Source organism: Rana temporaria, chromosome 7 (genome assembly GCF_905171775.1).
Source record: "Rana temporaria chromosome 7, aRanTem1.1, whole genome shotgun sequence".
Classification (NCBI taxonomy): domain Eukaryota; kingdom Metazoa; phylum Chordata; class Amphibia; order Anura; family Ranidae; genus Rana; species Rana temporaria.
Window position 1 is genome coordinate 20,019,028 of NC_053495.1, and position 72,089 is coordinate 20,091,116.

The 72,089-nt window shown below is 44.8% G+C and overlaps 2 protein-coding genes and 1 long non-coding RNA gene across 3 annotated transcripts in view; 2 read left to right on the forward strand and 1 right to left on the reverse strand.

Annotated features, from left to right (window-relative positions):
• The window catches only part of CAMK1 (calcium/calmodulin dependent protein kinase I), a 142,105-nt gene extending 135,217 nt beyond the window's left edge, over positions 1 to 6,888 (forward strand). Inside the window, exon 12 of the mRNA XM_040359030.1 lies at positions 5,698 to 6,888. Within this exon, the coding sequence (XP_040214964.1) occupies positions 5,698 to 5,801 (104 nt within the window). The 3' untranslated portion in view covers positions 5,802 to 6,888. The remainder of the gene's footprint in view (positions 1 to 5,697) is intronic.
• A 3,550-nt stretch (positions 6,889 to 10,438) lies between these two features.
• LOC120945145 lies at positions 10,439 to 13,454 on the forward strand. The gene is made up of 2 exons (XR_005750540.1): positions 10,439 to 12,312; positions 12,349 to 13,454. It is a non-coding gene; the product is annotated as an uncharacterized LOC120945145 (long non-coding RNA).
• A 7,163-nt stretch (positions 13,455 to 20,617) lies between these two features.
• LOC120945144 (coiled-coil domain-containing protein 3-like) lies at positions 20,618 to 55,621 on the reverse strand. The gene is made up of 4 exons (XM_040359031.1): positions 55,377 to 55,621; positions 50,046 to 51,097; positions 25,281 to 25,455; positions 20,618 to 21,706 (listed from the first exon to the last, which is right to left on the reverse strand). The coding sequence occupies exons 2-4, from the start codon at positions 50,396 to 50,398 to the stop codon at positions 21,419 to 21,421; spliced, it is 816 nt and encodes a 271-aa protein (XP_040214965.1). The 5' UTR covers positions 50,399 to 51,097; positions 55,377 to 55,621; the 3' UTR covers positions 20,618 to 21,418.
• Between the last annotated feature and the right edge of the window lie 16,468 nt (positions 55,622 to 72,089).

The window sequence follows — 72,089 nt, forward strand, 5'->3', positions numbered from 1 at the left end:
GAAGGAGCAGGGTCTCGTCGTTGGTGTCTGTGGAAGGAGCAGGGTCTCGTCGTTGGTGTCTGTGGAAGGAGCAGGGTCTCGTCGTTGGTGTCCGTGGAAGGAGCAGGGTCTCGTCGTTGGTGTCCGTGGAAGGAGCAGGGTCTCGTCGTTGGTGTCCGTGGAAGGAGCAGGGTCTCGTCGTTGGTGTCTGTGGAAGGAGCAGGGTCTCGTCGTTGGTGTCCGTGGAAGGAGCAGGGTCTCGTCGTTGGTGTCCGTGGAAGGAGCAGGGTCTCGTCGTTGGTGTCCGTGGAAGGAGCAGGGTCTCGTCGTTGGTGTCCGTGGAAGGAGCAGGGTCTGGTCGTTGGTGTCCGTGGAAGGAGCAGGGTCTGGTCGTTGGTGTCCGTGGAAGGAGCAGGGTCTCGTCGATATTGGTGAAAGGCATAGTGCCTCATGTTTGGTGTGAGTGGGAGGAACAGTGTTCCATGGGTCGGATAAAGGCAAGCAAAGGGATAAAGGCATCCCACAGGCTGCTGTTTGGAGACCACTGCTCAAGACCAGGGGTCTCCAAGCATTCTAAACAAAGGGCCAGTTTACTGGGTTTCAGACTTTAGGGAGGAAGGACTGTGGCCAGTAGGAGTAAACAATATCTTACCCAACAGCCAGTGGCAATTATGCTAGTAGTGGTGCCTACTAAAGTGATTTCCAGCTACCAGGGTGATCTTCCAGCTATGGAACATGCATGTTTACGTTGGCATTGCATACTAGCTCATTATGAAATACTTGCCTTAGAACGAGGCGTCGCAGGTGATCCCGGTCCACATCAAGGGAGCGGACATTTTCCCTCGGCATGTCTTCTGGGTATCGCGGCTCCAGCACGGTGAGTGGCCGGAGCCGCGATGTCACTCCTGCACTTCTTTCCGGCAAGGTCCGACGTCTGCCAGACTTTTAGCCGAGAATCTCCAGAGCGCATGCGCCGCTGAAGTCGGTGGCTCATTGCAAGGGGAATATCTCCTAAACTGTACAGGTTTAGGAGATATTCTTTTTACCTTCAGGTAAGCCTTATTATAGGATTACCTGTAGGAAAAAGTAAAAAAAATAGGGTATACAACCACTTTAAGCAGATGACAATACATTTTGCTTGTTCAAGCTCTTTTAGGTTTGCCAACAGCCATGTATTGCAATGGCCCACCTGATTGGTTACAAAATCAATGGTTTGCTTAGCTTTTTTTTTTCCTACAAAGTAGTTTTGCTAAATCTAAATGACGGTGTACAATTAAAGGAAAGTATGTATGGGCAGCTTTACACCAGCTTGCAACAAAACCAGGGTAGCCCTTTAAGAACTAGTTGGCCTTGCTGGTTGTTCTTTTTAGTTGCGCTCATGGCTGCATAGCACACGTGTGATCTGATTATTTTGTGAGAAGTGCCTGATAACTGGCGTGAAAGGAGCTCATTGTGCTGGCCTGGCTTGTTGGAACCGTCTCCCTGCAGCCATGCACACCTAAAATAACAAACAGCATTGTGGATGAAAAATCCTCAATGAAGCGTTACAAGCGTGTCCCAGCGGTATTTTCTCATCAATATGGATGGGAACGCAGACTTGGGCCAGAGGTTGTCACCAATGGGAATATCTGCTTAGTGTGATGCCAAGACTCCGAGGCCAGGAATTTACCCCTAGACTCATGTTGGATGTACAGTAAGATATATACATAGCACAGTAATGATTCTGCTGGCTCAGCTCCTGTCCTGGTCTAACCTTCATCGTGTGCGGCTAGGAGCGGACTTCCCCAAGGCTGAGAATGTGAAATCTAGTTTAAGAATTCTAGATTGTAGCACATTAGTGTCATTATTATTCCTCTTTTTTTTAATGTATAGTAAACACATCACTTGTTGGGAACCCAGGTCTGAATTATTATTTCTAGTCCTGAGTCGGGGTTTCTTGCGTTGCAGAGCAGCTACGTCATTGCAGTCTATAAAAAGTAATCGCATGAGCTTGGTGGTAAGATTTACTAAACTAATGATGTGTTTTCACAATAGTAATTCTGCTCAATGTGAATGAAACCACATTTGGTGTATGTGTTTGGATGAGGAGCCAAGGTGTGAAGCTAACATCTACGCACATGCGCCCGGATTCACAAAGCACTTGCACCGACGTATCTCCACATACGCCGCGTAAGTGCAAATATGCGCTGTCGTATCTATGCGTCGGGCCCACAAACTAAGATACGCCTAAAAACAGGCTTCATCCGACCGACGTAACATGCCTACGCCGGTGTAGAGTGGGCGCATATTTACGCTGGATGCATTTGGTACTCCCATTGATTTTCTACTCACATATGCAAATGAGGGAGATATGCCGATTCATGAACGTACGTGCGCCCGACGCAGTGCGCGTAAAGTCATACGTCTGGCGTAAAATGATGCCCCATAAAGGAGGTGTAACTCGGCAGCATCCAAGGGCTGCACCACAAGCCGACGTATTTTACGTAGGACGTGAATATGACTAGGCGTAGGTTACGTTCACGCCGTAGTCAGTGATCCGACGTATCTTGGGGAGTAGTTCCGACGTGATTCTGAGCATGCGCACTGGGATGCGTCCACGGGATGGCGCATGCGCCGTTCCTTATACGTATCTGTCTGGCGCTCGGCCCATCATTTGCATGGGGTCACGCCTCATTTGCATGGTTTACGCCTAGAAAACCCAGCGCCGTTTTGGCAGTACTGGCTTTGTGAATTCAGTGCTTGCCTCTCTACGCTGCATCGGCGTAGCGTACAGGAGATGCGCTACGGCGGCGTAAATGTGCGCCTCTCTCGAGTACACGCACAAAAATACACTTTAAAAAAAAAAAAAAAAAGTCCTTGTGGTCAAGGACCTGCCTCTGCTGTCTGTCGAGGGTGCCTGGATCACAAGACCAAATTGGAAATCTTTTAGCGAACACAACCGTTCACCATGTAAGTGTTTTCTATCTGCTTAAAGTTGGGCTTCAAAACTGGAGCAATAAACAGGCAATGCACAAATGATGAAAGGGTTTATTTTTCCCGGCTTGGCTTTACCAAATGTGCGGTTCCCACATCTGGCCTTAATTCATTTGTTTGTGCGATGTTTTGGTACGTGTTCAAGTTCCTAATGTAATTCATGCAGGCTTCTGCACCTTTCATAGTCTGTCAATTGACAAGCATTTCAGAATATGGATATATGTTTAAAGGAGAACTTTTTAAATGTTCATAATAGATAGATCGAACAACTTGACCCCAAAGAAAGTTAGACAAAAATAATTATTATGGCCCTAATGCTCATACATCTGCAAAAGATCTGTGGTTAGTCAAGCCTCTTTTGCATGCCCTAGCTGAGCAAATATCATGATGACACAATCAAAGGGGGGCACAGACACCCCCTTGAATTTGTTCTGCCCAACTGCCAGGCATTACAGAACCACATGGTGGCGTGGTCCGTCTCAGCCACTGGATTGCAAACTGTATAATCGCAAAAGAATCGGAGTGCGTGATACTTGTGTGAGAGGGACACTATGGCTTTGTGAGCATCTTCCATGGTCACCGGGGATAGTTCAGACTTGTTCCTATCATACAGATGTATGCAACAGATGAGTGTACACTATGCCTATGCTTCTTGGGAATTGTTAGAAGAGCATTCAATAGACAAATCTGCTGATTTTGTTCCATTAATTAAAGCAAAAAAATACTTGCTGCTCCCACACGTGGCTCAATATTCACAGCTGTAAAGGCCCGTTGGCCGTAATTGTCTGAGGGACGTGTTGTGTCACATAATCTGACCGTGTGTAAGCTCCATCAGACAATTGTTGGCTGAATTACCGACAACAAATGTTGGCTGTTCACACTCACCAACTGTCTGGCGTTGCCCAAAGGGTGGTGCTAAAGAGCAAATGAAAATGTGCGGTGTGTATGCATTCATGTCAAGTTCATGGCCAACGCCCTTCGGCCCAAAATCCACGGAAAAGTCTGATGGAAGTCCGATAGTGTTTACGAGGCTTTAGAGTAACTGTACAACCTTGGTTTCTTTTGAACTGCCTTTTTATGTTGCTATAACTGTATGCGGATAATCTACATCTCTCCACATTTAGACACAGGCCAAGTGGTCCAGCAACAGTCCAGTGACAGTAAAAGGAATAAACTAGAACACTGCCAGAGGCCATACATGAATTAACCACATCAGAATCAGATTACAATATTTATGTAAATGGTGGTCTGTTAATCAACATTAAACCCACTACACCAATGGTCTCTAAATAGTGGGCCGTATGTGGCTCTTTGCCTGCTTTTATCTGGCCCATGGGGCACCGTTCCTCAAACACACGCACACCAATGATTGGGGGGGGGGTACCGTTCCTTGCACGCACCAGTGATGGGGGCACCATCCCTCACACAGATGCCAATGAAGGGGCACCATTCCCTCCACGAATACAAATGACGGGGCACTGTTTGTTATAATCTCCATGGCATTTTATAATCCCACTGGCCACAGTCTAGCCCGAGCATTGTAAAACTGACATTAACAGCCATGACTAGGCATTATGGAGGGCCATAGTTTGAAGTCCCCTGGTCTAGCCCCTTTCAAGCGTTGACTGTAAACTGGCTGTTTGTTTAGAAAGTTTGGAGACCCCTGCTCTAGACTAGCCTTTCTTTAACTTTTATACCACAGAGGAACCTTTGAAAAAGGTTTCAGGAAATCCCCACTCAAAATGATATCTATGTATTCTATGTACAATCAAGTGATAAGCAGGTGGTGGAGTTAAAAAATAAATAAATAAGAAAGAATAAAGGAGATGTAGTTAAATCCCCATTTGCTCTATATTGGGTGCCTCCAATTTTTTGAAATAAAGGGCCAGTTTACAGTCTTTCAGACTTTAGGTGGGCAGAATGTGGCCATTAGGAAGTAGAAAAGGTCCTGACTTCAGTGGCATCAAACAATGCCCCAACTTTGGTGTCAGTGGAAGGCATTGTGCCCATCGTTCGCATCATTGGGAAGGAGGAATTGTGCACCCTTTATTGGTGTTGGGAGGACGGCGGCAGGGATTCAACCCCATTGTTATCGGTGAATGAAAGAGTGCCACAAGGGCTTGATTAAAGCAAGCAAAGAGCCCCCGGACCATAGTTTGGAGACCTTCATTGTCGCAAACAATTCTCAGTGGTAATCATGGAATTAATAATAAACATGGGCAGAAAAAACTTGGAGAATTGTAGCAACCCATTACATATGTGGTCAGTGTAGACTAATCAGTTGCTGCTCCATTCCCTCAACACCTTAGAGTACCACAGAACCCTGGCTACTGTCACCAGATATGAAGAGCGGGTGTTTCAAGGCGCCTGAATGCTTTGCCACCTACATTAAAGAGAATTCTGTGTATCTCTCGAGTTTAAGAAGATCTATTGTGCAAGTCAAGACTGGATCTTGTGTCTAGAAGGAGGGATGCACAATTATTGACCAAATTTAATGTTTGAGATGGAGAAGTCAGGAGCTGAGTAAAATTTACATACGGAATAACCCTAATTTCAGGCCTCCTAGGAATCTCTGCAAAGCATGTGAACATTGATGCAGGGTCGCAGGCACCTTTTTTGGATGCCATCTTTTCATGTCTGGTGATAGTTTAGAGCGGAACATAGGTTCAGTTAATAATCTTTGTAGTATAGCTGTGTGATGGTCTTTTTTTAATTTGTTTTTGTGTCACTGTTTTTAAATTACAGGGTCCCTTTCAGACAACTGTCAAGACTGCTGTTCCCAAAAATCTCCTGAAAACAACTCCCTAACATACACCACTCATCACTGCCCCCAATCCAACCGGGTCTAGGAGTGATCGAGGTGCATCTGGGATACAGTGCCACAAGAAGTAAAGGAAGGCGGCCTAGTTGAGTGTTGACCAGGGCTCGCCAACTACCAAGGGCAGACCTTCAAGCAAGGACAGGCCTTACTTGTCAAACCACGGGGGGTGGGAGTGGGCAGAGTGGGCACTGGAAAGAGGCAGAATCAGGCCCATCTGTGTGTGTGTGTGTGCGTGATCGTTCGTGAGCGTGTGTGTTTGATGACGAGCAATTGCGGGCCTGATGGGAAGATGGAAATGTTTACAGATAATCAAAGGGCGTCCTTGTTTTTGTAAAATGTTGCCTGCACATGTACGTGGGTGTGGGAGTGTTTAATTTTTTTTCTGTATCAAGGTATAGACTCTCGCTGCTGTATAATTTGGCTTCCAGTGAAGACAATTTTTGATTATGCTAGGAAGAGAACGAAGTCTGGAAGGTCCAAAATGGCTCCTAGCTGGTTCAAGGACACCACAAAGTTTTTGTAGCGGTGAAACACTAGGTGGGGTATCATCCATTTTTCTACGTGGTGGACTATGAAAGTGGTCTAAGAACAAGGGGCTTCTGCTTAATCTATCTTTTGGAGGCTTTTACATCGGTGAAGGTTTTACCTGTTCTTCCAGGTCTTGGGCGTGTTTTCAGGCTTTATTTTTTGTTTTCTAATTTGGTGCAGGTGTCCATGTGCATTCTCTGCACCTCAAAGTGAAGTTATGACAATGACCAACGTTTCAAAAGGAAATGCGCTCTTGTACTTATTGCAAGGCCTTCTGGGTATTTCTACCATTTTGATGACTTTTTGTTTTGTGTCTAGTGATGATAAAATGCAAAAAATGTTCTATGTATCTCTTGAAATTTTAACACGTTTTATAGCGACAAATCTGCTGGGCCAACCAGTATTACCAAGTCAACCTTGTACGGGTCGATGTGATGGATGAGGGTTGAAATCTCTTACTAGGTTTCTTCTGTTGATCTGTAGCCAAATATAGAGTATCCAAAGGGACATCTTAAAGCATACCAATTTGCAGGTCGTCTTTGTTTTTTTTCTCAAAACCGATAAATTCATACTTTGACCATCAACTTTTTACCTGAAGGGGAATTAAACTCACTGATTTAATTTCTCAAAACTATATAATTCAACGCATGCTTTGACGAATAGCTGTTACTAGTCTGCTTATATTGGCTCTTAACCAAACCATCAAATAAATGGTGTCAATAGTTGATCAGATGTGCAGTACCATGCCAACTGCAGATCAAACAGAGGCTAAGAGGTCAGATTCCTTGGATTTAAAAGCGGAACTACACCCTCCAATCATTTTAAGTGTCGTATGTGGTTATTTACGAAAGCCAAATCTACTTTGCACTGAAAGTGCACTTGGAAGTGCAGTCACTGTAGATCTGAGGGGGACATGCAAGGAAAATAAAAAACAGCATTTTAGCTTGCACATGATTGGATGATAAAATCAGAGCTTCCCCTCATTTCAGATCTACCCCCTCAAATCTACAGCAATTGCACTTCCAAGTGCACTTTGCACTTGTAGTGCAAAGTGGATTTGCCTTTCGTAAATAACCCCCATTGGTTCCTTTTTGAGAGGCCACCAAACCAGCCAGTTATAAAATGCTGCAAAAAACAGGATTATGTCAAATGCACCATGAACTTGGTGCAGTAAGTGACATTTCTGGGATTGTTCTGTAAATTGTTCATTCTTGCAAAGGAAGTAACATTTAAATTGGTGGTGTGAGATCCTTTTTTTTTAATAACCTTAAAGTCCAACCAGGAGAGCCCCCTACCCAACCCTAATTGCTCCAGGAATAAAGAAAGAAAAAAAATGAACAAAATACTCACCCAAATCCAGTCATATGACGGGCCAGGTTCTGAGTCTTCAGACTTCACAGGACCTTCAAGGGCATGAAGACTGCAGGGACCACGGCCACTGCTAGGTGGAAGGCCCCAGTCTGTATCGCTGGTTTTTGTTGAAGAGGTGCACAGGGGGTCAGAAAGGTGTGGGAGTTATTTCTTGGGCTATAAATTGTAAAGTGGCTTGTTTGGCATATATAAAATAAATGTACAACATTTTAGGTCCCTTTCACACTACTGTGACTTCACCGCGTGTTGTGGTTTTGACGTGATTTCAGGGAGGTCTATGAACCTGAACTCTCATCAAAGTCGGACCAAAGTAGTGCAGGGACTACTTTAAAGTCAACACGACTTGAAGTCGTACGAATATGAATGGTAATCATGGGGAATGACTTGTCTTGCGACTTTGCAGTCCCAAGTCGTAGAACAAGTCGTATTAAGGCCCCATGTACACAGGACGCTGCTAAACGTACGTTTAGAGGCAGTTGGACGCTTTTTTCAACTCCTCCTGAACTCCTTTAATGTTATCCTATGTGACCATGTACACCAGGGGTGCCCAACCTTTTGACGCACGAGGGCCACTTAAGCGAATTGGTAATTGGTCGCGTGCCACAATCAGAGGAGTGGATGGAAGGCAGGTCCGTGTCCGCTCTGCACATGCAGAGCAGACACAGCCTAATAGGATTGGAGGTAGGACGCAAGTTGGTTTACATCTACGACTCCTTAGAGGTGAATGGAGGGTCCAATTGGGTCAGACTGACCATGTGAAAGGGGCCCATGGCTGCTTTCACACTGATGCTCTGAGGTTTACAGGCACCACGGGTGCAAGCCAATGTAACTTTTGGCTTTTCTGCACTTTGCAATAGACTTCCATTATATTCTGCAGGTTTGGTGCACTTTCAGAAGGCTCGCCAAACTCTCAGGTAATATCAGAAGTCTATGGCTCAGTTCAGGTAACCCACAGGTGTGTTGCTCTGCATCTGTGGATTTTAGTAACAAACTGATCTTTAACCACTTAAGCCCCGGACCAATATGCAGCCTAAAGACCCAAGGTGTTTTTACAGTTCGGGACTGCGTCGCTTTAACAGACAATTGCGCGGTCGTGCGACGTGGCTCCCAAACAAAATTGGCGTCCTTTTTTCCCCACAAATAGAGCTTTCTTTTGGTGGTATTTGATCACATCTGCGGTTTTTAGTTTTTGCGCTATAAACAAAAATAGAGCGACAATTTTGAAAAAAAAGCAATATTTTTTACTTTTTGCTGTAATAAATATCCCCCAAAAACATATATAAAAACATTTTTTTTCCTCAGTTTAGGCCGATACGTATTCTTCTACCTATTTTTAGTAAAAAAAATCGCAATAAGCGTTTATCGATTGGTTTGCGCAAAATTTATAGTGTTTACAAAATAGGGGATAGTTTTATTGCATTTTTTATTTTTATTTATTTTTTACTACTAATGGCGGCGATCAGCAATTTTTTTCGTGACTGCGACATTATGGCGGACACTTCGGACAATTTTGACACATTTTTGGGACCATTGTCATTTTCACAGCAAAAAATGCATTTAAATTGCATTCTTTATTGTGAAAATGACAGTTGCAGTTTGGGAGTTAACCACAGGTGGCGCTGTAGGAGTTAGGGTGCACCTAGTATGTGTTTACAACTGTTTGGGGGTGTGGCTGTAGGAATGACGTCATCGATCGTGTCTTCCCTATAAAGGGAATGACGCGATCGATGCGCCGCCATAGTGAAGGACGGGGAAGCCGTGTTTACACACGGCTCTCCTCGTTCTTCAGCTCCGGGGAGCGATCGCGACGGAGCGGCTATAAACAAATAGCCGCGCCGTGGTCCCGGATCGCTCCCCGAGCGGACCCGACCTCCGCATGTAGCGGGGGGGGTCCCGATCGGACCCCCCACCCGCTAATAGGCGAGGACGTACCTATACGCCCATGTGCCTGTACGTGCCATATTGTGGACGTATATGTACATGGGGTGGTCCTTAAGTGGTTAAAGTGGAGGTTCCATCAAAAAAACAATTTTGCTTTAAACTGTAGCTTACGACTAAACAAGAAAAAAAAAAGAAAATTTATTTTTTTACTCATCTGGAAATGCCTGTTGCTATGCAGTCCCACGAAATCTGCCTTTGAAACCACCTAGGATTCTGACATCATCTCCCTCTAATGCTCCTGGGAAATGTGTGTCATCATTTCCCAGGATGCAGTGCGCTACCCAATTATCACTCCCCATCCAAGACTTCCAGGAAGTAAATGCCTGTAGGCTTCACAATGCCCACAAGCAAAATGACAACGGTGTAGATATAGTTTTATAAACTATATTTTTTGAATATCTATGCGGATCGGCGGCGGATTGTAAAATAGTAAGTGACCAGATTTATATTATAAAAACGCAGGATGAAAGGACATGCATTTAAAAAATGCTAATTGTGGTTGGAACTCCGCTTTAATAACAGTATTCTATTCTATTACATCCCAGAGCAGGAGGTCGCGGGCCACTGGTTGGGCACTCCTGATGTACACAGTCTCGTTTATTGCCGTTTTTAGGCAGTTGCGTTTTAACAGCATTTCTTTAAAAGCAAAAAAATGGGTTCAGACGCAGAAGACTTCAACGTTTTAGATGCCGAACACGTCTAAACATGGTAACCCGCGTTTATAGGCGTTTTTTCATTTTTGGCCATTTAAAAAAATATATATAATTATTATTATTATTTTTTTTTTTAAACGCTTCTAAACGCAAACGCGGCTAAACTGACGTTTTAAACGTGGGTTACTATCTGTCAGGTTTAATCATTTAGGAGCAGTTGTAAAAGCGTCCTGTGTACATGGAGCCTAAGTGTGGAAGGGGGCCTAAAATCTTTTGTAAAAAGTAAAACTAGATTTGGTTCGACAATCTCTTCCATACCATTCACACACATCTGCGGTGGACAATTTATACGGTCTGGTGCTAAAGTTAAGCAAGCATTGTCCTCCCCTAACTTAGACCAGTGGTGCGCTGCGGAAATGGTAGAACGAACTGTGCCATTTCTCTGCCACCCCAAGTCTCAATTTTGCCATTCTATTGAGTCCCTTAAAATATAATACCTGATCTAAACATTTATTGCTGAAAATTGGTCCTGTAAAGGGCAGAGAAAAAACAAAAATCCAATCTCAAATGCAGACCGTTGTCAGAAGTGCTTATTATCACAGAGTTTTCCAAGTCTCAATGTCCCGAGGCCACCCACACTTCAATGCAGTCGTCCAAGAAGCTGACTATTTCAATATGATCTATCTATAACAAACTCGCGCAGGCATTTTTGATTGTCAGGCTTTTTGTCAGTGGACTTGGAAAGCAGTTTGGAAAAGATTTCTCTCCTATTCAATGAGAACGTAGAGTGCAGGATGTAATTAAATGTTTTTTTTACCAAATTACTGTAACTGGAGCAAAATTGATCGAATGCATTTTATTGGAAGGCCAAGTGGGTCCTATAGGAAAATAGTTACCGGGTTACTTCTCTTTTTAATCATCTCAAAGGAATTTCTTCTAGAGCATTCCATTTTTGTTTTTATTTTTTATAGAGTTTTCCAAACGATACATTCCTTTTAAGCCATATGTAATTGCCAAATACTATTATCCCTATAAGTCACTAGGGCCCCCCGGTGTCTCTGGGACCCACAGCAGTCATGTGTTGTGGCTTTAGTTATAATGGTGGAAATCAACTGTAAATTTCAAATGTAACTCGTACAAAAAATAACAGCGACAATATTCCCAACTACACCTAGGTTCACACTGCTGCAGGATTGAAATTGCGAGTTCAGCTCAACTCCCATGATTTCATACACTCATGTCGGTCCCGAATTCAGGGACATCTGTGTGGGTTCCAGCACAGATGTCCATTGAAATCGCACTCAAAGTTGCCAAAAGTAGTACTGAAACTACTTTCGGGAATTTGTGCAGCGCCACAAAGTCGGCATCGCACCGATTCAGACGGTGCCATTGCTGCCAATTCGGCATGTAATTTGAGAAATCGCATCATTGTGAACCTAGGCTTAAAATCTAAAATCTAAAATTGTGATTGTGTGGTCAGTTGCAGCCAAGTCTATATTTTTGTCATCTTTTTAAATCTACTTTTTTCAAGCTGGGAGATGCTTGCAGGGGCAGTCTATGGCCAGCTTTTGACCCCTGACTGGATTTAGAGAGTGGGATTGGTGATCGCAATAGCTAAAAATCACTCATTGGTATACATCAGGAGATTGTATTAAGGCTTTTTCAACCTAAATCCCAATTAAATAAAAAAAATTATTATAAAAAAAAAAAAAATTAGACAAAAAGGCTCCAAAAAATTAGAAATGTTTTATTTATTTTTTTACTTACCAGAAATGGCTGTTGCTAGGCAGAGCGTCCTAATCTGTCACTTCCTATTCCGCTGTAGTCTTTATTCTTCCCCTTGCGGTGCCCCCTGAGAAATGGTGTTTTCTGGGACCTTGTGTGTGTCCCAGGAGACCGCCGCCCATTCACAAAGCGCTGCGCGACAGGAAACGGGCAGTTAAGCTGCCTGTTTTTCCCTTACGGAGTATGGCAGCACCGGGACCTGGTCCGAGGGACAGATTGGCCTTAGGCAGCCGACATCGCGGGCACCCTGGACAGGTAAGTGTGCTTATTAAAAGTCAGCAGCTACAGTGTTTGTAGCTGCTGACTTTTAAATTGTATTTTTACAGCTGGACCTCCGCTTTAAGCTTTGACAATAAATCTTAAGGCCGGGTTCACATATGTGCGACTGCAGTTTGCAGTCCAGGGTCTGGTGCATTCATGTACACCGGTTCAGGTGCAAATTTTTTACCTGAATTCGCACCTGAACTGGACCAAAAAAATAAACGCACTGTGGCTGCCACGAACATGTGTAAACCGGCTCCATTGAGAGACTGTCACATTCACGTCATGCAAATTAGATACGGTTTAAAATGCATCCAATTTGCACATATGTGAACCCAGCCGATTGGTTACTATGCAGAGTTGCATCATATTCTGTGTGCTCCAATTTTAGTTACACCCCCTTCAAATGCCCCCTCTTGAGTGGCATTTGTGAACAGATCTGTTTGTAGTAGTAATTTCCCCTCAATTTCCACTTTTTTCATTTTGCGTCTCCAAGACAGGACCGCAACAAATAACCTCCTTTAATTCCTACTCCACCCAAAAAAAAAAAATGTTTTGGCTATGTACACACTTTAATCTCAGACAGCATTTAGAACGTGATGGTTTCTAACCCTTCCCTACTCCATCTAAAAGTAACTTCTTCTTGGCGTTTGGCTTTAATGAGCATCAAACTAATCTGGCTCAAGTTTGAATTTTCTGCCCGGCGGAACCTTCTGCCACGGCCGTCTATCTTGGCAGGAAATCCTGAAAGCCAATCAGGAATCGGACGAAGAGTTGATGAGTCAATGTCGATTCTTTGGCACCAGTCGGGGCTTTTCCCATATGTGTCTGTGACATGCGTTTTCACTGCTAACCCGGCAAGCTTCTCTGGACCGTTCTGCCTGTCATGAACCCATGCCATTTCATGATAAAAGCATGTTTAATGAGGATTTTTCTATAATAAAAAAAAAATATTAAAGTATATTTTATTGTTTTTATACTAAACCTATTGCTGCGAAGGAGCTCTGTTAGGCTTTTGCGGTGGGGTGGGTCACTGGTGGCAGCAAAAGGGTTATAATGGAAGTTTTCCTCGGTGATACTTATGTTTAGAACTTGCGTTCATTGTATTTGTATATACATGTATAAATGATGTTTTTCTGGAACCCGTGTCCTATGACTTTTTTTATTTTCTTTCAAGTGTAAAGAGTGGATTTATATCTCTGTGTTTACAGTAGAAGGGATTGGACAAGATTGGGAACTGCCACTGCAAAGGCCAGGATAGAACTCTGGGAACGGCCACTGCAAAGGCCAGGATAGAACGCTGGGAACGGCCACTGCAAAGGTCAGGATAGAACGCTGGGAACTACCACTGCAAAGGTCAGGATAGAACGCTGGGAACTACCACGGCAAAGGCAGGATAGAATGCTGGGATCTGTCACTGCAAAGGCCAGGATAGAACTCTGGGAACTGCCACCGCAGAGTCAATCTGAATGTCAGAGGTCATCTGACAAATGCAGCTCTGGAAACTGCCTGACTTGGCACACTGTCTCCCAAACCCAGAGTTTGCCTAACAGTATCAAATAACCGATCCCTCTTGTTAAAGCATATCTAAACCCAACAACAAATATATTTTATATACTTCAGCTTACCAGACCTTAATGCTGGGTTCATACTGCTGTGCAGATCGTATGCAATGTGAAGTCATTCAGCCATACAATCAGGAAGCTTGTAGGGAGGCGGGGCCAGAGTCTCTCTCGCTCACACTAAAGCGCGCTCCATGTAATTCTATTACGCTCCATGTAATTCTATACTGGAGCTGGTTAAGAAAAACAATGCAGTTCTTTCCTGAGTGCCAGGGATACTCTGATGGGGGGGGGGCAACTTCTCCAAATACACAATGGATTCAGGTATCTGAAAGCATAACAATCCATCGCAAATTTCTTCCTCCACACATTGGACCCATTAGGGGGCTCAACAACACGATTAACCCCTCAAATCCCGAGTCAGAAAGCAACCGCCTACATCTTGTTCTCTGAAACTGAATAAACAAACTTGCCTAGCAGAACACATCTGGAACATATACAATATAACCCTTACTGAACGTATGATAAGGTGCTGCCATATAGGACAGGGCACTGCGCCTTTCCAAGCCATAGAGTACGTTTTATTTACTTTCAATACTTACATTGTATTACATTAAGGAATATAATTAAAGAATATGTACTGTAGACCCAACATTTCATATTCCTGATATGTAAAGAGCAACTCTGATGGGGACATATTACGTAAGGAGGCACTCTGATGGGAACCCTGAAGTATGGGGGCACTCTGAGACGTGTCGCATCCCCTGATAGTTAGGCCCCTTTCACACTGGGGTGGGAGCCGCGGTGGCGGTATAGCGGCGCTACACTGTCGGATTTGCCGCGGGATTCAGCCGCTAGCGGTGCGGTATTAACCCCCCCCCCCCTGCTAGCGGACGATAAAGGGTTAATACCGCCCGCAATGCGCCTCTGCATGCTATTTTTAGCGCTTTGCCGCCTGAAAAACTCCTCAGTGTGAAAGGGGTCTAAGAATCACTCCCTAGAGAACACTTAACCCCCTACAGCGCCACCTAGTGGTTAACCCATTCACTGCCAGTGTCATTTTCACAGTAAATTGTGCATTTTTTATAGCACTGATCGCTGTACAAATTACAATGGTCCCAAAAATGTGTCCGATATGTCCGCCATAATGTCGCAGTCATGATAAAAATCGCAGATTGCCGCCGTTACTAGTAAAAAAAATTTTTTAATAAAAATGCTATGAAACTATCCCCTATTTTGCGCAAACCAATCAAACGCTTATTGCAATTTTTTTTACCAAGAATACATGAATATGAAAACCTCTAAGGTTGGGATTATGTGGGCAACAATAATAATCAAAAAATATATATATTTTTTGATTATTATTGTTGCCCACATAATCCCAACCTTAGAGGTTTTTATTTCATAATTTCCAAGGGATGATGGCAACTACATGGTCACCTGTATAGGCTGGTTTATTTACGTAGAAGAATACAGTACATATCGGCCTAAACTGAGGGAAAAAATGTTTTTTTATATATATATATATATATATTATTTTTTTGGGGGGGATATTTATTAGAGTAAAAAATATTGCATTTTTTTCAAAATTGACACTCTATTTTTGTTTATAGCGCAAAAAATAAAAACCGCAGAGGTGATCAAATACCACCAAAAGAAAGCTCTATTTGTGGGGGGAAAAAAATGATGTCAATTTTGTTTGGGAGCCACGTCTCACAACCGCGCAATTGTCAGTTAAATTGACGCAGTGCCGAATCGCAAAAAGGGTCCTGGTCCTTTAGCAACAAATTGGTCCGGGGCTAAAGTGGTTAACAGATGTTTGACACATGCAGCGTAATACAGAAGAAGGTTTATATAATCTGTTCTCACAGAGGTCTCTTATGCGGACGAGTTTTTGTTTTCAGGACCCCTATAGGTAAGAATTTTTTCTCCTCTTCACATATGAAATTCCTTTAGATTATTACAGTATAAGAACATAAAGCCCCAGAATGCTTCTGCTACCGCACATGCTAAAAAGCCAGGCTTTGGCAGACCATACCATACATAACACGGCTGCACTTCATTTTGTTTCTTTGAGAATCCTCCAAGCTTCTAAATTCAAACCATTGGAACGAGAATAAACTCAAAGCTTTCTTTCCTAAAATGTAAGGTTGGCAATGACCCACTTTACCAACATCCACGCATCTCCCCCCATTGCACAATAAAATGTTAACTTCATTATATTTTTTAAAAGCTTTTTGTCTTCAAAAATCTTTATTTTTACTTTTGCTTTATCCAGTTTGGCGCAAGAGCATTTATTTTTTTATTTTTCATTTACATGTAAAAAATCTTAATTTTTTGGCAATAAAATTACGTAAACCCTCAGAACATTCTTTTTTTTTCTGAAAGCAGAATGGAAAGGTGATAGTTTGTCACATGATATTTGTTAAATTTTTTTTATTAGATGCAAAAATTATAAGGAAAAAATATAATAAAATTAATTTTAGTGTAAAAACACACAATATAATACCCATTTTTTTTGTAGGCTGCATTGAGTAAAAAGATACCCAAAACAACGGTGCCCAAAAATCACCCTTCATGACCAGTCATACTGCGGCAGGATGGCTCCCCTGGGTGAGCTGTACGTCGGCTCTTTAAGACGATCTAGAAGGCACGCACACCTGCAGCGTGTCCCCGGAGCCGATGTGCATGCCCAGCGGGCACGATGACCACCCACGATCGCTCTTGACAGAGCAAGAACCCGAATCTATGGGCCAGATCCACATACAAATAGATCGGCGCAGCGTATCCAAGATACGCTACGCCGCTGTAACTTACTTTTGGCTGCTTTGAATCCTCAAAGAATTTGCGCCGTAAGTTACGGTGGTGTAGTGTATTTCTGGCGGTGGAATTCAAATCGGCGATTAGGGGGCGTGCATTGCGCTAAAGGACATCGATAGGACGTCATTTTTTTTAACTTAGACGGGACATACGTACATTCCGATTCACGGACGACTTACGCAAAAAAAAAAATTATTTCGACGCGGGAACGACGGCCATACTTAACATGGCAAATCTAACTATACGCCGCTTTAACTATACGCCGGAAAAAGCCAACTAGAGACGATGTAAGAGAATGCGACGGCCGCGCGTATGTTCGGGGATCTTAGTGCCCAACTCCAGCCACACTGAGGATTCTAGTGCCCAATATCAGTCCACACTGGGGATCTTAGTGCCCAACATCAGCCCACTGGGGATCTTAGTGCCCAACTCCAGCCACACTGGACCGTGCTGACCGTGACAGAAGCAGCAACTGCAACGGAGAGATTGCAAGGTGAGTTCCGGGGGGTTTTAGCTCGTCCTGATGAAGGAGGAATGTGTGGATCCTTGCATCTTGTTGGCCCTCTTATTCTATTGATTATTCATAAGCAAAAACACTCTGGACTCCATCACCATAAATGTGGCACCAATACTGTGCACCAATACATATCTGGATTCTGTTCAAGACCCCCTCTTACATTTAGGATATTTAATTTATCGGGACAAGCCTCACCTAAGCAAATCAGCTTCATACATATGATAGACACCAACAGTATTAGTCAATGATAATGTGAAAATGTAAGTTCTACCTCCTCTTTATGCATGTATTTACAAGAAAATGTCACTTTGACAAATGGGCAAAGTGACAGTCCCTCTTAAAAAGGAAACTTGTACCGAAGAAATATGAAAACTGCATTACTAATGTGTCTTTCCCAAATAGCTGCCTGGTTGGCATGCCAATTTAGGGCCTTTAATCCCTTCTGTGTCATGGACCTTCAACAGGTATGCCCGTTTAGGAGTTCTGACTTTGGTATATATTTTTTCCTGGTCAGTCAATGAAAGTGCTGAAACCAGACAGACAACAATCATTTTCAAAAGAAGGTCAGCAATGACAGTACAGGTTCCCTTTAATGGACTCTGCATGCAGTATTGACCTAGATTTTTTTGTTTTCCTGTTATGGTTTCTTTGGTTCCCGAACAAGAGCTGGATTTTCCATTAAAAGTAAAAACGGAAAAACAAGTACGAATGGATATAAAAGACAAAAAGAATGCAGCCTTCGGTTTCAGTTAAGTATCTGTGCAAAATACGCCCAGAGCTCAGTAATGCGAAGGCCACTGTAGGACGGAGTTTTTAATACAGCCGGATGAAAATATGATATGCCCAAACTGCACAGCTAACTGGGACAAGAAAGCCTCACTTCCTTAGATCTAATTTCTCTCTCTGTCAGTAGGAATCTACTTATTTTCTAGGCCACAAAACGTCCACGTGTTACCATCTGCTGAAATTCTCTTAACCTATAATTTTAGGTTTTTAGCTATTTTTAAGCCAAAGTCTGGGCAAAAATCCAGTTCTATCATTACCTAGTAAATGACTTTGACCTTTCTCCTGGGTGGCTTCCCCAAACACCTTGTCCTGGAACACAATACGATTGATTCTTCAAACTCATTCTGTTCTTTGCTCTGGAAATCTTGTTCCCTGCCCAGTGGACCAGGTCATTATATCCACCCCTTTTCTTGGGGACCTCTCGCAAGAAAAGGGGAAAGGGAAAAGTCATAGGACAGAGGGGAAAGGAGAGAGGGAGCAGAGAGAAAGGAAAGAGGGGCAACACTGGAAAGAGAAGAGATTAGAAGTTGGAGACAGGAGAAAATGGAAAGCAGAGAGAGAGGGGGGAGAGGGAGGGTGAGGGAGAGAGAGGGAGGGTGAGGGAGAGAGAGGGAGGGTGAGGGAGAGAGAGGGAGGGTGAGGGAGAGAGAGGGAGGGTGAGGAGAGAGAGGGGGAGAGAGAGAGGGGGAGAAAGAGGGGGGGAGAGGGGGAGGGAGAGGAAAGAGAGAGAGCAGAGGAAGTGAAGAGGGGAGATGCTAGAAAAAGGGAGAGAGTGGAGATTAGAGAGAGAGACGGGGCAAAAGATTATTAAGGAAGAAGAAAAAGGAAAAAGAGAGAGTGGATAGGGTAAGGGGGGGGGGGGAGTGGTGAGGAATGTGAAAGAGAAGAGGGGAATGGAAAGGAGCTATTGCAAAAAGAAAACAGAAGAGAATGGAAAATAGAGAGAGAGGATAGGAGAGAATCGAGAGGGGAGATAGAGAGACAAAATATTAGAATGTCAGAAGAGAAAGAGGATAGGATAAGAGGAGAGAGAGAGAGAGAGAGAGAGTGGAGAGCAAGGAGAAAAGTGAGATGGGAAATGAGGTATACTGGAAAAGGGGAGGAGAAGAAAATCAGAAAGAGGAAACAGAGCGGAGAGGGTATAGAGGAGAGAGGAAAGGGGTAATAAGAAGAGAGAGAGAGGAAAACGGAAGGGAAAGGCAAGAGGAGAGATTGGAAAGGGGAAAAGGAAAAAGACAGAAGAGAGTGAGAGAGGATAAGAGACAAAATACAATCCATTAATAATATATGAATACATGTCTCCTTTTTCTGAAGTGACATTTTATTTTTGTTATCTACAATAACACATGTATTTTATGGCACAGTTATAAAAACAAATGTGACAAAAAAAAATGGAGGTATAGTTGTAACAAAGTAACAAGTGTCACATTAAAATACTATATTTGTACAACAGACTACAATACAAAGTCCACAGCTGCCCCCAAGACACCTGACAATGTGCACTTATATTGAGAGTCCCTGCCGCAAGTGCTCAGTACCCACCACGGGTCCATTTTTTGAGGCTCGCGGTTTGGCCTTCTGCATCTGGCCCTCAAAGGACTAGATTAGAAGTTACACAAGGGCCAAATTTAACCTCTGGCTTTCCAGTCCAGAAAAAAAATTAACCATACGTGCTTTTTGTGCATTTTATTTAAATATACTTTGTACAATTACTTCTAACATTAAAGCGGGAGTTCACCCGAAAAACATTTTTTAACATTAGATTGAGGCTCATTTTGTCTAGGGGAATCGGGTGTTTTTTTTTAAAATCGAAGCCGTACTTACCGTTTTAGAGAACGATCTTCTCCGCCACTTCCGGGTATGGTCTTCGGGACTGGGCGTTCCTATTTGATTGACAGGCTTCCGACGGTCGCATACATCGCGTCACGAGTAGCCGAAAGAAGCCGAACGTCGGTGAGGCTCTATACGGCGCCTGCGCACCGACGTTCGGCTACTTTCGGAAAATCGTGACGCGATGTATGCGACCGTCAGAAGCCTGTCGGAAGCCTGTCAATCAAATAGGAACGCCCAGTCCCGCAGCCCATACCCGGAAGCGGTGGAGAAGATCGCTCTCTAAAACGGTAAGTACTGCTTCGATTTTAAAAAAACTACCCGATTCTCCTAGACAAAATGAGCCTCAATCTAATGTTAAAAATTAACTTTTTGGGTGAACCTCCACTTTAATAGGGTTTAGCATAACACTATAGACTTCCTGGTTGCACAGCTACTTCCCAGAGGCTGCTGATTTCTACACTGTGCATGACTGACTGGTATGGTAAGAAAACATTAAACATGAACTCCGGAAGAAGCACATAAAAGAGGCATGTGTAATTTTACTTAAATCTTGGTGTGCTTTGTGTAGTTCTTCCAGATCTGTGCAGTAATCTAGTGTGGAGGTTTTTCTTTGGCAGGAGCTTCCTGTAATAAAGACCACTCTCTGCTGCTCTTTCTGTGCAGGGTGACTGGTCTTGTCTCCACCCCTTCCTGTAGTTGTCTGCTGACAGCCTGTAGTGGGTGGAACCTGCTAGGCCCCTCCCACAGCTCTGCTCTTTGGGCAGGCTATGTACAGCACAGGCAACTGACTGGCTGTTTCTCTTTAAAATTCACTATGAGCTAACTGGACAGACGATCATCTGCAATTTTTTTTCCTATGTCATTCCCTGGGTGCTTCACCTGAATCTAGTGGCTGCCAGTTGCTTGGCATCCTGGCAAAACTTGATTTTTGCTTTTCTTTCTTCTCATTCCTCCCATACTTTGGAAGAACGTAGCATGACCAATGTTTTTTTTGGTAAGCAAGCTCAGAATGTCATTACCATAGCCAACCAATAACCATGATTGTAGGATATTTTGGTAGCCATATTTAAGGTGGGCATGCGCTATATTTTACTACCGTTTCCTCCCACACACCAGAAAAAAAAATCTGGCAAAAAGTTGCAAAAAAAGTTTTCGTTCACCACTTCAACGCCACATTTTAATAGATACTGTATTTAGTTTCAATACGTTTCTTGAACCTTTACACATTTATTAACAACATGGGTTAACTTGCAATTTATGTTTAGTAGTTGATTTAATTTTGAGCCATTGAAAGCCAAGTCTTTGGTGTTACAGGGCAACTGATAAACTTTTTCTTGGATGAAAATACTGAAAATAAAATATGGAAAAAGATAATGTAGGAAGATGAAGAACGGAATATAATTATTGGGGTCGTTTTCTATTTCAGAAAGAGAATGTAACATATATTAATACTGATGATAACTGTCTATATAATGGCCTTGCAGTTCCAGAATTATGAAGGTTTTCTTTTACATTTCAGTTCATTTAGCCCTCAATATCTGGTACCATTTAGTGCGTTATTGCTCCAGAAGATTTTACATGGTCTAGACTAATCCAACTTGTTGCCTGTTGTTTTCTTGGTTGACTTAGCTATAACCTTCTTGTGGCTGTCAGGTTTTGGTTCCTCTTCACTGACGGCTTTCTCTTTGTCCATGAGGTGTTTAGAGAGGACCTCTTTTTTACTGTCCACAGTGGCCTGACGTAGAGCTCTCTTTAGGTTCTTTACTTTCTCTCGTAGGTGGGCATTGGCTTTCTCTAGGAAACGGACTTTCTGGGATAAGGTCTTTGAACGTTCCTCTTCTTCCAACAAAGCCCTTTGAACCGAATCACACATCAACTGCAAAAAAGGAACATAAGACACATTGGAGTCGCCAAGAACGATGACAAATTCTGTAAACGCAGCTAATATTGGCCGTATCTAAAGGAAGAACTGTTTTTGTTGGAAATAGAAGATTCTCTGTCTCAACAAATACAGTCTAATGCCTGTTGTAATATTAATATAGATGTGTAGGTATTTAAAATATTATGTTATATATATATATATATATATATATATATATATATATATATATATATATGGCATGGTTTACATACAGGGGTGTTTGCTGACCAAAAGGGGTTAGTGGTCAAACGACACGTATCAAAAGATACAGAGGACTCTTTGATGTGTTAATCTTATCTAAGACGACCTAGGTGTGTGAAATGGCCTGGTACTTCCTTACATAAGGAAGTGTTTATTGATGGTAATTAGACTTGTGGGATATTCATTCAATGGGAACATTTGGTTGGGGGGCACTTCCAGTGTGAGTCCAATATTTGAAGTGATCACGTGAATGTGTCCAGTACTCCGGTCAGATAATTAATATCTTAGATGTTAGTATGATGACCATAAATTACGTCGTTTTGCAGCGACACACCAGGCTCTCCAGAGAACGCAAAATTTAATTAACTTCCAATAACATACAAAGTCTAAAGTCCACAGACGATACAAGAATCCAACAGAGTATAATTCAGAATCCCATCTTTTCCTAGACCTGTGCTATATTCATCGTAGAGAGACAAGACAAGACTCCTTGAATGCCAGCTTGACTGCTTCAAATATTGGACTCACACTGGAAGTGGGGGGGGGTCAACCAAATGTTCCCATTGAATGAATATCCCACAAGTCTAATTACCATCAATAAACACTTCCTTATGTAAGGAAGTACCAGGCCACACACCTAGGTCATCTTAGATAAGATTAACACATCAAAGAGTCCTCTGTATCTTTTGATACGTGTCGTTTGACCACTAACCCCTTTGATGTGTAACCTTGAATGCCTGTATGTAAACCTATATATACTGTGCCTTTCATATACCACAATATTTTACAATACCTACATATCTATATTAATATTACTACAATGCCTTGTACACTCGATCTGAATTTCCATCGGGATAAACTCCGGCGGATTTTTCTGATGGAAATTCCGTTCAAGCTCTCTTGCATACACACTGTCACACCAAATTCCGACCGTCCAAAACGCGGTGACGTACAACACTACGACGAGCCGAGAAAAATGAAGTTCAATGCTTCCAAGCATGCGTCGACTTGATTCTGAGCATACATGTTTTTTTCTCTGTCGGAGTTCCATACAGATGAAAGGAATCTCGGAAAAAAAGAGAACATGTTCTCTTTCTAAGTCCATCGGAATTTCCGATGGGACATACACACGGTCGGAATATCCAAAATTCCGTCTGACTTTTTCCATCGGAAATTCCGATCATGTTCACAAGGCATTACATCTCATTGTTGGGAAAGACGAAGGAGATGCAATATTCATAAAAAAAGTAGAAATTAAAGAACACCAGTCAAGCATTTTTTTGTTTAGATTTACATAGTTAGGTTGAAAAAAGACACATGTCCATCCTGTTCAACCATAAAAAAAAAATATATCGTACAATCCTATATACCCAATTCTATACCCACAGTTGATCCAGAGGAAAGCAAAAAAACACTGCAGAGCATGATATAATTTGCTACAGCAGGAGAAAAAATTATTTCCTGATCCCCCGTGAGGCAATCAGATTTTCCCTGGATCAACTTTACCTATAAATGTCAGTACCCAGTTATATTATATACATTTAGGAAAGTATGCAGACCTTTCTTAAAGCAATCTGCTGAGCTGGCCAGAACCACCTCTGGAGGGAGTCTATTCCACATTTTCACAGCTCTTACTGTGAAGAAACCTTTCCGTATCTGGGGATATAATCTCTTTTCCTCTAGACGTAAAGAGTGCCCCCTTGTCCTCTGTGTTGACCGTAAAGTGAATAACTCAACACCAAGTTCACTATATGGACCCCTTATATATTTGTACATGTTGATCATATCCTTTCTCCCCCCCCCCTTATTCTCCTCTTCTCAAGAGTGAATAAATTCAGTTCCTCTAATCTTTCAATCCTGAGCGTGATTTTTCCACATTCAGGAGAGGGTGGTTGAGGGCGGTTGAAGCTCACCTAACCACAGCGGCTCCTAATCTCTGCTAAAAGCCTATGTGTACATTGACACAGGATTTTATAAAGTTGAGTTTAGGCCCTATGGCAAAAAAATACCAAAAGCTCCTAAACTCAAGTTTAGTAGCTGCTAGTGTAAAGGGGAATACTTTAACATTTGAGCTACATTTTCATGTTCAATCTTTATTGTCAACCTTAGAAAAAGTCATAAACTGGTGACTTGGGAGGGGAAAGAAGACGTCTCCGTGCATAGAAATGTAGACCCAGATAATACAATATTAAATATATTTTCCAAAACATCCTTTTGCCTTCTTAGGTCTACACCTAACTGCTCAATCATCTCCTAGTATTAGATTTAATTTGTCAATCATCGCTTAGTTTTTTTTTTTATCTCCTTCATTTATGGATAATTTCCTAGATGTCTACACAAAGGCTTGGATTCACGTAACACTTACGCGGCGTATCTCGAGATACGCCGCGTAAGTGTCAATGCAAGCCTCATAAAGCAGGTGTAAGTCATGTTAAGGTATGGACCAGGGAACAGCCGTCGTATTTTACGTTGTTTACGTAGTAGTACGTGAATAGGGCTGGGCGTAGGTTACGTTTACGTCGTAGGCAGTGATTCGACGTATCTTAAGGAGTATTTCCGACGTGATTCTGAGCATGGGAAGCGTCCACGGGACGGCGCATGCGCCGTTTATTTGGCCCATCAGTTGCATGGGGTCACGGTTCATTTAAATGGATCACGCCGGCGCAACGTTGGGAGCAAGTACTTTGTGAATACTGTGCTCGCCGCTCTGCGATACGTCGGCGTAGCGTATATTCGATACGCTACGCCGGCATAACTATGCGCCGAGGTATGTGAATCCAGGCCTATATGTAATAATTACTGTATCCCCTTGCCTTAGGTCTACATTTACCAAATCTCCTAGTCTTAGGTTAATAGGTAACATATCAAATATTTCCTAGTCTTAGGTCAGTGATGGCGAACCTTAGCACCCCAGATGTTTTGGAACTACATTTCCCATGATGCTCATGTGCTCTGCAGTGTAGTTGAGCATCACTGGAAATGTAGATCCAAAACATCTGGGGTGCCAAGGTTCACCATCACTGTCTTAGGTTAATAAGAAACATATTAAATATTTCCTAGTCTTAGGTTTACAGCCTAGTCTAGGATTATGGCCCACATAAACCAAATTTACTTTTCCCTATCTGTAAAGTATTTGAATAAAAAATATCACATTAAAAAACTGGAAAAGGTTGACGAAGACCAAGGCTACAAAACAGACATGTGATCCAGGAAATATCAACGAGGAAATGATGGAATAACCTGAAAGCCTCAAAGAAAAAAATGAACAAACAGTCAGTGTAGGGGACACAGATAAGGACGGGATAACAGATGTTTGTCCTCTGCTCACCCTACTGTCCTCTTGAGCTTCCCAGTCTGGAGAGAAGACCTGAGGATCCGTCCCGGCCACACAGTTGGAGAACTGAAACATACTGGAGAAGATGCGACTGTTTTCCGATGTGTTGGGGAAAATGGGGTCTTGAAAGTTGACTCCGTGAGGAAGGAGATTGTAATTTTCATCCATCCTGAAACAATTTAAAGAAAATTAGAATGAAAAATGAATAGCACTAGGAAAATTTTAAGAAAAAAAAAAAGTCAACTGCAGAACTTGAAACATTAGAACTGTGCTTACATCAGAATATGCATTTAATTTGCCTTTTAAAAGCATTTTATATAGTAGAATGCAGCCAGAGACATGGAACTAGGCGGTGTGGTAATATAATTGTCCTACAAGAGGGTCTGGGCATGCCACCACTATGCACACTCCCCCAGGACCTCAAGTAATCCTATTGCCTTTAGCCTTCCAACTATATAGTTCTAAACAACTCCCCTAATACAAATAAGCAATTTATTTTGTTTGATAAGGGTTTTTTTTAAATACAAAGGGCCAGATTCTCGTAGATCGGCGTATTTTTGTGCGGGCGTAACTTATCCTATTTACGTTACGCCTCCGCAACTTAGACGAGCAAGTGCTGTATTCTCAAAGCACTTGCTCCTTAAGTTGCGGCGGCGTAGCGTAAATCGGCCGGCGTAAGCCCGCCTAATTCAAATTTGGATCACGGGGCGTGTTTTATGTAAATGTACTGTGACCCGACGTAATTGACGTTTTTCCCAGTGTGCATTGCTCCAAAGTATGCCGCAAGGACGTCATTGGTTCCGACGTGAACGTAAATGACGTCCAGCCCCATTCACGGACGACTTACGCGAAGACGTAAAATATTCAAAATTCGACGCGGGAACGACGTCCATACTTAACATTGGAACGCCGCATGTACGCCACCATATAGCAGGGGTAACTTTACGCCGGGAAAAGCCTAACGTAAACGGCGTATCTGTACTGCGTCGGCCGGGCGTACGTTCGTGAATTCGCGTATCTAGCTGATTTACATATTTCTAGGCGTAAATCAGCGTACACGCCCCTAGCGGCCAGCGTAAATATGCAGTTAAGATCCGACGGCGTAACAGACTTACGCCCGACGGATCTAATAGAAGCTATACTTTTTGGCCCAGATTCTCAAAGGAGATACGACGGCGTATCTCCAGATACACCGTCGTATCTCTGAGTCTGGGCGGTCATATCTATGCGCCTGACTCTAAGAATCAGGCGCATAGATACGACCGCCCAGACTCAGAGATACGACGGCGTATCTGGAGATACGCCGTCGTATCTCCTTTGAGAATCTGGGCCAAAAAGTATAGTTGCTTACATTTCATAGTTTCAAAAATGTCTTTCTCAATTGATTTTGACAGCAGGCTGTACACTCCCCACCTGATTGTCACATGCCAAAACCCACCCATTTATTTCATTGTACGAACAGTGTCCATGGGCATGAGTCCTTATAATGACGGTGAAAAACTGACTTTGACATCTACTGGCAAACGGTTGAAATCGAAGTAATCTTAGAAAATTGCAGTAAATTGTATTATGTAGCAGTTTTATGCATGAGCTATTGGAATAGGTAAATATTATGAGAACAGAGACAACATAAACTATTCAATGTTTACAATGACGTAGCGTTGCTCCTGGGGGGTAAATTCAGTGCAGAAATGACCGCAATCCCCCCGTGTCCCATACACACTAATCCATATAAATCAAAGGTATTCAGAATAACATCTCAGAGAATAAACACCAGAGAGGTACACAATTCCAGGCATGAACCCACCCCGGTACTTTAAAACCTATAAATGTAAACCAACCATATGATTAAAGGGTCAGTCCACCAAAAAAACAAGATTTACATTTTAGTAGATGTTGGAAAATTCAACCCACTGACAGTTTCTTCTATTTTGGGGACTCTATTGGTGAGATCCCTGTGCTATGTTCCCGGGTCTGCCCACCTACTATAGCTTTTATGACAACAGCTAGTGAGTGGGAATTCCACCTTTGACAGTTGTCACTGGGGTAAGTGTAAGATTTGCCCCTTATTTCTGTTCTGGTCACATTTTTGGATTTTCCCATCACCTTCTGTGTTAGTGACAATGGCCACCAGAACAAAAATAGAGGGTTTCCACTTCCCCTTCCTAAAAAATAGAGGGTTAACTTCCGAATCGGCAAAAAGCAAGAAATACACTATGGGCCAGATTCTGAAAGGACTTACGACGGCGCAGCGCCATGTACGCCGTCGTAAGTCCTAATCCGACCCGTCGTATCTATGCGCCTGATTCTTAGAATCAGTTACGCATAGCTATCCATTAGATCCGACAGGCGTAAGTCTCTTACGCCGTCGGATCTTAACTGCATTTTTTTTGACCGCTAGGTGGCGCTTCCGTCGAATTTCGCGTCGAGTATGCAAATTAGCTAGATACGTGAAATCCCGAACGTACGCGCTGCCGACGCAGTAAAGTTACAACGTTTACGTTAGGCTTTTCCCGGCGTATAGTTGCCCCTGCTATATGAGGTATAAGTGCGGCGCACCAATGTTAAGTATGGCCGTCGTTCCCGCGTCGAAATTTTAAAAAGTTACGTCGTTTGTGTAAGTCGTCCGTGAATGGGGCTGGACGTCATTTACGTTCACGTCGAAACCAATGACATCCTTGCGGCGTACTTTGGAGCAATGCACACTGGGAAATCCCATTCCGCAAAAACGTCAATCACGTCGGGTCACAGTAGTTTTACATAAAACACGCCCCCCTGATCCAAATTTGAATTAGGCGGGCTTACGCCGGCCGATTTACGCTACGCCGCCGCAACTTACGGAGCAAGTGCTTTGAGAATACAGCACTTGCCCGTGTAAGTCGCGGAGGCGTAACCTAAATCAGATACGTTACGCCCGCACAATTTTACGCGGATGTACAAGAATCTGGCCCTGAATTACCAAAAGTATTGGGACGCCTGCCTTTACACGCACATATATTTTAATGGCATCCCAGTCTTAGTCTGTAGGGTTCAATATTGGGTTGGCTCACCCTTTGCAGCTATAGTAGCTTCAACTCTTCTGGGAAGGCCGTCCACAAGGTTTAGGACTGGGATGCCATCGCCGCGCCGGCCAATCACAGAACCGGAGCGGTGATACCTGGAAGAGGCACGGACGGGACATGGTGGCGGCGAAGGAGTGGAACGAGAAGCGCTTCGGGGGCCTCGATCTCAGGTAAGTCATTCATAATGAGCTAGTATGCTATGCATACTAGCTCATTATGCCTTTTTTTTTGTAGGAGAAAAAAAATGGGCTTTACTTCCTCTTTAAGCCAGGTGCATCTGTTGCAGAAAGGGATGCATAAAGTTGCAGCAAATGCATGAGCATTAAAGATTAACTTCTGGTCTGCCCAGGTGCCCTCTCTCTGCAGTCCATGCGTGCCACCCCCACAGATTACAGCAAGGACTTTTTCTGATTCATTTTGGATAGTCCTTCTCTGTTTGTTATAGATTTTTGGTTACTGTAACTTCTATATTTTGCCTGGCACAGAAATGAAACCGAGAGGAGAGAAGATCTTTCACACAAACATGTACATACACAATGGCTTCTATGCTTAACTCAAAGCAGAAAATGTGTTTTGTCTCAACCTGCAAGTCATAAGGTCTCCCGGAGGGAGCACAGCATGGCTTCATTCCCAGTTATTGAGCTTATACAGCAATCCTACACTGATGGGAAACAGAGCGTATGGCAAGCACGGGGGAAACACAAACTTCCACTTGTCTCTGTTGCAGTGGCGGCTGGTGCTCAATTTTTTTTTGAGGGGGGCGCAAACGGAAAAAAAAAATTGCAGCCTCACTGTGCCCATCAATTGCAGCCACTGTGCCATCAATTGTCACCACTGTGCCGTGCCATCAAACGCAGCCACTGTGCCATCAATTGTCACCACTGTTCCATGTCATCAAACGCAGCCACTGTGTCCATCAATTGCAGCCACTGTGCCATCAATTGTCACCACTGTGCCATGCCATCAAACGCAGCCACTGTGCCATCAATTGTCACCACTGTTCCATGCCATCAAATGCAGCCACTGTGCCATCAATTCGCACCACTGTTCCATGCCATCAAATGCAGTCACTGTGCCAGCAATTCGCACCACTGTGCCATGCCATTAAACGCAGCCACTGTGCCATCAATTGTCACCACTGTGCCATGCCATTAAACGCAGCCACTGTGCCATGCCATCAAACGCAGCCACTGTGCCATCAACTGTTGCCACTGTGCCCTTTAATTGTCGCCACTGTGCCCATTGTCACCACTGTGCCCTTTAATTGTCGCCACTGTGCCCATTCATGCCGCTGTGTCAATTGTCCCCACTGTGCCTATTGTCGCCACTGTGTCCATTGATGTCACTGTGCCCTTCGTCGCCGCTGTGCCCCGTTCTCGGCTCTTTATTGGATGACTGATAGCAGCGCAGACCGTGGCTCCCGCTGCTGTCAATCAAATCAATGACGTGGCGATTACAATGTACACGTTTTCATATGATGTTTTCTATTTTGTTAGAGCTGGCTATTTAATTCTGGTCGTTTTCAAAACCCCTGAGGAAGCCTAATAAGGCGAAATATATTGGGTGACAACATCTTAAACTGACCAGTTATCCAAAATTTGGGAACTCCAGCTCCCCGGATATCCAAGTTCTGACTTAATACAATTGTTTTTAATTTTTGTATCATGTGTTGTATTATCTTCGACCCTGATATTTTAATACATTTTTAAAACTATTTGTTATATCTAGAATTTATTCTATATAGCACCGCCATAATCCCACTCCTCTTTTTGTTTTCACCTGTTATCGTTTGGGATGAGGTGCGATATGTATGCTTGAGACTAACTGGATCCCCTCCAGTTTTCCAGACATTACAGTTATAATTAATCAAAATTAGTAGATTAATTGATAAAAAAAAAAAAAAAACGATTTATCGAGCACGAAAATTTTAATCAGTAACAGTCCTAGTTTAGATACATCTTAACCCTTTAACGATCATACAAGCCATTGTGTTATACAGGTGCATCTTACAGTACAGAAGGTCCAGTAGCTGTTTCATCAGCTTTGCAATTTCCTCAATGTACAGATATCTTTAAAGTGGAGGTTCCCCCTAAAAAGAAATTCTAACAATACATTAAGAAGACTGATTACACTGCGGGTATGCTGTTTTTTTTTCCGTACATACCTCGATATCGCCGTTTCATCCCTCGGCTTCCGGGTATGATTCTTGTGGGGCTGGGCGTTCCTAGTTGATTGACGTTCCTCCGACCGACACATACATGGCGTCACGACTTTCCGAAAGAAGTCAAACGTCGCTGCGCAGGCGCCGTATAGAGCTGACTCTATACGGCGCCTGCGCAATGACGTTCGGCTTCTGTTGGAAAGTCGTGACAGTATGCGCCGGTCGGAGGAACGTCAATCAACTAGGTCCAGCAAGAATCATACCCGGAAGCCGAGGGATGAAACGGCGATAACGCGGTATGTACGAAAAAAAACCCCAGCATACCCGCAGTGTAATCAGTCTTCTCAATGTATTGTTAGAATTTATGAGCCAGATTCACGTAGCCCGGGCGCAGCGTAACGTAACCGATTTAGGTTACACCGCCGCAAATTTTCTGTCTAGGTGCCCAATCCACAAAGCACTTACCTGGAAATTTGCGGCGGTGTATCCTAAATCCGTCCGGCGCAAGGCGGGCCAATTCAAATGGGGCGGGTACCATTTAAATTAGGCGCGCTCCCGCGCCGGACGTACTGCGCATGCTCCCGACGCAAATTTCCCGGCGTGCTTTGCGCGAAATTACGACGCGCCGACGTTTTGTGAATCGCGACGTGAAAAAAAGACTTGTGCCGAGAAAAATAAAAAATAATAAAAAAAATAAATAAAAAAAAAAATCAAAAGCGACGCGGGAAAGACGGGTATACTTTTACATGGTGTAGTAATTTTACACTTTGTAAAAGGTGCCCTATCTTTGCGACGGCAAACTAACACTTGCGGCGACGTAACGACGGGAAAAAGTTTCGTGGATCGCCGTAACTGCTAATTTGCATACCCGACGCTGGTTTACGACGCAAACTCCCCCCAGCGGCGGCCGCGGTACTGCATCCTAAGATCCGACAGTGTAAAACTATTACACCTGTCGGATCTTAGGGATATCTATGCGTAACTGATTCTATGAATCAGTCGCATAGATAGAAACAGAGATACGACGGCGTATCAGGAGAAACGCCGTCGTATCCCTTTTCTGAATCTGGCCCTAAATACTCAAATATACTCAATTTGTCACTAACATCTAATAAAAGTCCCCACTCCAGAACTTGGCAGGGTAGAAGGAATGGATGAAGTGGTACAACGCCCTTCCAACCCCCCTCCCCGCCCCGAGCCTGGGCGCCCAATCTCCTAAACGCCAGCTGTTTTCGTGAGACCGCTACCTCGTCCACAGCCATGGGGCACCCATCGCACCGACCCTCCATAGCTGCCCCGCGGATTATGCTGCATTCCTAAAGGATTTAAGGAACGCTGGCTTTGCAGAGTTGTTTTAACTTTGATCTTATGTATTGATGGAAAAATAAAGGCAGGCCCTGTCAGATAAAGTTAGTGTCCGATCTTTAAAACGTGCACAACCTGCGTCGCCCGTTTCTGATCTCTCCTGGAACCAAGGATGGCACTGCGTGAGTGATTATAGAGAAAGCGATGACGCTCGTGATGGAATGTGCCAATTAGTTTACGCAAAACTTGCGATAGAAGAGACCTGTAAAACATGATTTTGTATGAAAGGGTCCCTGATAACATTCATGGCTGTAAAAATAAAAATATGAGAAAATTAGATTTGTGTTTATTGGTGTTTTTACTATGCCTGTTTTTAATGGATTACATGTAAGTGCAATACATTGTTTTTAATAATTTTCCGATGCTCGGCTGCAGAGATCGGGAAACGTCTCCCTGCCTGTGATTAGCGCAGCGCGGTGCCGACTTCCTGGCGGGCTCTGCACGTGGGCTGTGCGAACACGCTGGAGCTCATCCTTACCCCCAACAGGTCATGTTTTCAGGCTTTCCATTATTTTGATGATTTGATCACTTTCACTGCCTTAGTAATTACCACAGCTGTTTCATCTGAGGTAAAACCTGAAAACATGACCTGTTGGGGAAACTTGAGGACTGAAGTTGAGAAATATTGGTCTATGGGACTACTGTGATCATGAAGATCTGCTGGGCACTATATATATATATATATATATATATATATATATATATATATATACACATACATACATACACACACACACACACACACGCATATACATACAATGAAGGACCAGAAGGATTTTTTTTACCCTTAATGACCAGGCTATTAATTTTTGCGATACGGCACTGTGACATGTTTTATTTTTTACTAGTAATGGTGGCGATCTGCGATTTTTAACGGGACTGCAACAATACGCCGGACAGATCGGACACTTGACACTTTTTTGGGACCATTGAGATTTATACAGCGATCAGTGCTATAACAATGCACTGATTACTGTATAAATGGCACTGGCAGGGAAGGGGTTAACACTAGGGGGCGATCAAGGATTAAGTGTTCCCTAGAGAGGGGTTTCTAACTGTAGGGGGATGGGACTGACTGGAGGAGGAGAGAGATCGCTGTTCCTGATCACTAGGAACAGCAGATCTCTCTCCACTCCCTTGTCAGAACAGGATCTGTCTATTCACATATACAGATCCCTGTTCTGGCTCTCTGAGGATCGATCGCTAGTCGCCGGCGGACATTGCGGGCTCCGGTGTCAGGCCTGCAGGCGCGTTCCCCCTAACGCTTTTAAAAGCGTCCGACATACACCCACGGCGACTCGCGCAGTGTGCCAACCTGCCACCGTATGACAGCGGCTGGTCGGCAAGCGGTTAAAGTCTCCACCAGGGAGACCATCGAGTCATCACAGCCATAGTCGACTATTAGGAAACGTGTCCAGAGTTTTACTGATTTTTGGTGACAACGTTTCTCTAACTGACATCAATGGCAGTTACCACTACAGTTGTACTTCTCTGCTCCTACTCCTCTATGGGAAAGTGTATAGCACATGTGTATTGTTTTCATATGTCCGGAAATCATTCCAAGGAGACAGACGGGGAAGATAATAGGCTCCAGTCTGCTCTGACCCTCATAGTCTTCTTATTCCGGGCGGAAGGCAGTGGATGTACATGAAACCTTCCCAATGCTCTCCAATTACAGACGGCTTGCTCTATTCCAGCAGCTGTTTCTTATGGTAGTTGGGTACCCCCCCCCCCCCCCTCCACTACTTTACTTTAACCCATTCCAGAGAAACCTCATGGGACAGGACCGCCAAGCAATGCTCACTATGGGAGGCCCTGGTCTATTTTAACAATAACAAATTATACGTGTAAATAAGCATTTTATACTGCAAATATACAAATCGGAGATATGTGGGAAATGAACGGGCCACCTTAAAGCAGCAAGCCTCAAATTCCATCACTATTCCAAAGGCACCACCATTTGTATGACTACTACTGAGGGTTTTTAGAATGAGAAGAAAAATGAAGAACATAACGGGCCAGATCCACAAAGAACTTACGCCGGCGTATCTATTGATTTTTTATTCTTGGTTCTGTTTTTTTTTTGTAAAATTATTTTTATTGAATTTTTCAAGACACATACACAATAACAGGCCACAGACGCGACCAACAGTTACCGGTCATGACACAGAGACCGGTGTACAAACCAAAACCCAACCAAGAGAAAAGGGGGAAAAGGGGGGGGGGGGGGGGGGGGAGAAGAGGAAAAGAAAAAAAAAAAAAAGGGGGGGGGGGACAAATGCTTGCATTAGACATATTCAACACCTGTCAAATGTAATGAGATGGATTATAATGCAGTGAAGTCCAAGCTTGACCGTTCCCCCTTACACAGTATAAATAACGCCTTCTTGCCGACCCTTGACCCCAGTACCGAGCTAAGAGACGGATGCTCGCACTCCATCATGGAGGACCGAACCCCTCCATAGTTGCATAGTAACAAGTACCCTCTTCAAAGTTCACAGTCGTCATGAGACATATCCTGCACCCCTACCCACAATTTCCCTGACCCCCTCAGCCGTCAGACCCCGCATGCCTCCTACCCATCCAGCTTAATCTGACACTGTATCCACAGAGGCCATCCAGCCCCCCCATACCTTATCAAACTTGGTCAAAGCCCCTCTATTCAAGTAAGTTGCCTTATAGAATGGGATGGCTTTGTTGACTAACACCTTCCAGGCTGTCACCGTTGGGGCTGAGGAGCTTTTCCACGAAAGGATGATTCTTTTTTTGGCATAAAAAAGCAGCAGAATGAGAAGAGTCCTTATAGCCCTGGTCGTGGCCAGGGGTTCAACTAGTTGCAGCAAACACACCTCCACAGTCATGGGGATCGAGATAGAGGTGACCGACCTAATGCAATCTACCACCGCCCGCCAGTATGCCCTGACCTGGGGGCAATCCCAGAAGACATGCATGAAACCGGCAGAGGGCATGGAGCACCGCCAGCAGGCAGAGCCCTGACCTCCGAACATTCTAGCCAGTCTGGCCGGAGTCAGGTATATCCTATGCAGGAACTTGTAGTGTATAAGCCTGTCCCTAGTGGAGACCAGGGCCTGAAATGCCGCCCCCCAGACATCGTCCCAGTCGTCCCTGTCCAGTCCCGGGGCCACAGCCACCCAAGCACTCCTGCAGGGCGACAGCAGCCTGGTAGTGTCCTGAAAGAGCTCCCGATAGAGGCTAGATACCGTCTTAGGAAGTGATCCACTACGGGCCAGCGATTCCAAATCCCCGATCTCTAAAGTCAAAGGGACCCCACCAAATTGAGCCAGGAATGCGTGGCGCAACTGCAGGAACCTAAAGTAATGGGTATTGGGAAGGTCATAGCGCGCCTTTAGTTCATCAAACGTCAGAAGTATACCGTTCCCCACAATGTGACTTAAGGTCTTTATCCCATAGGCCGCCCACACCACCGGGTCCGGGTAGTCCAGAAAGTGTGACAAATTAGGGTTTCTCCATAGCGGCGTTTTAGGGGAGAGGGTGAGGCGACCAGAAGGCCTCAATTCTTGTGCCACAGACCATGCTCTGATCACTGACCTCATGGAGTGCGTCAAGGGGTAAGGGGCCCTCGGGCCTCTATAAACTAAGTAGGAGAGCGCCTCATAGGAACCCACACAAGCCGCCTCCAACGACACCGCAGCATCGTCCGGAGCAGAAGTCAGCCAACGGTGTGCAACCGTCAGCTGGCCTGCCAGGAAGTACCTATGAAAGTCGGGTACCGCCAAACCCCCCTCCCCCCAGGGTTGTTTAAGGATGGCCAACTTGAGACGAGGGAGATTACCCTGCCACAAGAAGGAGGAGATCATACCATCTATGGCCTTAAAAATGGACTTTGGGATCCACACCGGAGTGTTCCTAAGGGTATAAAGCAGGAGAGGAAGAATCTTCATTTTAATAAGATTGACCCTACCAATGAGGGACAGGGGGAGATTCTTCCAGGAGTTCAACTTCCTGGAGACAGTGCTCAACAATGGGGACACATTGAGGTTAACAAAGTCTGACACAGAGTTCGTAATTTGTAACCCCAGGTACCTAATCTGAGTTACCCACTGTAGGGGATTAGAAGGATCAGCCTGTCTAGGCGACCCATGGGACCGGAGTGGGAGGATTTTTGACTTGGTCCAGTTTACCTTGAGGCCCGAGACCACAGAGAACCTGCTCATCAATGAGAGTGCGGCATGTAGGGAAGGACCGGTATCCCCCAGAAACAAAACCAGGTCATCTGCGTAAAGCGCTAGTGACTCAGTCAAGGTGCCCACCTTGATTCCCTCAATTTGAGGCGAGGATCGTAATGCAATTGCCAGGGGTTCCATCACCAGGGCGAATAAGCCCGGCGACAAGGGACACCCCTGTCTGGTGCCTCTGAATACCGGGAAGGTGCACGACACCTCACCATTTAAACGAATTGCCGCCACCGGACTATTATATAGCAGTGATATCCATTTAAGGAACACAGGGCCGAAGCCCATACGCTCCAGTACCTGGGTCATGTAGCCCCAATCAATGGAGTCAAACGCCTTCTCAAGATCGAAAAACACCAGGGCCCCCCCGTGAGATATGTCCCCGTCAATCTGTGTGTGGGCGTACACTCTGCGTAAGTTAATATCTGTAGCCTTCTTGGGCATGAACCCTGTCTGGTCAGGTGAAATTAAGTGTTCTAAGCAGGGCATCAACCTATTAGCTAACATCTTGGTCAAAATTTTTAGGTCCATATTTAGTAGAGCAATTGGCCTATATGAGGAACAATGGAGGGGGTCCTTCCCTGGTTTGGGAAGCACAACCACCTGGGCCTCGTACCACGAGGGGGGCAAACTTCCCACCTCCAAACATTCCCTGTAAAGGGTCAGCAACCTGTGCGAGACCACATCAGAATAAGTCTTGTACCACTCTGCCGGAATCCCATCAGGGCCCGGTGCCTTTCCATTTGGGAAGGAAGCAATAGCCACAGCCAGCTCCTTAGGAGAAAAAGGGGCCTCCAGGAGCTCCACCGCCTCCCCAGGTAACACCGGGATCGGAAAGGAGTCCAGCAGGTCCGTCAGAACCTGATTGTCGTACTGTGGGATAGCCGCATAGAGGTCAGAGTAGTAGGACACAAAAGCCTGCATTATCCCCTCCCTGTCCCCCACCAAGGCTCCTCCTGCCGTGTGTATGCATGGAATTGCCACATGAGGCCTAGCATCTGCCGCCAAGTATGCCAGCAATTTTCCGTTCTTGTCCCCCTTCTCAAATAAGTCTTCCGCCTTACATTTAAACATGCATTGCGTAAGAGATTGCTGATGAACCAAGAAGGCCCTTCTGGCCATCTGCAACTCCGCGAGTGTGGAGGCAGAGGGCGCCTCAGCATGAGCCTTTGCACACCGAACCTCATGGACCTGGAGCGCCTCCGACTCTGAATTCTTTTCATTCCTAGCAGCCTTGATAGCAGCAATGTAAACGCCCCGGGTGGACGCTTTAAATGCGTCCCATACCATGTGCCTACCCGTAGAGCCGTCATTAACCTCCCAGTACTCAGCAATATGGCCGGCAACCAGCGGCTCAACCGATGGTTCATCCACCCACCCCGGGTGTAGTCTCCAGATCCTCCGACTACCCCCCCCAGGGCGGCACAGCGTCACCTGCAAGGGGGTGTGATCCGAGAGACCCCCGGCCAGGTAACCAACATCGGTCACCAGCGGCAGGAGGGCCGGATTTGCAAAGTCAATACGGGAGGAGGATGAGCTGACGTGGGAAAGATAGGAGTAACCTCTCTCACCAGGATGTTTCCACCGCCACACCTCCTCCAAAGCCGCCACATCTGCCCAGTGCCCGAGATCCAGATTCCGCACCCGGTTCGGGTTAGAAGTGTCCAGCTCATAATCGATCACATTATTAAAATCCCCAGCCACTAGCAATTTTAGTGGACCAAAGGTGGCAATCTTCTCTAGAATCAGGTACAACACCTCCTTGTGAAAGGGGGGAGGGATGTAAACATTTGCTATAGCCAACAGCTGAGAGTCTACGGTGAGGACTACAATAGCATATCTCCCTTGAGGGTCCGTCACCACATGTTCTATATTACATTGCAATCTCTTATGTAGCAAGATGACCACACCTCTGGCGTATGAGGAGTAAGTGGAGTGCACTGCCCTCTGTATCCAGCTCCTGTTCAGGGAAAGGGTTTTACTACCCACCAGGTGGGTTTCCTGCAGGAGGACAATATGGGGGTTCAGGGATTTGAGGTACTGTAAGACTAAAGAGCGTTTGAATTTAGAGTTTAAACCGCGGACATTCCACGATACTATTTTAATATCATTCATTGGGTCTGGAAAAGAAAAATATTTGAAGGACAGGAGGGGCACACGAATCAAGCCAGTCAGGGGGGGGGAGTCTGGACACAGAGAGCCACAGGGTAACATATTTCAATGGTTCAATATACATGTCATGAAGGGTATCACACACTGTAACACGCACATGGGGCGAGGCCCCAAAGCAGAGGAAAGGTGAAGGCAAAAAGTCAATGTCCCAAGGGTAAAAAAAGGAAGGGGGGGGGGGGAGAGGTAAAAAAAAGAGGGGGGGGGAAACAAAACATGCCAGTAAGAAAAATTAAAAACATCTGGCAAAAGTACAGTGAAGAAAACATCACACAAGCCCCAACGCCCTGTTTGCTCCAGGCGAACCAAACTAAAAAACGGTTTCACCGCCGGAGAAACTTTGTACCCAAAACGTATAGAACAGCCGTGGAACGTCTCAAAAGTCCATCCACTTCAAAAAAGAGAAAAAAAAAAAAAAACAGTTGTGGGGGGTTTCAGGGAAGCACGCGGGATTTTCAATCTGTGCTTAACCGTACCTGCTGCTCCTGTCCGGAACGGATGATTGACCGCTCGTAACATTCCAATCAGCTTTCCGCCATGGAGTTCCACAACAGAGTGTAACCGGAGCATATCATTCAACCACTGCAGCATGGAACCACTGCTCCCAGCAAGGACATCGTAGACAGGTAAGTGACTTCTCCTCCCAGGTCAATCACATCGCCACCTCAACACCTCCTCAGGCCAGTGAATCCAGCCAATCCACCGCTTCCATCGGAGAATCAAAAAATTTTGCTGAGCCCCTGTGAATCACCTTCAGACGGCTAGGATAGAGCATGCTGTATACCAGGCCCTTCTCTCTCAAGCGTCGACGGACGTCTGTGAAGGAGCGCCGCTTCTTCTGCAGCTCTTGTGAGAAGTCAGGATACAGGTGAATCACAGCATTTTCATGTTTCAGTTCAGGGTGTTTACGGGCCTCGGCCAGGATCGTGTCCCGGTCCCTGAAGTTAAGCAGGCGGACAAGGAAGGCACGCGGCCATGCGCCCGCAGGCCTCCTACCGGCAGGCACCCTGTGAGCGCGTTCCACCACATATACAGGTGACAGGTTCCGCAGGCCCAGAAGATCTTTAAAGAAGGATTCTGCAAACTCCACCGGGTTGGCGCCCTCTGCGCCCTCAGGGAGCCCAACCACCCGCACATTATTGCGGCGCAGGCGGTTCTCGGCATCTTCAGAACGGGCCATCAGGACTCTGACCTGTTGTTGTAGTTCCCCAACAGAATGAGAGGTGGAAGCCACTGTGTCCTCCACCACTGACAAGCGTTGCTCTGCCTCAGACAGGCGGCCCCTGAACTTATCCATGTCCTGCCTTATGAGCCCACACTCTATAGCCAGCGTGTCTATCTTACCCTCTACAGAGGATTTGCTGTCTGCAATGGCCGCCAGGATCGCGGCGGTGGATCGGCCTTCCAGCTGCCCCGGGGGACTCCTCACCTCCATCTGTGACTCCTCCAGGTCCAGGGCCTCAAGATCCGCCATCCAGGACTCCGTCTGCACCGCTACCGAGGCCGGAGAAGATGAGGAAGGCTCCAAGATGGCCGCCGCGCGTGTGGTCAGCGGCGGAAAACGGGACGAATAACTCGTCACCTTCTTAGCCGAGTTGCGCTTGCCGGGCATCGGGAGGACCGGGGGAGCCCCCCAGACAGGAGGGAGAATTTTGCTGAGCAGGATGGCTCTTGAAATCGAGGATGGGGACGGATACTGTGCGCGGATGGCAGGAGCACAAGCTAAGCACGTCCGTTTCTCTCTACATCCCGGCCACGCCCCATTCTTGGTTCTGTTAATGTCACCTAGTAGAGTAGACCATTAAAGAGCAAAAAGTACAACTCTCTGGGGCTCTTGACAGGTTGGGAAATCCTGTATTAGACGGTTTGAGTAAGGGTATGTGCGTCATTTCTGACTTGAAGGCAAATAAATATTTCTAGGAAAGAGGAGCCAACAGTAGAAAACAAATATATATTTTTACAGGTAGCAGCAAATTCTAGAGAAGAATGGGGACCTAAAAATATTCTTTACGTGTCTTTTTGTGTTCGGACACTCCCCATTGGAGTATGTGTGGAAGAAATGTGATTAATATATCAGAATATAAAAGAAAAAACTGATTCTGCCTGCAAGTGATATAACAATGCCAAGGAATGGAATGGAGAGGAACCAAATGCCTGGAAGAAATGAATTACAGCCGTGATAAGCACATCTACAAAGCAGAGCTCCACATGAATTGAGCACGTCTGATAGAACACACACTGATCTCCAGGCAGATATAAAAGACATAAACTAATGCAGTTCTGTATTCATTTTTTTTTTCATTTTGGTTAGAGTAACGGAGGGTTATAGCCCCTGTCAGTTTATTTTTTTACCATCCCTGTACCATTGCAGAGATTTCCCTTCACTTCCTGCCCCATAGCCAAACAGTAAGGGGTGTGGCCTTGACAGAAAGGGGTGGGTCATATTTAAATTAGGGGGTGCATAAGTTTAGTCTAGGGCAGCACAAAACCTAAATACACTACTGAGATGAGGTAGGCATCTACCGGCTGCGTTGGGGCCCTTTTAGAAATAACACAGTCTCAATACAGAAAAAAGTCAGCTTGCTAAAGTTAAAGCTCTTTACCAGTCTCACACTCACTCCCAAAATCTCTCAAAATATGCGTTCATACAGACTCCATTCGGTGAAAATTTGGCCATCTGCAGGGGGAGGGGAAACTATCAGGCAATCGCACAATGTGTTCACCAAATGCCTCACTCTCTGCCAAGGAGTAGAGACGTGATTTCCAAGTCAAAGCTCCAAACAGAGGCTTGTCCCTGGGCTTCCTGAAGCATTCTTTCTTGGGCAACAGCCACTCGCAACAGGGTCTTGGGAAAACCCGGTCTCCAGCAGCGGAATTCCAAATGCACTTGGAGGGTGAGGTGATCACTACAGTGGCGGGGTACCTTGCAGATAGGCAGCTCATTCCCACACACACTACTTAATCCACCCACTGAGTGTGTCCTCCCTCCTCTCCCCATCTAACTTCTCCTCTTCTCTCTTTAGATAGCACCTAATACCACCAAAATACCCCCCAGTGGTCTCCATAAAGATGGCTGCCGACTTTCTGTATTATTAAACGTTCAACGAATGGTCTTCTTTAATATGGCAGCTGCATTTGTACACAAACAAGGTTCATCTATACTCAATACCACAAAAGAATAAGCAGCAATAGAAGGAAAACTAACATTTGCAACGACTATAGTACTGGCTACAAATAGATCATTACATTTATTTTTGCAAGGAGTACTTGGTTTTGACTTTGTATCCTGCAAACCCAGAGTGATAGGCAGATGAGCTCATCAGTCTGCCATTTCCCCTTTACTGTCCAATCACAGAATGGGTGTGGGAAAAGACCTGGAAAAGACCCGGAAAAGTACACTACTGTGTGGCAGAACTGTGTGAACCAAAAAGTGTATGTGAAACACACAAAAAAGGACACTGAGTGTCTCACTGGTCCCCTCCCAAAGAGCAAGGACCACCCTGATCCCCGGGGCACAAGACTCATGACAGGAGTGAGGCACTCTGGTACAACTAGCCAAAATGCCCGGAGGACCCCTCTCCTTGTGGCCAGGGGCGGACTGACAACTCATGGGGCCCCCGGGCAATAGAAGATTATGGGGCCCCTGGGCTTACAGATGGGCACCACACCAGGAGGCAGTGCAGAGGTGGGGCAGCTAAAATCTTGGGATTTTCACATCAAAAGCATGTCGGTTTTTGGACATATCAGGGACAGATGTAAAAAAACACAGATTTTTACATACTGTCTGAGCCTGGCAACCCTGATGGGGCCCCCTAGTGGCATGGGGCCCTCAGGCAGTGCCCGAGGGCCTCAATAGTCAGTCCGCCCCCGCTTATGGCTAAACTGAAGCCAACCACCAAGTGTAAAGTTAGGGACTCTCCAAAAAGAGATTCCCAGGCAAGGGAGGAAGGAACCTAAGGGCCATCCACCGCCTACACTTCAGGGCAGGTCCGAAGAGTCATATCCTACCAACCAATGTGTAAAAAAAAAAAAAGATACCTGAAAAAGTGCAGTGACAAACATGTAAAGAAAAAAATAGTGCCAATGTGCTGCTATGGATTGACCTTGCTTTTGGCCATCATCACTGCATTGCATGGAAACCATGGCTGCTATGAAGTAGAGCTTGGAGCTCGACAGTGTAACCACACCGGATATGGTAGGAAGGCGCAAAAGCAATGAAAACACCTCCAATGGAATCAGTGCCTAGCACAGTAAAGCCTTCTTGGAACAGAAAGTTTTCACATGTCTCATCCTATCACATATCCCAAAATGAGGAGGATAAGATTTCAGGACATTGGGTGGAGCCATACAAATCATAGCTTTATGCCCCAACACCCAGAACCAGTGGTCTATAGTGTAAATATAGTCTAACCAACAAACAGTACATTTTTGAGCAGGCAGAGGGATAGTCTGAGATGTTGCATATCCGATATGGGAAGAATCAGTCTGATGTGAATTCTCCAGCATGTTCTGATGATTGATGGCCGCGTCTCCTGCGAGGGTCACACCTCATTAAATGCTCGCTCTCCGGTTTTATTAGATTATCACCACCTAGCAGGTTAAAGTGTCTGCATACATCTCTCAGAGGGCCATCACTTTCCAGTCTGGAAGCCAAATGTTCTCGGCGGATGAAGGTCTTCAGAGATTTACCAGATGTCTGTTTGTAAACCGTCACCACACTTGGGCGCATGTTGTGTTTATGGGGACTCCTTGTAGACCCAAATCACCTGTAGGGGAATAGGATATTTGGTTCTGGTGCAGACTGGATGCTTATAGCCAGATTCAGATAGACTGGCTTAATTTTTAGGCGGCGTAGCGTATCGCATATACGCTACGCCGCCGTAAATCAGAGAGGCAAGTGCTGTATTCACAAAGCACTTGCCTCCTAAGTTACGGCGGCGTAGCGTAAATGGGCCGGCGTAAGCGCGCCTAATTCAAATGATGAACAGGGGGGCGTGTTTTATGTTAATGACTAGTGACCCGACGTGATTGATGTTTTTAACGAACGGCGCATGCGCTGTCCGTGGACATATCCCAGTGTGCATTGCTCCAAAGTACGTATTGGTTTTGACTTGAACGTAAATTACGCCCAGCCCCATTCACGGACGACTTACGCAAAAAACAACGTAAAAATTTCAAAATTCGACGCGGGAACGACGTCCATACTTAACATTGGCTAGGCCAGCTTTTTTACGCCGGAAAAAGCCTTACGTAAACGACGTAAAAAAAATGCACGTACGTTTCTGAATCGGCGTATCTAGCACATTTGCATATTCTACGCCAAAATCAACGGAAGCGCCACCTAGCGGCCAGCGTAAATATGCACCCTAAGATACGACGGCTTAGGAGACTTACGCCGCTCGTATCTTAGTATAATTTAAGCGTATCTGGTTTCCAGAATACGCTTAAATTTACGACGGCGTAGATTCAGAGTTACGACGGCGTATCTACTGATACGCCGGCGAAACGTCTCTGAATCCAGCTAATAGACTCCGTAATCACTGACGTTTTGTACAATCACATACCAAATGACAATAAAGTTTTATTAGCTTTGGTAAATAGTATATGTTTGGAATGAGTATCAGGCTAAAGGCCAAATCATACTTTTGCGCATGTTAATCTGCACGTGTCAACACACGCATTTTCATGTATTAACCAAAAGGTGATTCTGTTTGAAAGCATCTACCCAAAACTGGAAAATAATTTGGGGTAGACTGGCCCTTTAAATAATTAAAGGGAGTTCCTAGAAATACTATAACTCAGGGGTGCCCAAACTTTTAAAGAGCGAGGGCCACTTAAGCGACTTAGTAACCAGTCGCGAGCCACAATGAGTGAAGGCTCCAAGGTGCAGCAGTCCCGGTACCACAAACAAAACCAACCAATTCGCTGAGAAGAAGCCCCCTGGACCTCAGCCTTCCCCCTTTTTATACCAAAAGCATGGGAACTGAGGGCCAGATTCATGTAGAATCACGGCGGCGTACCGTATCCTAGATACGTTACACCGCCGCAATTTTTCATCGCAAGTGCCTGATTCACCAAGCACTTGCGATGAAAACTTATTTAAATGGGCATGCTCCGTTTCTTAACTCCCGCCGTGCTTTGCGCGCCGTGACGTAATTTTTTTGAACGGCGACGCACGTAGCGTACTTCCGTATTCCCGGACGGCTTACGCAAACGACGTTAAATTTTGAATTTCGACGCGGGAACGACGGCCATACTTTATACAGCAATACGCTTGCTGACTAAAGTTAGGGCACCAAAAACGACGACTAACTTTGCGACGGGAAACTAGACTAGCGGCGACGTAGCAAACGCAAAAAAACTTTGTGGATCCGCCGTAACTCCTAATTTGCATACCCAACGCTGGTTTACGACGCAAACTCCCCCCAACGGTGGCCGCGGTACTGCATCCTAAGATCCGACAGTGTAAAACAATTACACCTGTCGGATCTTATGGATATCTATGCGTAACTGATTCTATGAATCAGTCGCATAGATAGAAACAGAGATACGACGGCGTATCAGGAGAAACGCCGTCGTATCTCATTTGTGAATCTGGCCCTGAGTTTGCAGCAGTTAAGCCTTTTCCCAGCCTGGGCCAGCCACCAACTTACTAGTACCAATACATTTCAAGCTGCCTATAAGTGGCACTTACATTTTGAAGTCAGAGCTGATCTCTGCTGTGCTGTAGCCCTGTCCAATATGTGTTGACAAACCCCGACGGGTCGCGTCAATGATGGCCTGGGCTCACAGAAAGTGGTTGCATAAAGTTGCCCATCATCCAACCAAGAAGATTACTAGCAGCTGAGCAGAGTTTCTCTGGAGGACATCACTAGAGACAAGGTGAGTATTGCAGCAATAAAATACTTATTTTATATTACATCAAGCTTGGCTATTTATTCTAGTTTTTATTGAAAATGCACTTTACACTGCAGTGCTGCAGAAAAAAATAGCTTAGTGGTTTAGAGCACAATCCTATTTTAAACTACCAGTGTCATATGGATAGCACAAATTTGGCATATGTTAACAAAAAACAGGAGGATCAAATGTAGACAAGAAGGGTATACAATTACATTGCAAAGCTTTTTTCTACAGCACAGCTGTCAGCAGCATTTATCATTTTTCTGATTCAATGAATGATGCATGTTGGCCAACATTTGAAATCAATTTCTAGACTAACAGTTTGCGATTATGTGCGGAACTCGAACAGCTGGTGACCATTGCACCTTTCCTGCAGGCAAACCATAATAACTTATCATTCAAGCCTCATACGTCCACTAACATTACACGCTACGCTACGGCATAGGACCATAATACAATGTTAGTACACCCCAAACATGACCTGACCATTGTTTTACTACACTCCATACAAGCTTAGAACACTAAGGGCCAGATTCTCGTATCTCCGCGCAATTTTGGGCAGGCGTAACGTATCTGATTTAAGTTACGCCTCTGCAACTTACACGGACAAGTGCTGTATTCTCAAAGCACTGGCTCCGTAAGTTGCGGCGGCGTAGCGTAAATCGGCCGGCGTAAGCCCGCCTAATTCAAATTTGGATCAGGGGGGGCATGTTTTATTTAAATTTACTGTGACCCGAAGTGATTGACGTTTTTCCTGAACGGCGCATGCGCCGTCCGTGGAATTTCCCAGTGTGCATTGCTCCAAAGTACGCCGCAAGGACGTCATTGGTTTCGACGTGAACGTAAATGACGTCCAGCCCCATTCACGGACGACTTACGCAAACGACGTAACTTTTTCAAATTTTGATGCGGGAACGACGGCCATACTTAACATTGTTACGCCGCACTTATGCCTCATATAGCAGGGGCAACTATACGCCGGGAAAAGCCTAACGTAAACGTTGTAACTTTACTGCGTCGGCCGCGCGTACATTTGGGAATTCGCGTATCTAGCTAATTTGCATACTTGACGCGGAATTCTACAGAAGCGCCACCTAGCGGTAAAAAAAAAAATGCAGTTTAGATCCGACGACGCCTGTCGGATCTAATGGATATCTATGCGTAACTGATTCTAAGAATCAGTCGCATAGATACGACGGGTCAGATTAGGACTTACGACAGCGTACATGGCGCTGCGCCGTCGTAAAGTCCTTTGAGAATCTGGGCCTAAAACTCTAATGTTACATAAGATCATGATAGAATTCTAGAACTCTGCACAGACATAAATAACCACATCAGCCAACATGAACCAACCATTGGACATCATAAAATAATTCTACTAAACTCTACATAGACTTAGAAGTCTGAAACTCATAGGGCTTGTTCAAATCGGAACACAGTGTGTGGGAAACCCGCATTCAGCGTGCGTTTCCAGCACCACAATCAAAACCGATCTGCTGCAGGTGTCAATATAATCCTAACGTCACCCCGAACGCAGTACGTTTGCCTGCATTGGATTGCGGAGCGTTTTTGAAAAGTAGTGCATGCACCACTTTTGTTGCGATCCAATGTGATTTCAGCAAGTTGTGGATACAAAAATAAATAAGGGAATAAAGAATTTGGCATAATTAAACTCTTGCCAACCACATAACACATATATACAGCAACAAGAATGGTGGGTTTTAATGCCCAGCCACCACACATATGCATGCATGGTGGCAGCAGGTTGTGTGCTGAGAGCGCGCACACAGAGTGTTCCTAGTACACCGTCCGGGCTGTCACCGACAGCTCTCAGTCAGAGTTCCTGATCAGGAGCCCGCTCCAATCACATCAGTCACATGATGCAGATGCCATTTCCGCCCTATGGGCAAAAAAGCCCACTTGAAGAGGCGCTAAGGGGTTAAGTTATTTGACACTCTGGGCTGCACTATATGACAAAATTATTTTTAGTAATAATATTAAAATTAAAAAAATATAACAATAGCCAGAAAGGTTTTTCCCTGGGCATTCCCCAGGTTTTGTTGTTACCAGACCACTCAACATGAACCAACCATTGGACATCATAATTCGACTACACTCTATAAGACTTAGAACCCAAGAGCTCCAATATAACTAGACCAGTGCGCAAAGGTCATCATGCAATCCAATTACACACTGTGCAGACATAGACCACAAAACATGACTTGACCCCTGGACAGAATGATGTAGTACTCATTTATCAATAATTATATGTGTTTAAACATATGGGCCCAGATTCAGGTAGAATCGCGCAATATTTGCGTGGGCAAAGAGCAAAAATTTTTCTCTGCGCCCACGCAAATATTGCGCTTTGCCCGCGATTCACGGAGCAATTGCTCCGTAAATTGCGCGGGCGATATGCTAAACAGCCGGGCGTAAGGCTGCCTAATGTAAATGATCCCACCGGGGGCGGGAATCATTTAAATTAGGCGCGCTCCCGCGCCTAGCGAACAGCGCATGCTCCGTCGGGAAACTTTCCCGACGTGCATTGCGGCAAATGACGTCGCAAGGACGTCATTTGCTTCCAAGTGAACGTGAATGGCGTCCAGCGCCATTCACGGTTCACTTGCGTAAACGACGTAAAATTTGAACGTCGCGAGCGGGAAGCGCAGCTATACTTTAGCATTGGTTGCGCCTGCTATTAGCAGGAGCAGCCTTATGCTAAAGTCGCCGTACGGAAACTCCGTACCTTGCGTGCGCAGGGCCCGCGCAACTTTTGTGAATCGGTGGTAGTATGCAATTTGCATACTATACGCCGATCACAATGGCCGCGCCCCCTAGCGGCCAACGCAAGAATGCAGCCTGGGATGTGAAGGCATAAGGAGGCTTATGTCTGTCACATCCTAGGCTGCAGTCGGTGTAACGAGGTTCCTGAATCAGGAGCACTCGTTACACCGGAGCAAGTAAGCCCTTGCGCCGCGCAACCTATGGTTGCGCGGGCGCAAGTGCTTCTTGAATCTGGCCCATGGAGTTTGATGAAGCAGTGTCAATGTGATCTCACCATCAGATCCCAATGCAGAGCCACTATTGGTCAATGTGACCTCACCACCAGATCCCAATGCCGAGCCACTATTGGTCAATGTGACCTCACCACCAGATGCCAATGCCGAGCCACTATTGGTCAATGTGACCTCACCACCAGATCCCAATGCAGAGCCACTATTGGTCAATGTGGCCTCACCACCAGATCCCAATGCCGAGCCACTATTGGTCAATGTGGCCTCACGACCAGATCCCAATGCCGAGCCACTATTGGTCAATGTGACCTCACCACCAGATCCCAATTTTTACACCTTGTGCAGACACCGCTCATTTCATTCTCAACAAGACCTGACCGCTGGACATAATCATGTATGGCCCTTTCTATGAATATTCTTCTCATCATGAGCTATGCACTGGATTTAATCAATATTGAATTGCGGTATATCCTACAAATTCATACTAAACATTGCATTCCCAAAGCAACCCTCCAACTACTAAATATTCTCATAGACCAGTCTATTACATGTTGTATAAGTAAGCATGGACCTAATGAATGAATCCCTGCTATCCATGAGACTCTCCGGTGTTACCTAAGGGCCATACATTTGAGGGATTGAGTAATTACTTTGTCAATAACAGAAAATACATTGGATTACTTTTCCAGGGAATCCTCCTTTAGGCCTGGTTCTCACCTATGCATTTTTTTAGCGCGTTTTCAGTTTTGCAGAAACACACTACAGTCCATTTAACATGGTTTCCTATGGATGTAGTTCACATCTGTGCATTTTATGGAAAGGACCAGGGAATTTTTTCTGTTTTTTGGAATTTGTGTTCCTGGTATCCACTATGACAACACCCACATGAATTACCTGGCATTGAAAACATGATTAGAGGGCAGTACACAGCACAATTTATGAGTTCTGATGCATTTTTACCCCTCTTTTTACTTCATCTCAGTTGAAGACATGTGCGTTCCAGTATACATTTTTGATCCAGATGCATTCCATACAAAAAAAATGCAAAATGTTGTACTAGGGTCATTGGAATCCATGGTAAATACTGCTCATGTGTTTTTGATGCAGAACAAAAACAAACTGGACTGCATTTGGTCTGAACCAGCCCTAAGATCACTTAAAGAGGAAGTAAATCCTTCAGTGACGGCACGATCACCTTCACTAACGGCATGCTCAGTGCGCCTGCGCCGTTGTCTATGTCACGCATGCGCCGTAGACATCGGTGCAGTATTTTCTGCAAATATCTCCTAAACTGTGTGGGAGATATTTCTTGCACCTACAGGTAAGCCTTAATCTAGGCTTACCTGTAGGTTAAAGTGGTCTGTAAGGCCGCGTACACACGGTTGTTCCAAACCGATGAGAATGGTCCGATGGGCCATTTCCATCGGTTCACCGCTGAAGTGGCCTGATGGTCTGATGTGCGTACACGCCATCGTTCCAAAAACCAATCAGGTCAGAACGCGGTGACGTCAAACACACGACGTGCTGAATAAAACGAAGTTCAATGCTTCCAACCACGCGTCGACTGGATTCTGAGCATGCGCGGGTTTTGAACCAATGCTTTCTGTACTAACCATTGGTTTAGACCGATCGGGCAGCGGGCCATCGGTTCGATTTTTGAAGCATGTTTTAACATTTTGGACCGAAGGACAACAGACCGATGGGCTATACACACGGTCGGTTTGGACCGATGAAACTGAACCTCGGTCCTGTCTCATCGGTTTTGTCCGACCGTGTGTACGCGGCCTAAGGGTTTACAAGGGTTTACACTTTAACCTTCTACTATTCCACCAGTCCAAGAAACAAATTGGCATATTTTAGAGAAGATCACTTACCTTAGAAAGAAGTAGTAGGAGTTGTTCTCCATTACAGTATATGAGTGACAGTTGAAATATCCCAGTCCTGTGACATTAAGGAGGGACCCTGCCGGCACCTCCAGCATACTTCCCCAGCCCTGATCACACAACAGCTCGATCTCAGCAGAGTAAAACAGGTCAGAGTTGTACTGCCAAGGCAGGTAATTGTAGACGCTGTAGCTATCCTTATGAAGAGCCAGCACCTTGGCAAACACCACCGTTTCCACCAGCTCTGCTCTGCATGCTTCGGTTTGTGGCCTCCAATCATGTGGCATCTGACATCCCCTCAGAACTCCAAACATGCCAACCAGGATAAAACTGAAGACCCGCATTGTATCCAGTCTACCGGACCAAGCCAAGCGCAATGATATCCTAGACCTCCACTGGATCGTGGCTGGCAGGCTTTTGACTCTAGTTCGAACTAATCCAAGGACGTCTTAAACAAGACAAGGACCTGTCAAGCCTCTGAATTTTAAGGAATGACTTCAGATGTCAAAACGCATGCCAATGAACACAAAACGCAAACAAAAGGAACGTCACCGATCTCTCAACTCCTTCTGCTGATGGTCTTGGAAGACAAATGTAGACGGCTCTTTTGTTTCAGAAGAAAACTTCTGGCTTTGTCAAAATTCCAAACATGAACTCATAATAGTTAAACAAAAAAAAAAAACTCCTTTATTAATAATCTTCAATCCGCCTTTGGTTGAAAAAAATAAGGATGCCAAGTTCTCTTTCGTTGCTCCAGGTCACTCACTTTGGCTTCTTTCCCTGGCTTGCTTCTCCATCCCTCTGAAGACAAAGCCCAAGGAACATGCAAACTGCAATGGATGAGACACTTGTGGTTAACTCTCCAACTCTTTGTATGGTCTGCTTTCTCTACGGGCAAAGCCTGTCGCTCATTACTGAGCACTGAATTGACTTGAAATTCCTGACAAAACACGGCAGATCAACTTTCAGACTCTGTCTGTACAGCTTCACATGGCGTATGTTCGCAAAGAAAAATCCTACTTTCTTTTTTTTTTCAAATCTCCCTAAAGGGAAGGAAAAAGAAAAATCAACCAATCAACTAATAAGTAATTCAAGCTTTTGTTTAGGATCCTGTAAAAAAAAAAAAGAATACATTCCTTGAAAATTTAAATTTTATAACCTCTACTTTATTTATTTGCCTTAAAAAGTACCTGTCATGCGTCTAATCTATTTAGAATCGAATGAAACAAAAGCCAGGATTTAGCCCTCCTCCCCCCCACCCATTCATCTATAAAACTCGCATATTTTTCTGATTAAAAGGTAACATAAAACTGGTTTAGTTGGGTCCCGAGAAGCCGTTTCAGGACTTTTGACTGTAAGCAGTTTAACAAGGTGAGAAGCAAATGTACATGGGGCTCCTTAATGTAAAACATAACTTTGCAAGGTTCTACCTGTAGGAAATCTATTTTTTCCTTGGCACAGCAAGGTTAGGAATATGGGCAAACTGCATATTTCCCCAACCCCCCCTTCTTTCGCGTTCTTTAAATTCAAGCAGTTTGAAATACAATATGCTGAGCTTCTAGCAGCATACGGTTTGGACAGACAATATAACATTGTAATCTAATTTACATTAATAAGCCCTGGCAAGCATTTACTAGTCTGTTTTACTGTCATCTGCAAAATAAGAGAGTAATTAAAAAATGTTCCTGGTATTTATTGGTTGATTGGGGTGGGAAGGGGTAGGAGGGGGGTTAAATGCACATTTCTATTTATGTATCCGAAATATAGGGTACTTAAGGGGCTGTAGTACAGGGTGGTCAATCTTTGGAATTCTTGGCCAAGTAAGGTGGGGATGTTAAACATTAAAGGGGTTGTAAACCCTCGTGTTTTTTCACCTTAAAGCGGGGGTTCACCCAAAAAAAATTTTTTTTTTAATATTACATCTAGCAGAGCCAGCATAATAAGGGCATTTACTTCCGGCTTTTTTTTTTTTTTTCGTACTTACCTTTATATTCTGTTTTTGTCCAGGGCTTCCGGGTTCCGATGACTGCGGGACTGGGCGTTCCTATCCTTCCGTTCGATGATTGACGGCTTGTGAAACAGGTGACCTGTCACACAACGCGCGTCACCAGATGTCGGGAAATAGCCCAGTTGCAAGTCGGCACTATACGGCGCCTGCGCAGTCAGCTCTACACGGCGGGTGCAGGCGCCGTATAGTGCCGACTCGCAGCTTGGCTATTTCCGGAAATCTGGTGACGCGCGTTGTGCGACAGGTCCCCTGTTTCACAAGCCGTCAATCATTGAACCGAAGGATAGGAACGCCCAGTCCCGCAGTCATCGGAACCCTGAGGCAGGGATAGGAACGCCCAGTCCCGGAGTCATCAGAACGCGGATTCCCTGGACCAAATCAGAATATAAAGGTAGGTACGGAGAAAAAAAAAAAAACTGCCGAAAGTATATTCCCTTACTATGCTGGCTCGAATGTTAAAAATTCATTTTTAGGGTGAACCTCCACTTTAATGCATCCTATCCCAAGGTGAAAAAACTTCTGTCACTGACCGCCCCCCCCCCCCCCCCCCCCGTTTTACTCACTTGAGCCTGTAATTCCCTGGCTGGAGACGCACTCTTCCCCTCTGCCCGTTGTCTCAGTTCTTGATTGGATAGATTGATAGCAGCGCAGCCATTGACTCCAGGTCTCCCCCTCTGCCCGTTGTCTCGGCTTTTGATTGGATAGATTGATAGCAGCGCAGCCATTGACTCCCGCTGCTGTCAATCAAATCCAATGATGTGGGCGCCGGGGGCGGGGCCGAGTCCTACATTCTGCATCTATGGACACAAATGCTGGACTCGGGAGCGCGCCCGCAAGGTAAACCAAGGGAGAGCGCTTCTCTTAGGGGGTTATATAATACGGGAGGAGCTACCAGCACCTCCGTGGGACCCCAGAAGTCGAGGATCGGGGCCATTCTGTGCAAAACAAACTGAACAGTGGAGGTAAGACCCGGTTCACACTGGGGCGACACATTGAATGCAATGGAACCGTTCTAATAGGAGCGACGCAAGTCGCTCCGACTTAGAAAAAGGTACCTGTACGACTTCGGGGGCAGCGCATTGACTTCTATACAGAAATCGTTTTGCGAATCGCCTCTGAAGTCGTCCTCAGGACAACTTGCAGAGTCGCCCCTGAAGTCGTGCCGCTGCTGTGTGAACCGACTCTAAGTATGATATGTTTTTTTCTTGTGAAAAAAAGTATGATATGTTTGTTATTAAAAAAAATTAAAAAAAAGCTTTGCAATCACTGTATAACTAAAGGCAAATCTTTTTTATTTCGTTTTGGATAGAGTGGAGAGGCATTAGAGCACCTGTTTAAGGGTCTATAATGTTCCATCAAAAGTGTATCTTAAATGATAGAGACAGAATATCAACCAAAAATCCAGAAAAATACACAAAATACAAATGTTATAAATTGAGCTGCAGTTCGGTGAGTTAAAATAAGTATTTGATACCCTAGAAAAACATAAAAAAACGTAGTACTTGGTGGAAAAATCCCTGTTGGCAAGCAACAAGATGGTTTCTCCACCAAGATATAAGATGTTTCTTGTGGTTGGTTAACAGGTTTGCACACATCTCAGGAGGGATTTTGGTCCACTCTTCTTTACAGAACTTCTCTAAAACTTTAAGGTTTCTTGGCTGTTGCTTGGCAACTCGAAGTTTCAGCTCACTTCATATATTTTCTATAGGATTAAGGTCTGGAGACTGGCTAGGCCACTCCATGACCTTAATGTTCTTGAGCCACTCCTTTGTTGCCTTGGCGGTATGTTTTGCATCATTGTCATGCTGGAAGACCCATCCACGACCCATCTTCAGTGTTATGGCTGAGGGAAGAAGGTTCTCATCCAAGGTCTTACAATACATGGCCCTGTCCATTGGCCCCTCAATGCGGCAAAGTCGGCCTGTACCTTTAGCAGAAAAACAGCCCCAAAGCATAATGTTTCCACCTCCGTGCTTCACTGTAGGGATGGTGTTCTTAGGGTCATATTCAGCATTTTTCTTCCTTTTTTCCGCGAGACCGGTAGAGGTTTTCTTGGCCATTCTCCACCACAACAGACATCTTGCGGGTTATCCGTTAGCAAAAACTGCTGTATTTATTGTGGGTTTTGGCTTATGTGTTTTTAATTTTGTATAATTTTATGTGTAATAAAAAAATTTTTACTTAATCAATTGCTTGTCATCAGTACCAAGAAAGTCCACCAAAATACTCCCCCTTTTCTAGGTGATTGTTATTGGTTAAGGCGGTACTTGCAGCCACCAACATACCATTACCTGGCCAATTCCTCTATAACACACAATGCCAGCCATGGCTCCCAATGACAAAAAAAAGCCTTGATCTGAACTTAAAACTTTCCCTCAGCTGCAGAAATCTGATCTGTAACCTTCACTGCTGGAGCCCACAACCAAAGTAACAGCATCTGCTCCATAACCAGATATTACATAGGATCAGGGCTTTTTCTTAGTTCCACCACCTCTGGCTCAGACCCTTTGGTGCCTGCTCACCACAATCACTTGTAAAACACAGAAGTCCGGTTTCTGCAGGGGAGGGCTGGACCAGGGGGCAGGGTGGCAATTGCCTCCCAGACTGCCCTGACTTATGTCCAAAATGGCCTGGCAGCCGCTGACCATTTTTTTTTTATTCTGGTCTAGGAAGTTGGGCAGGGGGCATGGCCACGGTGGCGGACCGCTAGCTGTTGCATTCCGGGGATGTAGTAGTCCACGTTCAAGCTCCCGTTGGGTGGAAAACAGAGCAGCGCAGAGGAAACTACAACTCCCAGAGACCGGATCTTTGGAAGCAGGCAGAGGCAGGATGTGCCAGAGAGTTGGGACGCAGGGCTGGGTGCTGGCTGCAACTTGGCCCCCAGGGCCAGGAGCATTACCCCCCCCCCAGGAGGCCGTAGCATGCAAGGACCTGCTGAGATCACTGAGGTGAGACCCTGAAACCCATAACTGACCCCCCATACACCCCATGTAACCTGCCCCAGTGATCAGGCTACATTGAAAAACCAGATGGGCCATAGATGGTGAGCTGATTTGGCGGTTCACTGAACTTGCCCCCCAGGCCTAAGGCTGCCAGCCCTCCCCTGGGTTTCTGTGTTTACATGTGACAGCGCTGCACTGTGTATGCAACCCCCCTGAACTCTGCACTCTGTATGTAATGCAATCCTGGTATTTAATGCCCCTTTAAGACCCTGTGTGTGTGTGGGGGGAGGAGTTTTGGGGGTCGTGGTTGAGTTCCAGCACCTATTGTTTGAGAAAGAAAGCCCTGCATAGGATTACAAGCAAAGAAGTTACCTGTAAAGGTGACGGCGTCTTCCCAAAACAAAGTGCAGAAGGAAAGGTGTGTCTGATTGATTGAACTGACCCAGAGACCTCCCGAAAGACCATCCAAACATCATCTACCATGAAGCCATATTTCGGTCCTTCCTAACAGAACAGACATATATTATCCGGCGTTCATTGCTGTTTGCTTGACTGCTCCTGTAATGCATAGAAAGTGATCTCATCTTGCAAAGGAAACATTTAAATTCACTCACCTGAGGGGAACTAGAGGGAATGCAGGGCCAAGAATTCTACCAATGTGGAGTGTGGCTTGTCATTTTACAATTTTACCACTAGAGGGCAACAATTATATGAGCTTGGCCTAGCTTTGTTCATGGAAGGGAGCTATTCCCCTGCACAATTGCAGAGGAGCTGACAGCTTTATGTTGGGTAGACAAATTAGTATTGATGACTTCCATAATAAAACTTGTGTCCCTTGTACAATATGATATGTACACTGAAGGCCGAGTCTATGGAGTGTTAATGTCAGCAATTTTACATGTGCCTTATTATTGTAAAGACATTTACAAACACATATCTGAGCTAGGCATAGACGTGCGCAGGGGGTGTGCCAGGTGTACGTACCCCCCACCCCCCACAAAACAATTCTCCTGCGCTTGGGTGCTGGGTCTAGGGATGTGTGGTGCAGCCAACCCTTTTGTATAGAATGTCAATGGTCTTGCTGGTCTTGCTCCTCCTCCTCCTGTGCCCTTGGAACTGAAACATATAGAAAAGAAGGGAGGGCGCACGCGCATAACCAAAAGTATTTTAATAACAGTAAAACAGCAATGTTTATACTCACATAGAAACATGGTACAGCAATAGCGAACGGTATCTCTTGGGTCTATAGTTGAACCCAAAGAAGTCGGAGGACCAGACGGTATTGCAGGGCGGTTAACATGTTTCGAGGGAGGACCCCCCCCCAACCCCAGTGCTGCTGGCTTCCCTCCTTTCCTCTCTTCCCGACTTCTTTGGGGGGATGTTTCAGGATGGAGTGGAGGAAGGGGCTAATCATTACTAAAGCAATAAGAAAACATTTCCCCAATGGGGCTTTTTGGCAGCAATGTAATAGGATCAAAAAAAGAAAAATTAGAGGTATTATAAAATTCTTTATTCTGAACTATCCAATGTCTTATAATTAAAATATAAACTCCGGCCACGAGATACAATACATATTCCACAATACTGTATGCAAATACAGATATGTACAGTATGCATTACATAATATCAAACTGTGTAAGAACCCCGATGCGTTTTGACCTGTGCATTTGCGGTCTTCTTCAGGGGAATAATTTGCTCTAAAGAGCTCCAAACTGTGTTTACTAAGCTTCAGTTTGTGAATGAACAGGAAGCCACTCAGCACAGAGTGTAATAGATTTATCCCTGGTCCAATTCCAGGATACATGTTCTATTCTGCCTCTGACCCAAATTCAAGGTGATGTGAATGCATGCATGCAAAAGAATCATACTGGCACACACTGGTCAGTATGAGCTCTTCCTCATCAACAGGCTTTTTATTCCGGTCACAGTCCCTTATATAAACAAAGTGACATAAGCAAACGTCATCGCATATGTGTGTATATGATTGGTTCATCTGTATATGGTCCTTTTCCTGACGACGTCTGTCTCCCACGAAGCTGCATTCCAGACCTTTCAGCAGCCATCTTTCATTGCATGGTGGGAGGGGCAGAAAGGAGGGGGTAAAGGAGTGAGGAGTAGAAAGACATCTGTTTCTCATTTTGAGTAAGGAAATTACTGCTTGTCTTGTTACATGAATACTAAAATACAGAGGTGCAGGGTGCTGTGTAATGTAAAGGGGTCCAGGGTGCTGTGTAATATAAAGGGGTGTAGGGTGCTGTGTAATGTAAAGGGTTCCAGTGATGCAGGGTGCTGTGTAATGTAAAGGGGCCCAGAGGTGCAGGGTGCTGTGTAATGTAAAGGGGTCCAGGGTGCTGTGTAATATAAAGGGGCCCAGAGGTGCAGGGTGCTGTGTAATGTAAAGGGGCCCAGAGGTGCAGGGTGCTGTGTAATGTAAAGAGGTCCAGGGTGCTGTGTAATGTAAAGGGGCCCAGAGGTGTAGGGTGCTGTGTAATATAAAGGGGCCCAGAGGTGCAGGGTGCTGTGTAATATAAAGGGGCCCAGAGGTGCAAGGTGCTGTGTAATGTAAAGGGGCCCAGAGGTGCAGGGTGCTGTGTAATGTAAAAGGGTCCAGAGGTGCAGTGCTATGTAATGTAAAGGGGTCCAGGGTACTGTGTAATGTAAAGGGGTCCAGAGGTACAAGGTGCTGGAACCCCCACATCCCATCATTAACTGCCACCATGAAGCGCCGCTGCTGCCCACCCCTCCCCCCGGGCTGCTCAGTCTAAAATGCCCGGGCCTATTTTTTGTCCCAGTCCGGGCCTGTTGTAGAGTATATATTACAAAACAGAGCCTTGGGGCATGCTCCGGCTCAAAGTAAATGTTCCTTTACTTAAAGCAAGGGGCAGTCAGTCCTGCAATACAAAATCAACACCTATAAACACCACGAAGGGTAAGCGCAATATATTTTATTTATAAAACTCAGAAAACAAATGTTACAAATGAGATACATGGTAACACTATACGTCATTTACAATAACAGTTACAGAGCATTTGCTTCAAAATACAAAACTTTGAATATTTTTATACTTTTAAAAGTTTGGTTAAAAATAAATACACGCTTTTGTTTTTGAAATGATGGACTTCCCACCCAATTCAAACCAAGTGCATGTTATATATATATATAATATTATATTATATAAAAAAAGTCAGGGCAGAGGTAGACTGGAGATTATTTTTTATATAAAGTTTTGCATCGAAAAAAGTACTATAAATATGTCTGAAAAATACTTTTTCTGATAGGCAACAAGAAGTCCATACGCAGGAGGGTGGGGGGCAATTTGATGTTGCCCGCTGGTTTCTTATTCATTACATCAATTGTAAGATCTCAGCATCCGAGTTTCCAGCTCCACACCTCTTGCTATGCCTATTTTAAGTGCTATGCACCCCCCCCCCCCATTACTTATAATATCAAATACATTTATAAATAAGATCAGTTGTGAGTTTTCAGGGCTTAATATTAACATCTAACCTGAAAATCAAACTGACAATAACGTCCCTTAATGATTTTTTGCTACTAAATCGAATAAAATTGCAGATAAAGTTTAGCTACGTTCATTTTGAAAGATACATTACTAGTCTATTAAAGCAGAGTTCCACCAAAAAAAAAAAAAAAAATAAAAGTCAGCAGCTACAAATACTGCAGCTGCTGACTTTTGATATATGGACACTAAACTGTCCATGGCGCCCGCGATGTCGGCACCCGATGCCGATCTGTCCCTCTGCCCTCAGGTGGAGGCGCCGCCATCTTCGGTAAAGGAATCAGGAAGTGAGTCACGCTGCGCAATCCCACTGGTCCCCGTTGTCTTCTGGGACCTGTGTGCCTCCCAGAAGACAGCGGAGGGGACGGAGTAGGCAGCGGATGTGGCGTAGATATCCGTGGTGATCTATGCTAGGAAGTGGGAGTAAATGCCTGGATGAATACCTGAAAGGTGCCAAATGTGACACCGGAGGAGAAGGGGGATTCCAAAAAGCGGAAGTTCAATTTTTGGGTGGAACTCCGCTTTAAGTAGAATTTGTTTCCTGTATACCTTTGAAATAGCGGTTATAAAGGTTGGAGGGATCAGAGATTCGGAGAACTCAGCCAATCATAACACTACGGCATCATCCTTTGCATAACAAGTTGCTTGTGAACGGAACATTGGGCTATACGGCTGCCAGGTAGACAGGCACCTTGTAGAGAAACCAAGGTACAGTTCAGGGTCATCTATTCTACAGTGCTCCAAAATGATCTGTAAGGCCGGCTATACACTGTTGGAATCCTGCTGAATTCTTGCTAAATCAGCCGAGATTTGAACTGTTAATGGGCAGGCTGAATGTACCAAGTTGAACGAATAACTTGGGTACAGCCAGTCTGCCGGATTCTCTTACGATTGTTGCTAGCGTCTGCTATAGCTGCCAACACTTCTGGTTTTTGTTACTCACAGGTGGATGACAAAAATCATCAAACAACATTCCTGTTTTACACATGGCTATAAAAACATCTGCTAAAAATTGTGCTGCAAGCTAAAAAAAGAGTCTTGCAGACAGGATAAGACAGGACTTAGAAAGAATTAGACACATGCATGTTTAATTTACCCCCAAGAAATCATGACTATGCCACCAAAGATGTCTGAAAAATTAGCCAGAACCCAACCAATCGGCGGCTCCCGTTCATTTTTTTTACAAGCACTGGCAGCACAAAAAGGGAACAGCTGGTTGGTTGCTATTTAAAGGGGTGTTCCAGTCAGTTTTTATGTTCATTAAAAGTCAGCAGCTACAAAAAGTGTAGCGACGCGCCGGCCGGGGCTCCGCTCCTCTCCCCCCCTCTCCGGCCGGCGTCTTCATTCCAAGTGTGGGCACCCGGCCGTGACAGCTTTCAGCTTCACGGCCGGGCACCCACTGCGCATGCGCGAGCGGCGCCGCGCCATCCAATTGGACAAGCGATCGCCTGGGACCTGTCACGTGTCCCAGGCAATCGCCTACAGGGAGGGGCTGCAGTAAGGCGATTTAGCCATTCGCCTTACCAGCCTCTCGGCAGAAGGAGGAAGTGGGACAGGAAGTCCCACTCCTCCTGAAGCCCCCACTCCCCCCCAAAAAAAAATTACATGCCAAATGTGGCATGTAAGGGGGCGAGGAGTGGATTAAGCGGAAGTTCCAATTTTGGGTGGAACTCCGCTTTAAGGTCTTTAAACACAATACCCAAAGTGCATTCATTGGTACAGTTACCCATATAAACCAAAGGGAATTCAGCTTGCTGTAGCTTATCAAGTATTCAATAAATTGAGAGATATTTTCCGACTGGTCATGTGGGCCAACTTTATAACATTTTCGAAGGCAAAAAAAAAATAATTGCCCGAAGCAACTAAATAATCCCCCCCCCCCCCCATAGTTCTATTCCTTTATTTATTATCTATTAAAGGTAGGTCCTTGTACTACAGAGCTGATACTATAGAGCATAGGTGTGCGCAGCCTATTGCATTAGAGTGTGCACCCCAAAGCTCAAACACGTACTAGCGATCACTCACGATGAAAGGGAAGGGGACGGTAAGTTACATATTTATTGGCCCCCTCCCCACACATCCTAAAACATTCCTGCAGCAACAGCCAGAGGGAGAGGAGAGTCGGGAAGCCAGAAGTGCTGCAAGGGGAAGGAGGGGGGACCTAGGCAGTAGGGGGAATCTGTGCTGCACAGAGTGATTAGGGTGTGCCTGGGCACACCTGGCACACCCTGTGCGCACGCCTATGCTATAGAGTTGATAGTAAATATTAGGAAGAGTGCACAATCATATTGTAATGTGTGTAGCCAGCTTAACCAAGAACTAAAATCACACAGACATTCACAAATTACATTAGAAAAACAATTTGTCTAAAATATAGAAATATTTTGATAAAAAGGGCTTCATCTAGGATATATCACATAATCAGACTCGGTCTGCAGAATGGGTGTTTAGGCCGAAACACGGAGTAGTAACATTATAGGGGTACTCTGTTGCATTGTTACAAAAAATAAAATATATGGAATGCGCATACAAGTATGACTTTTGTAGTAAAAAAAAAAGATCTGTATTCATTGGGGCAGCACAATAAAAGTCCCTTTGGGGCATTAAGGTGAGTCCCAGACCTGGCCATAATGATCAAATTTGTGTTTCTCAACGTCAAGTTTAAAGAAATGCTAAGTCTACATTGACGCAACACAATTTTTTGTTGTTGGACCCGATGGTGTTATTTGTGCTTTGTATTATTGTCTCGATGATGGGATGTTGGAGGGCGTTTCTTCATGTCATCAAGCACATGTAGAAATTCTTGGCTGTAATTGTACATATCGGCATTGCTGAGCCTTCGGAGCATCGGAGGAAGAGAGCCGTCTTCCTCAAGGTAGACCAGTGTACCACTGGATGAGATTGGTGGTAAGTAGAGTTCTCTCTCCCATGGTAGAGCATAAAGAATCGACATGTCTAATTGGTCACTTTGAGGAGTCGGCTCCTTGAATTCAACAGACACCGAATGTCTTTTCTTTAAGATAGGCTTGAAAAGTCTGTTTGAAGACTCTTCTGGGACAGACCGACGTCTCTGTTGCATCACTGCTTGTCTGGATGGTGGCCATGACACCTTTGTCTTTCTTGGCGTGTAGGAACCCATGATGGGTATTGGTGGAAACGGGGCCTTGTTTTTTGAAGTATCTTCACCCATTAGAGAGGTTCTTTTGTGATCCTTGGCCATTGTGGTTGGTGCTTTGGTGGACATGTTGGCTCTAGGCGGAATTGTTCCACCACCGGTCTGCGGCAGTTGGCTTGATATTCTTCTGAACTCCAACTGGTCGACGAGGCTGCCTGGTTGTTTGGGAGCACAGCCAGTTGCTTTTCTTCCAGCCATGGCAAACCTCTCAGTCCGTCTCTCATTCACCATATCCACAAGTTGTAACTTGGCTTAGGTTAGAAAGCAAACCTCTTCAACAACAAAGGACGGCTCACAATGAAAGCTTCACCACTCTGGCCGGCTATATATACCTAATGCAGTCTTAAGTTTTGAAATCTGTGGGTTGGTATTTGGAAAAAGCTCAAAGGCAATAATCAGTGGCTGTCAAAGTGAATAATTTGTCCTTCTAAATATAGCTTACATTCATGACCAAAAACAATAAGAAGTTCAGTGTCCCATTTACTTACTACATATTATCAACTTGGCCCAAGGGTATAGATTTTTTTGCCGAGAACACAAACAGATCCCTTCAACACGAATGCTTCATTGCCAGCTAGTGATGATTAAATAATGTACCTCTTGTTTGCTGTAAGTACCTGGAGAGATATTACTGTATTTATCCAAGCAGCTTGTTTCCTGTACATTGCGTTGTTGATATTTCAATGTTATCTGGTTACCTTTTGAACCAAAGATCTCAAAAATCAGCAAACAGAACAGGATGGTGAATCACCTTGATTAGCACATTAGCAAACATGTCAGAAAATGATCAATATTTGATGTAATGAGGAGAGAGCTGCTATTGCCATCATATACAAGGATTTTTTTATTTTTATTTTAAATAAATTAAATTGATACTAAAGCCTTTTTTTATTAGAAAAGTAACAAACATGTTATACTTACCTGCTCTGTACAGTGGTTTTGCACAGAGCAGCGCCAATCCTCCTCTTCTCGGGTCGCTCACCGGTGCCTCCCGGCCCTTCCCTTCTGCTGAGATCCCCCACGGCATGCAGCTTGCTATGGGTCACCCAAGCCGAGCCACTGCTCTGTGCGTCCATTCAGACACAGAGCCGCAGCGCAGCCCTGCCCCCACTCTTTCCCTGTTGGCTTTCTGACTTTGATTGACAGCAGCGGGAGCCAATGGCGCTCTGCTCCTGTCTCCAAGGAAAGAAGGGAGCGTCCCAGACAGTCGAGACTCTTGTGCAGCATTGCTGGATCGAGATGGGTGTCAACATAGAAGTGCGCACAGGGTGTGCCAGGTGTGCCTGGGCACACCCTAATCACCCTGTGTGGTGCAGATTGCCCCAAAATATACTGCGTTAAACCTGCACTAACGCACAGAAAAATACAGCATTAAACGGCACATAACACACTGAAATATACAACATTAAACGTGCACTAACGCACAGAAATATGCTGCATTAAATGTGCAGTAACACACTGGAATATACTGCGTTAAACATGCAGTAATGCACAGAAATATACTGCGTTAAGCATGCAGTAGCGCACAGAAATAGACCCCCGATATTTCACCAAAGCTCCCTAATGGGGCTCCTAAAATAAAGTAAATATATAATAAAAATAAAAAACTACTGACACTGTCCACTGCCCTACTGACACCATCAGTATACTGTATGTACACATGCAAATATGTTTGAGCTTTGGGGTGCACACCCTAATGCAATAGGCTGCGCACACCTATGGGTGTCAAGTATGTACAGGGCCGATCTGCCCTATAGGCTCACTATGCAAGCCGCTTAGGGCCCCCCAAAGCTGCGGAGGGCCCCCCAAATGACTAGAGGCCCCGTCTGGTGAGAAGTCATTTTTGGCCCCTCACCCCGCTTCGCAACTTGCTGACTGCATGGGAGAAGAGGTAAGAAGTCAGCACCCCCCGCTTCTCACTTTAATGTAAGATGCCATTTCCGACAGCAGAACACCCCCTCCCCCCGCTTCTCAACTTTAATCTTTACTTGACATGAAACTGTCGGCAGCGCCGCCCCCTCCGCTTCTCAACTTTAATGTGACATGTCATTTTGCTTAGGGCCCCAGGGAGGTCAGGATCGGCACTGAGTACGTATTAGGGGGGCTGCTGCACACAGAACATTTTTTATATTTGCAGTCCTCTTTCGCTTACCTCATCCTTCGATTTTGCTTTTTCAGGACGCCCACTAACACACAGCTCTTTTCTCTAGCTGCAACGTAGAGAGCGTCCTGACTCTCCTGTAGTCCAAGGGAGGGGGCAAGCACGACACTCCACACCAGGGAGAAAGCCTTGCATTACTGTGTGGAGTTACAGACAGAAGAACAGGAAGTGAGGATTTCTCAGAAGAAATAAGGACATTTAAAAGCAAAATGGAAGGATGAGGTAAGTGAAGGAGGACTGCACTAAGGTAAAGGAAGCTATTTAGGGGGAAAAAAATTGTACCTTTACAACCCCTTTAAAGTTGTGGTCTGGAGCACCATAAGTAAAATGCCTCCATCCCTAAATACATACAATAGCATATACACTGGTCATGGGACAAAAAAAAAATGTAACATGGTAGGTACATACGATTACAAGTTTCAAGTCTTTATACACATAGGAATTCAAATTGGGCGGGTAGGGGGCGTGTTTCATTTAAATGAAGCGCGTCCCCACGCCGAACGAACTGCGCATGCGCCGTCCCTAAATTTTCCGCCGTGCATTGCGCTAAATGACGTCGCAAGGACGTCATTGTTTTGACGTGGACGTAAATTACGTCCATCCCGACGATAATTCAAATTATACGCGGGAACGACGGCCATACTTAACATTGCGTACGCCACCAAATAGCAGCTTTAACTATACGCCGAAAAAAGATGACTAGAGACGACGTAAAAGAATGCGACGGCCGCTCGTACGTTCGTGGATCGTTGGAAATAGCTAATTTGCATACTCGACGTGGAAAACGACGGGAACGCCACCCAGCGGACGCCGAAGTATTGCATCTAAGATCCGAAGGCGTACGATGACGTACGCCTGTCGGATCTAACCCAGATGACGTTGTATCTTGTTTTGAGGATTCAAAACAAAGATACGACGCGGGAAATTTGAAAGTACGCCGGCGTATCAGTAGATACGCCGGCGTACTTCCTTTGTGGATCAGCCCCAATGTTATTAGTAGATAAATGTGCATAATTATATAACATATTACGTCCAGAAAATTCTTTACATCCCAGACGAGATTTTTTAGATCACTCTCCACTTCCTCAGAATATAATATAAATGTGTATACAAAATAAACAAATAACAAAATGATAAAATCATGTAAAAAGGTAGATGGCTCCCGAAAAGAAAATGGTGGTTAGCCTTAACACTTAATAAATCAGCTTTACCTTTTATTTTAATTTTATTATTTTATGGATATGATGTTTGTAAATTGAAAAATGAATAAAAATATTAAAAAAAAAGGCCCAGCAACCTTATGACCTGTACACACGATCGGTCCATCCGATGAGAACGGTCTGATGGACCGTTTTCATCGGTTAACCGATGAAGCTGACTGATGGTCCGTCACGCCTACACACCATCAGGTAAAAAAACGATTGTGTCAGAACGCGGTGACGTAAAACACAACAACGTGCTTAAAAAAAACGAAGTTCAATGCTTCCAAGCATGCGTCGACTTGATTCTGAGAATGCGTGGATTTTTAACCGATGGACGTGCCTACTAACGATCGTTTTTTTCTATCGGTTAGGTATCCATCGGTTAAATTTAAAACAAGATTGCTTTTTTTTAACCTATGGATAAATAACCGATGGGGCCCACACACGATCGGTTTGGTCCGATGAAAACGGTCCATCAGACCGTTCTCATCAGTTTGACCGATCGGGTGTACGCGGCATTAGGGGGTAGAAGGCGCTCTAACCTGGGGGCTGTGACGGTTAACCCACGCGGACCAAAGAGACAAATGGAGGGCAGACAACATTTTCTTGCCTGTGAAAAATATTAGAATATATAGAAGAAGAAGTACATCAGAATCCCTGTCCAAAGGATGTGACGTGTAATAAGTGCACATGCAAGAACATTTTAAGAAAAATGTATAAATAATTTAAAAAAGGATTTAAAAAAAAAAAGGAGACAGAAAAAGCTGAAAAGATGTGAATGAAGTATGCATGAAAACAGAGGTCTAGAGCGAAGGCAAAAATAGAAATAGGAATAGGGGGCAATGTGGGACCCCTGCTTTAAGTGGGTGCCAGTCATAGGTGTGCACAGCCTGTAGCATTAGGGTGTGCACCTGAAAGCTCAAAAACATGGCACGGTTCTCTCACTGTGTTCATTCAGAAAGGGAAGGGGCCGGTAAATGACATTACCCCTTCCCCCACTCTTCCTGAAATATCATCTATGTGTGCCCACTGGAGTAGCCAATGGAAGAGGAGGGAAGTCAGCCATGCTGTGGGAGGGGACACCGGGCAGTAGGGGGAATCTGCACTGCAGGGAGTGATTAGGGTGTGCTTGGGCACACCTGGCACACCCTGTGCGCACGCCTATGGTGCGAGTGCAAGTGTCCCTAGAAGTCTCACCTTGCATCCCCACAGGGATGACACGTTTCTCAGTCAATCCAGATCAAGAGATCAGGAGTTGGCGGTCAGCTGACTCTGGGTCACAGGAGTGCAAAAGGAAGTGCACCTCTGGTGTCCCACAACAGAAGTGTCCGCTGTGAGCGATCGCATGCAATTTTCAAAAATCAGTCAATCCCACCCTAGACTATCTGTTCATGGCTTCTTTTATATTTGGGTCACCATAATATTACTCATACCTCCCAACTTTCTGAGATGGTAATGAGGGACACCTATCAGCAAAAGTATGCAGGCATAGGACACACCCCTTGCCACGCCCCCTTAAAGGAGAATTGTACAAAAAAATAAGATTGGTTAAACCCACAAGTGCTTTTTTTACCACTACTATTTCTTTATATTGGCTTTTGGAATTTACAAATGCAGCAATTTAGAAATCAGATGAACGCTTAGTGCTGGGAAACACTTTTTGATAGATAAAAAGTGCATTTTATATACAACTATATAGATCAGAACAAAATGAGGGACAAATGAGGAGAATGAGGGACAGAGGGACATTGCTCCAAATCAGGGACAGTTGGGAGGTATGATATTACTCCTTATATATGCCTTAAATATATGTGGGAGAGCAGACCAGGCAGATCAGACAGTTATCTCCTAGGTGACGTCTCTATCATATCAACACTCCTCGGGCCTCATACAGTAACAGTCTGCAGGCAACAAGGTAAACCTGTTGACTTTGGCTGAAACACACAAAAGCCTCCATAATTACATGTCACCAGTTCATAATCGGAATGTCACACGGGCCGATACGCTATGTAAACATGATGATTACACCTTGCCATTGAAATAAGCGGGTTCATTATACCTGGAGCTAAAAAAACAAGAGCCACCATCTGTCACTCTGTCACCTGCTGGCAAATTGCTGCTAAATTAGATTTTACTGTCAAAAATAACTCTCATTTTTAAAAACACAAGATCTATAGTGATGTAACGTTACCTTGATACACCCGACATTTTAGGCTCGAGCCCATGCACAGCTCAACTCCATCTTGTGACATGTGTTCCTATGAAAGCTGCACTAGAGGTCCGCTCACCAACTTAAAAAAAAAAAAAATTGATAAAAGCACAAAACATCATTTATTAAACTACTTGCCTACTGGGTACTGTCTTCCCCTTCCTGCCCAGGCCAATTTTCAGCTTTCAGCGCTGTCGCACTTTGGATAACAATTGCGCGGTCGTGCTACACTGTACCCATATGACATTTTTATATATTTTTTTGACAGATAAAGCTTCCTTTTGGTGGTATTTTTTTTTTTTTTAAGTGTATTTTGTGCGTGTACTCGAGAGAGGAGCCAGACTGCAGGAGTTGGGAGTAGGCAGGCCTCCCCCAGAGGCAATCTGCCACCTTTCTCCATGCCCCGGGTGGCAATGGCGGGTGTGTGAGGGGGTCCTCCCACACAGCCCGCCCTACCTGCTCCGCTTTGAAGCCCAACGGGGCAGAGGGACTCCCTATAAGGGAGTGAGAGGATCTAGCCCACTCAACCAGCCCCGTTAGTCCTTCGCCTCTCTTTTTAGAGACCGCGTGGTCAAAGTGCGTGTGTTAACCCAATTTAGAGTGCGTCTGTAGGTGTGGTGGTTTTTGTGGGAGGGGGGTGGGCGTACTAAGCACAAGCTTACCTCGCATAGCACACCCACCGGGAGCCGGGCTGAGACCACCAAACTCAATTCACATGAAGCCGAGACCGGGATCCGAACCTCTAGCTGCAGAGGTGAATGGTTTTGGTGGTATTTAACCTCCTGGGCGGTGTTCCCGAGTCTGACTCGGGGTGAGATTTTTGGGCAAGGATCGGTAACCCCGAGTCAGACTCGGGCTCGCCTCGCTGGATGTACAGGGAGTTTCACTTACCTTGTCCCTGGATCCAGCGATGCCACCGCGCTGTGTGAGCGAGCAGGACCTCGCTCGATTCACACAGTGCCTCCGTGTGACGCCGATCTCCGTTCCCTGCGACGTTACGACGCACGGGGACGGAGAACGGCGCCAAATTCAAAAAAGTAAACAAACACTATACATACAGTATACTGTAATCTTATAGATTACAGTACTGTATGTAAAAAAAACACACCCCCCTTGTCCCTAGTGGTCTGTCCATTGCCCTGCATGTCATTTTATATAATAAAAACGTTTCTTTCTCCCTGCAAACTGTAGATTGTCCATAGCAACCAAAAGTGTCCCTTTATGTCAAAAATAGTTTTAGATCAGCTAAAAAACAGCGATAATAAATTATAATCACTTGCAGAATTGTGCGATAGCGATTTGTGGGGAAATTCGTCATAAAAAAAAAAAAATAATGACAGCAACAATTCTGCAACTGAGCAAATTTCAGTGATTTTGATTTGATTACATTATTGAATAATTTTTATTATAATTATATTATTATTTGTTATATTGATTTATAATTATTTATTATATTATAATTTATAATTTTGTTTTTAAAAAAATTTCATACCCGGGATGCCTATTAGAAGCTTGTTTGGTCAGATTTAAGTGAGTTATTTCTAAAAATGACAGACCTACAATATAAAACGCCAAATTTCCTTGCAAATAATGGTACCGCTTTCAGCATGTTTTTTCTGAAAGAATCATACCGCCAGGGAGGTTAAAAGGGGTTGTGTAAAGGTTTGTTTTTTATTTTCTAAATAGGTTCCTTTAACCACTTACCCCCCGGACCATATTGCTGCCCAAAGACCAGAGGACTTTTTGCGATTCGTGACTGCGCCGCTTTAACTGACAATTGCGCAGTCGTGCGACGTGGCTCCCAAACAAAATTGGCGTCCTTTTTTCCCCACAAATAGAGCTTTCTTTTGGTGGTATTTGATCACCTCTGCGGTTTTTATTTTTTTGCGCTATAAACAAAAATAGAGCGACAATTTTGAAAAAAATGAATATTTTTTACTTTTTGCTATAATAAATATCCCCCAAAAATATATAAAAAACATTTTTTTTCCTCAGTTTAGGACGATACGTATTCTTCCACATATTTTTCGTAAAAAAAAAAAATCGCAATAAGCGTTTATTGATTGGTTTGCGCAAAAGTTATAGCGTTTACAAAATAGGGGGTATTTTTATGGCATTTTTATTAATATATTTTTTTTGCTAGTAATGGCGGCGATCAGCGATTTTTTTTTCGGTACTGCGACGTTATGGCGGACACTTTTGACACATTTTTGGAACCATTGCCATTTTTATAGCGATCAGTGCTATAAAAATGCATTGGAGTACAATAAAAATGCCACTGGCAGTGAAGGGGTTAACACTAGGGGGCGGGGAAGGGGTTAAGTATGTTCCCTGGGTGTGCTCTAACTGTAGGGGGGGTGGCCTCACTAGGGGAAATGACTGATCGCTGTTCATACATTGTATGAACAGAAGATCAGCATTTCCCCCCCTGACAGGACCGAGAGCTGTGTGTTTACACACACGGCACCCGGTCCCCGCTCTGTAACGAGCAATCGCGGGTGCCCGGCGGCAATCGAGCCCGCCGGGCACACGCACGGGAGTCGGGGGCGCACGCGCCCCTAGTGGCGGCTTAAAGAGCGGACGTTATACTACGTGCTCTTGCCCAGGAGAGCCGACCTGCCGCCGTAGAATGACGCGGTCGGCTAGTAGTTAAAAGGGGTTGTAAAGGTTTGTTTTTTAATTTCTAAATAGGTTCCTTTAAGCTAGTGCATTGTAGACGGCTCCAATTTTGTCTGATTCCTGTGAACTGGGGGAAATTTGAGGCATTGGTGGACCTGCCAACACCCCTCATTTGACAAACTTTAAATCATGGAAGAAGAGCGAAAGAGGTCAGGCTGAATAGTGCAGCCAATCACCTGCAGTCACCGTTCAGGTATTCTGACAGTCGCAGGTGCTGACTGCTAGAAACCTAGGGGGTTGATTTACTAAAGGCAAATAGACGGCGCACTTTTGAAAGTGCAGTTTCACTCTGCAAGTACAGTTGGCCCAGAGCTTAGTAAATGAGGGAGAGCTCTTCTGACTACCATCATCCAATCAAAAATTTTTTTTTTTTTAATTTTCCTTGCATGTAAATGGTGGTTTTGTGTAAAGTGGAGCTTTACCTCATTTACTAAGCTCTGGAGCAACTGCACTTGCAGGGAGCACTTTCACTTTCAAAAGTCTATGGCCCAGATTCTCAGAAGAGATACGACGGCGTATCTGCAGATACGCCGTCGTATCTCTGCGTTGCGTGGTCGTATCTATGCGCCTGATTCTTAGAATCAGTTCATCGGTTCGGGTCACAGAACATTTACAATGTACATTTACAAAACACGCCCCCTTGATCCAAATTTGAATTAGGCGGGCTTACGCCGGCCGATTTACGATACGCCGCAGCAACTTACGGAGCAAGTGCTTTGAGAATACAGCACTTGCCCGTGTAAGTTGCAGAGGCGTAACGTAAATCAGATACGTTATGCCCGCACAATTTGAAAGACAGAACTATATTGGCTGCCATGCACAGCTGCTCCAGTCTTGGTACATTGGACTTTACTGAGTTTGCACTGTGTATCACAAAAAAATGTGTTCTCTTTAGAAAAATACTATTTTATTTTAAAGGGGCTGTTGTAAATCCTCATGTTTTTTCATTCTAATGCATCCTATTCTAATGCATCCTATGTATTAAGGTGAAAAAACATCTGACAGTTACCGCCCCCCGTTTTACTTTCCTGAGCCCTGCGTCGAGAACAAGCTTGATGTTTCCCCGGAGGTTCTCGGCTCTTCATTGGATAGATTGATAGCAGCGCAGCCATTGGCTCCCGCTGCCGTCAATCAAATCCAATGATGTGGGCGCCAGGGGGGTGGGGCCGAGACCTGCACTCGGCGACTATGGACCCCGAATGCAGGACTCAGGAGCGCGCTCGCAAGGTAACCCCCTTGGGAGAATGCTTCCCATAGGGGGTTATCTAAAGCGGGGATGAGCCGAGGTACCCCAGAAAACAGCGTTTGGGGCCACACTGTGCAAAACGAGCATGACAGGTTTGGTATTTAAAAAAAATAAAAATGAACCTATAGTATCACTTTAAGTTCTATTTTAGAAAATACTGTTTTTGCCTTTTTATGTGCATCTTTTTGGGGTCTCCATGCACTTACTCCAGCAGCTGCTGCTTTTGATTGCTCTGGGAAGACTTACTGATGGTGTCACGGTCAGTGGTGTCACTGATGGTGACAACTGCAGAACATACCCAAGCATGGCCTCTTGCTGCTGTAGAAGTCCACTGGTAGCCTGTGTGGCAGGGTGACAACACATAAAAGCAATTGGGAGAGTGTTGTCACCACAGCAGCCTTCATGGCAGAATCACCAGGTATTATTTTACTAAAAGTTTTGGATTTAAAATCATTAAAAATAAATACTTTGGTGCGATAACATCATTTCAAAAGATTTTAGTGACTGGGTGTTCAATATCCCCACTTACTTGTAATGTTTGGTAAAAGGAAAAAATCTGGAAGTGTAAAAATCAAACATAAAACTAAAACAAAAGCATACACAATGGTAACATTCCAGAGACTTTTAATACAACTTTGAATACATGGGGTGATGCAGGTAAATTCAATTTTACTTATAACCCCTGGGGCAGTTCATAGGCTGTAAGGTTTTCTGTTATGAACTACTACAGGGTGTTTTGCCTTGTCATGGTACATTAATTTTGGAGACAATAAGGTACCTCCAACATGGTTCCTAAAAAATGTCCTAAGATTTACTTCTCCAACATACTGGTTGAACTGGTTCAGATTAGGGTTGTCCCGATACCACTTTTTTAGGACCGAGTACAAGTACTGAT

Excerpts from the sequence above, each read along its gene's own strand:
- LOC120945144 (XM_040359031.1), bottom strand. The coding sequence starts at position 50,398 with ATGCGGGTCTTCAGTTTTATCCTGGTTGGCATGTTTGGAGTTCTGAGG. Across the intron at positions 25,456-50,045 it reads TCCTACTACTTCTTTCTAAG|GATGGATGAAAATTACAATC; the intron begins GTAAGTGATCTT and ends AAATTGTTTCAG. Across the intron at positions 21,707-25,280 it reads AAGCTCAAGAGGACAGTAGG|TTGATGTGTGATTCGGTTCA; the intron begins GTGAGCAGAGGA and ends CCTTTTTTGCAG.